Here is a 72,089-nt window from a genome sequence, read left to right on the forward strand (position 1 = left end):
GGAATCCCTCAGTATGAACTCTTCTTGAATGTGGGGGTGGACAAAACAGGAAAAAAAATGGTGCCAAATCAGACACCATCTTGGTATCTTCTAAATAGTTATTAAAAACAATGACAAAGCCAATTGTAACAAACCTTTTACCACATGGATCCTGAGGTATAATTATAACCTAACAAAATTAGGTTATAATTTCTTTAATTAGTTTTAACAAGCAGAGTGAAGACCCATGTGGAAGAAAAAAAGGGAAAAAAAAAAAAAGGGAGCTGATTTACAACGGAAACTGAAGGAGGAGAGCTCATCAAGGTGGTCTGCTGAAAGAACAGAAATGTTCAAGGACCAAAACAGTTGAGGTCTGTGTCTCATGAGTTAGTAGGGGTATTAGTAGGGTAATTCTACAGACTTATGCTTATAGGTTCTATAACTACTGTTAAAACACATACCAACCACACAAACTCTTATGCAGCAGAGGAACAAGTGTGAGCAGGGGAGTCACAGATTTCAACCTACATTAACTAAATCAGAGGGTCTCCCACTAAGACATTGAGTCTCCCACTTAGTCTTCCACTAAGACATCGAGACACTAATATACCAGCTGCACTTGGCCAGTCCTGCAGGAGCTCTCTCATGCCAGCCTGCAGGAAGGGACAAGAGCATGTTTAAAGAAGGAAGAATTTAAACAAATTTAAACATGTTTAAGGAAGGGAGAATATTCAGCACCACGGCAGCCTTTGAGAGGCTCCAACTGCCTCTGCAACCATACCCTTAACAACACTGAGGTATCTTTGTTTTAAGTACTATTCATGGCACATCGACTGCACCAACAGTCTACAAAATCAATCTTGTAACTGCAGTTTTCTTCCAGAACAAAGCTGCACCCAAATTTTCAAGTATTTGTCCCACATATTCACAGGTAAAGAACTTACATAGCAAATAAAGAGTAAAATTTTCTGGCACGTATTTGCAAAAGTGTTTCGGAATGCCAAACTTGACCTGTGTGTGGCCAGACACCGAGATTTTGCTTCAACCCAAGAATTTATTAAGACTTACATGAAAATATTCTGTCTTAACATAATACACATCAGTAGCATTTGAACATATTTACAGATTTATTTGAACTTTTCTTAACTGCAATTCTACAACTGAGCAACATATCCATAAGTGTTTCATAAACTTTCAAACACTTACATATTTATACATATAGTTTTTGCATATATATATATAAAAAAATATTTTTAAGACTCAAGGACTGAGAATAGTCAAAAGGACATTATTGCTACATTTCTGTATTTACAAAAACAATGCGTAAACCCATTCAAAACACCAAGCCATTGCAAAGTAAGTTTCAAACCCCCCCAAATTATAAAAATATAAATTTCAAGAACGAAAAAACCCAAACCTCTTTCAGCTAAGTGTCTGTAAAGTACCGAGACATCTATAACAACTAGTTTGTCTACAGTTGCTCCGAAAGCCAACACATTACAAAAGAGCTTTTATAACTGAAAATGCTCAACAAGAAATATGCGTAAGAGTGCATCCAAACAAATGGCTAACTTTGGAAAGGTGCAACAGCCTAAGTAAGTTCAGTGCAAATGGCTAATTTTTGATTTAACTCTGAAAGACGGATTCCTGCAACAATAAACCAAATGCACAGTCATAGAAGGAGCGCGGTATTCAATGTAACCCAAAATATATTACCAGTGTGTGTATTTACAATTAGCTTGTATTTGGGCAGTTAGTTACACATCTGAAATGCATGTAAACTCAACCAAAATCCTGGTAAAGTAAAAGTTACAGAGTGCTCAAGTGCATTGTAAATAAATAGGTACTCAAGTAGTACTCTGCCTCTGAGAAATGCTTCTCTCAATGCCTTTACTTATTTCTAGGGGTCAGAAACAAAGGAAGAAAAGAACCAGCAGTGTTCCTGGTGGGAAGAAAAGGGGTTAGAAAACACTTATGTAAACCCTGGGCTCAAGAGATGCTGACCCCAAAGCTTCACATCTGTCAAACAAGACTGAAAAGATTCTTTCTTTTATGCCATTTATAAATTTGGCACCTCCCAGTTAGACTCTTCTTCATTATCATCTCTGGATTACCACAGAAACAACTTGGGGTGGGGAAAAATAGCCCTTTCCAGTTAGCAGTATCGAAGACTGCCTGGGGGAAAGATTCACCTGGGTAGGACAAGATAAAGAAAGGGCCCCCAGGAGAGCATTTTTTGCCTCTGCTTGCACTTAGATAAGACGACTTGTTCAACGGCCTCTTCTCCAGACACAGTTCACTGGAAGCAGCCTTCCTCCTCTTTTTTGACCAGTTTGGCAGGGCCCACCTATCTCTGGTGAACACTTTTAGATGTAACTATTAGCAACGCAAACATCAAAGTCTTTGTGCACCCGAGGCAGGGGGGCACAGGAGCAGTTCAGGCTCCATGGTGGAGTGAGACCCAGCAACGGGTAGCTTCATCCTGGCAGGGAACACACTGGTTGGAAGCAGTGCATATATCCATAGAAACCATGCAACTGGTCTGCAAGGGTGACAGCATGGGGGGAAATCAAAATGAAAATCCATGCTCTTCCTCCCTTCTCCTCTGGTTTAAACTCCAGAGCTCTCAGGAGGGTTTCCTGATGTGCAGACTGACTTTGGAAGGGTCTTTTTCCCAGGTACATACAGCACCCTCACTGGCCTCCAACCTATGATACCTGCCTGGGAAAGCTTCTCGGGCTTGGCTGCATGTGGAAGGGGGTTTACAAAACCATTAACTTAATATTTGTTCATTTCTTAAACTCAGAAAAACAAGATTAACAAGAAAATGACTGTATGCATTCCAGGCACAGATCCAGAGAACAATCACTGCAGATTTGGTTTGATCTGCAGTCACCTAATTCCACACCCTGGCTTAGGATTTCTTTTGTTGCTTTTTTTTTCCTTCACATCTGGCTCTCTACTGCAAATACACACAATATAGCAAAATATATACAGCTTCAATTAACACTGCAATGATGCCTGTAACCGTGCTCAGCAGATTAAGTTTATGTGTAACAGTGCATGGTAAAGGACAGTATTACAACAACGTTTCATCTACACAGTGGTAGTAGTGAGTAAATGTAAGAGAAATTATTGAAGTCGTCCCTCTCTCAGCCCCTGCACAATACAAACACCTAAATACATCTGATCTCCTCTTCTTCACATGCCACTCAAACATCTTCGCGTACCAGGAGAGGCTGAGTAGATGAAGCACTGCTGCCCACAGAGTTAATCCTCACTGAGTGATCTGGAGCATTTCCTTGAGTGGAAGGTGGGGTTGAGAAGTTGGCATAAACCTGCAGAAGCCAAAGACTGGTGTCAATACTCGGCAGACTGCTCCCTTCACACGTTCTTGGAGAGCATTCCTTTCTTAGCCTTTTCCCACTGTGTACTACACACTGCTGTGGATGGGTTCCAGCTCAGGAGCTTCTCTGCAAATCAAAACTGTTTCAAAAGGTCTTGGGCTTAACTGCTATTCTAAAGAATCAAGAAGCTCAATCTCAGTTACTAAAAACACTGTAGCTTCCAACTGCATGCCAAACTTCAGCTGAGCTCAAAGAAGAACAGCTCAAGTTATTACTAAGCTCCCCCAGAAATCTCTAATAACCTTCCTTCAGATTCTTGCTTTTGTTTTAGTAATGCCTGCACCTGCCAAAAATACGCTACAGGATGCAATCGAACACCAGCAGCTTTCAGTTTCCTCTCTTCTCAAATTGTCAGGAAGCCATGTACTCTCTGCCCAAACACAGCATCCAGAAGGTAAAAGGAAGTTTTATTTTTAAACCAGGTTTTAAACATACTTTTGTAAACCCTAGTAACACACATAGTTATGGAGAGAGAAAATCCAAGCTTACGCTGTGTCTCCAGCTTTTCTTTGGACTGTTTTGTTCAGCTGTCTGCTCAGAATAAGCTTTCACTAGGGAATGGCTGAAAGAGCAGCAAATACAGTTTGTCACAACCTACCTCCAAGGTTATTTAAATGGTATTGGGGGAAGCAAGAGAGAAGATGCAGAAGAGCACTGAAGACTCCACTGCTTTATCCAATAGCTTTCCCCAAACAAGCTAATTATACTTTATTTCTGAGGTGTTTCCCAGATTAACAGAACTGTTCATAGTTTAGGATAAGATGAACTTATGCAGTATCATTGCATTTGGTAGTATCAAAATTGTTGTGACAGGTCTATTCTGAGTGAGAAACATCAATAATGCAATCAATCTTCTCCAGATAGTAAATTTTGGGTATGGGCTTAGATAGCTACGGTCTAATGGAATAGCTAAGCAGAAGGGAGTAGCCCAAACATCATTCCTACCGTCCAGACTGATTATGTAAAGCTACACAAATAATACTGGAAATGAAGTGCCTGAGCTCTTTGCTTCTCACAGCTCTAACATAACATCTTGCTTGAAAGTGCTTGATCCCTAACTTACCCGGGGGGCATTATCTGAAAGCTGCTGCTCGATCATCTGTACGATCTGTTTAAATGTGGGTCTCTGTAAAGGATCAGCATCCCAGCAACTCTTCATTATGTCATACCTGTAAAGATACCAAAATTAAGTATGCTCATGAAGAAATCCTTAGAGCTCTTATCTCCCCTGCATTATTATTTGAAACAAAAGTGTCCCATCATCTTTAAACGACTTTAAGAACAGGAATGGTGTTGCCAACACCTGTGTTTGTGACAACAGAGAACTCAAGAATAATGGAAGGCTTTGGACACAGTTTTCTTTGACAGCTGGTTAAAATGCCAAACTATTTACAGAACAGTGAATTAGGAATGTCTCATAAAGAAGACCAGCAGCCAGTCCTCTTGCTGTCAGGAAGTACAGCACAAATGCAGATGCTGTACAGTCTGGTGATACATCTCACTGACTTCTTTATCTGAAGTAAAAAGTTTAATTATGTTCTGTGATCTGTCAATAATTTATTGACAGAGAGCAGGCTCCATGACAAAGTGATCAGATGGCGCAAGGCATGAGTGTATTTCATTGCTTGTAACAACACAGGCATGTGTTCTGCTATTTAAAGTACATGAATTATTTAAAACATGAAAAGAAATTAAAGAAATGACAATGAGGCAGTGCAATGAGCTCTAGTGGAAGAAGAGAAGCTTCCCTTCCTTCTCATCTTTACTGATGTTTGGATGATAAGAGGTGCTGATTGCTCACTTACATTTCAGGTGGTGCGCACTCAGGGCTGAACATCCTGTATCCCTCTTTGATCATTTTATAGAATTTGGAGTCCACAGGTATCCCTGGATAGGGGCTGCTTCCTGTTGAGAAAGCAGGTGAGCAACATGATTTCTGCATCTGGAGTAAACCCCAAAATGAAACAGATATGAAGTACAGATCTTGAAAGAGCTTACCTAAAGAAAAGAGCTCCCAAAGCAATATCCCGTAAGACCAGACATCACTCTCAAAAGTGTAGACGCAATTGAAAATACTTTCAGGTGCCATCCACTTCACAGGAAGACGAGCCTTTCCAGGGTAAAGGGAATAAATTAAGACAATGGACATAAGGCATACAGAACTGACAAGTTAAAAATAACTTTTTTCTATTTTTTATGTGCATTAAATACTTTTAAAATCAAGAAGTAGAAGTATCCAGCCAAAAAAGAAACTTTAAGCATTTTAGAGTCTCCAAATGCTGCATTGCTAGTGATCCATCCGTGGGTCTACCAAGCTAATACAGTTCCTTGCACTCTACTTTTCTGGACACTGTTTGATTCCTTCTGTCTAGTTAATCAAGGATACCAGGAAATCAGAGGAAAATAATATAAGTGACCATGGCATAGTTCCTCAAGCAAGCAAACAAGTCTACTTTGGTGGACTGGCTGGCACAGGCACACAGATGAGATTCACATAGTTGAGATGCTTCAAGGCTTTAATCAACAGTCAGTAGATCTGTATCAGCCACTCAGTCGATCATTAGAAAAATTTAAATTCAAATAAAAGTTACATATATATATATATATATATTAGTATACATATTTTGGGAGGAAGTGTTGATCTGCTGGAAGGCAGGAAGGCTCTGGAGAGCTATCTGGACAGGCTGCATTGATGAACCAAGCCAACTGCATGAGGTTCAACAAGGCTAAGCCGTGGATCCTGCACTTTAGTCACACCAACCCCATGCAGTGCCACAGGCTGGGACAGAGTGGCTGGAAAATTGCCCAGCAGAAAAGGACTGGGGGTGCTGGTGACAGCAGCTGAACATGAGCCAGCTGTGCCCAGGTGGCCGAGAAGGCCAATGGCATCCTGGCCTGGATCAGCAACAGTGTGGCCAGCAGGACCAGGGATCATCCCCCTGTGCTCAGCACTGGTGATGCAGCACCTAAAATCCTGTGTCCAGTTTTGGGCCACTCACTACAACAGAGATTCAGGTGCTGGAGTGTTTCCAAAGAAGGGTAATGAAGGCTGTGAAGAGTCTGGAACATAAAGCCCTACAGGGAGCAGCTCAGGGAGCTGGGGTTGTTTATCCTGAAGAAAAGGAGGCTGGGGGGGACCTTAGTGCTCTCCGCAACTACCCGAAAGGAGGCTGTAGCAAGGTGGGGATCAGTCTCTTCTCCCACATAACAAGTGACAAGGCCAGAGAAAATGGCCTTGAGTTGTGCTAGGGGAGGTATGGATCAGATTTTAAAAAAAATTCTTCACTGAAAGGGTTGTCAAGCTTTGAAACAGGCTGCCTGGGGAAGTAGTGGAGTCACCATCCCTAGACATATTTAAAAGACATGTAGATGTGGGGCTTAGACACATGGTTTAGTGGACTTGGTAGTGCTGGGTTAGAGGCTGGAGTCAAAATTATCTTAAAGGTCTTTTACACCCTAAGCAATTCTCTGATTGTGTGATTTTTCATAAGTTTGTGTGGGAATAGACACATCCCTCACGAATGCTAGCTGGAGCAGAAGAAAATACACAGAAAGCCATTATATTTGCTTCCACCATCCTCTCTCCTCCTACTTTGCCCTTTCCTTGTCTGACTGTAGGAGCTGGTCAGGCCTCTGTCTTAAACATTTGTCCTGCTTTGGAAGAAACCCGACCTCTTTCTTTCAGTGGTCAGGGGCTTGAACACATCTCAGATGAAGAAAGTTTGAGAGAGTGGGGGTAGTTCCGTCTGGAGAAGAGAAGGTTCCAGGGAGACCTCATTGCAGCCTTTCAATATATGAAGGGGACTTATAAGAAAGATGGATAAAGACTTTTCACTGGGGCCTGTGATGACTGAACAACCAGCAGTGGTTTTAAACTGGAAGAGCATAGATTTAGATTAGAAATAAGGGGAAAAAAATTATGATGAGGTTGTGAGACACTGGAACAGGTAGCCCAGAGAGATGGTGGATATTTCATCTGGGCAACATTTCCAGCACTGGAGATGTTCGAGGTCAGGTTGGCTAGTGCTCTAGGCAACCTGATCTAGTAAAAGATGTCCCTGCCCACTGCTGGGGGGTTGGACTGGATGATCTTAGAAGGTCCCTTCCAACCCAAACCAGTCTATGATTCTGTGATTCTGTGAATTCAGGAAACTTAAAGGATAACCCAGACAAATAAAACTTAATTGCACACTTCCCTCCTAAGCTGCTGGTCTGAACCTCCTACTCCTGGGAGCCTTTACTGATCAGGCAGCTCCTGACCTGACCCTGAGCGCAGTTTGGTTACACTAAATGCTACCCAATATTTTGTCACAGCAGCCATTCATGAATTGCTTCAGCTCCTATTGCTCCCTAACCTCAACTTCTAGGCAACCAGTGGCTGGTACTGACATTGTTTTGAGGGAAACCAAAACACCTGTGTCCCACAGCCTAAAATAAGGATGCTGTAGGTACCTGAGACATCAAGGCCTGCTGGGTGACAACACAGCAGCAGATATGTAAGACACCTGAGGAGCCATGGATTGACTGAAGTTAACTGAGTGGCAAACCCCTTTACTGAGATGCTCAGATGTGAGATTTCTCTTTTTTTCTCTCTTCTCTTCTCTCTCATCGCAGCTTGCCAAAGCCAAGACAGGTAGGTTTCAGTTCATGTGTTGTCAAGCCCCTAACTAATGACCAGCCCCTGATCATTAAGGTCATGGAGCCCTCAGCTGAACTGGGGATGAGGGCTGCCTTGAAAAACAGTGCAAATGAAAGCATATGTACTCTGAAGGCAGCAGTGGCTGGCTGCACCTGACACAGACTTAAAACACTAAGCCAGGCAGCATAAATCAGTCTGAGATGCAAAATTCCTATACTTCATACCACTTCTGCAGCTTAACCACAGACAAGCTCGATTTTCTTTTGTAGTAGGGCTCTTTTTACCACACTAGCACAGGGACTACAAGTGCTGCCAAGGTAATTGCATCACTTCAAAGTGCCTTTGTACCCCTCCAGAGGTTTAATAGGTACTCCTGAGATTGGTACTCTTCTACATGGGAGGTTTTAAACTTTTCTCATCAAAATATAGCGTCTTGTTCCAACACTGTTACAAGGTTTCATCTATAGCTGCAAGCTAAAGCTGTATTTGTTGCACATACAAGGTTAGGATCTCTAAACGGAATCAGAGAAAACCAAGGTGTTTTTGCCTCCCACTGATGCTCTAATCAGCAAATTCACACTTCAAAACTCAGTTTACATTGTCTGAGTGATCCCTTACAAAAAAGGATGGGCTGCAAACCCTTGATTATTTAGATTTTTTAAAAAATAAACCATTTCAATAACAGACAAATAGTGCAATGCCCAGGGAAAAGGTTTCCAAATAATTGTATTTAGGACTGGGCTACCAGAGTATTTCCATGACAAAGCTTGCAATTACTCACCGAGCTGTAACTTTGAGTACATTCAGATATAGTAAGAAGACTGGACATTATACTGGTGCAGCAAAAATATCTCTTCCACTACAGCATACCTTCAGATACGAGCACATGTTTTCCAGTATAACAAGTAAATACCACAGATTTTGTCAGCACACACATCTATGTCAGCAACTGCTCCTCCTTGCCAACACGGATATATACCAAAACTGGAAAATCTAGATTTCCATCTAACTAAGAAAGACTTTTCTTTGCATGTCAAGACAACAGGAACTCCCCTACCTAAAACAAGTGCATAAAGTATCATATATACTTACATTTCCTTTGACCACATAATTTGAATCATTTCTTATATCTCTTGCCAGGCCAAAGTCACAGATTTTTGTAATTCGACCATGAGTTAGAAGGATGTTTCTTGCAGCCAGATCCCTATGAATGCACTAAATAATAGACAAACAAACAAAACTAGTTGATAATATCCCTAACAGGGTATTGCTTGGTTACATTTTTGCTTAGCTATATAACTTACTGTATTATGCATTTTAAGGCAAGCTGTAAATCACAATCAAGCCATTTACTAATAAGCTTATTAAGATGATTAAACATTCTGGTGTAGTATCTTTATTATCTTTACAATAATTACATCAATCCACATTAGTAAGGCTGTCTATGCATTTATTTTAGAAAAGACCACTTGCAGTCACTGAATTTTGCAGTTTCACATTTTCAGCTAAAATGTAACGTACATTTTTCTGATTTTTTTTATCAAAATCATCACTGGCTTGTTTCCTAACACAGGAAAAACAGAGGGCAAATGTGGTTTGTTTCCAAAATAATCCAATATTCTATTAAATAATTATTGCGGTTGATAGAAAAGTGCTGAAAATCTGAAAATAGGAGAAATTATGGAAACACTTCAAAGAACACAAACACAGAAACTGAATCCCATTACAGAAACACTCCTCTGGAAAAGCTGAATTATTAAGTACCTAAGAGAGCTTAAGCAGACTTAACTATTCTAAAATACTGGAAGTTCTCACATGCCAGTATCCTTCAATAGACAGCCATGCATTCAGTGAGCTAGCCACCTTATATTCCAGTTTTTACTTGAGAAGTGGGCATGTGTTGGAAACTGCAGCTCCAGAAAGAGTGCCCCAGTTTCCCAGCAGTTGTGTTTCTTTGCATAAAACTGTGGAGGCCATGTGTGCTTGTTAGAGAACGGAGGTTATTCTCTAACAAAACTATTTATTTTTTCATCTGGAAAGGAGAGTATTAAGCTTCAGCTTCACTGATGGTATTTAGCACGCAGGCCACAGCTGCCTAAAAAATAACGGAAGATAGTTCAATTTTTCTTTTTTCCTTGAAATACAGAACTTTTGGGATTTCCCACCAAAAAATGACCTAAAATATCTAAAGTTATGAAAATCAAGCTCAGAAAGTAACTGCAGATTGCACAAGTAACTTAATCTCTATCCCTTTATCATGCTTACACGAGGAAGTATTTTTAATGACAACTACTGTTTTGGTGGGCTCTCGTTCACCTCCTTATCCAACACATTGTGCACTTTGCATATGCAAAGCACCTTATCCATCAGCCCACAGTACTCTGCATTAATTAATTTAACTGCTAGAGCTAAAAGAGTGTAAGAACACAACAACTGAAGAGCACCAAGCGCAGTAACACATTAGTGCACTGCAATTTAATTCTGTGATGTAGATGTTAACTCAGCACTACCAAAGCAATACTGCACATTGCTCTCCATCCTCAAGGTGAGTTGATGTTACACTCCTTACTGCCTTGGCTATTCAATGCCATGGTGTCTGTAAAAACAGAAAACTATAAAGAAAACATCACCAGGAATCATATGCAGAGGATCTGGGAGCTATTTCTGAGGAAAACAGAAGAAATAGAGAATATGTGTGCTAAGCACTGGATGTCCTCAACAGTGAAGGATGCAGGAGCATGGTGAATCTGTGTATCATCTGTAATGTGATATGTTTGCATGTCAGGCCTGTTTTGAATGTGCTGATAGATGAAATATAAACTAAAGGGAAGTTTATGGTTTGGTTTGGAAGAAGAAACAGCGGGAGAAAAAAAACATGTGCAAAAGCAAGTTTTAATGTGTACTTTCCTCGGAGCAGAGTTTGAGACACATTTCCCAAAAGTAACACAGGACTCCAGGATTGCCTTCCTTTCCTTAAATTGCCTAAGTTTTGTTTTGCATTTTATTTAAGGTGCACCTGTAGTAGCTACATTAGTTATAATGTTTACATGTTGAATGCCATTTTTGCAATAAAATGTAAGAATAGCCATAGCAAGATACTAATTATGATGTGCTTAAGACTTCTTTATAAATCCTCTTCGTTATGCAATACCTCTCCTATGAAACCCAGAGGAATGCTCAGTGTAGCCAATGATGATTCTCTGTGGGTCCCTCAACTGATTTTATCTTTGCAATAAATTAAAAATCAAGACATCTCCTGTGAATTAAGCCATGCTTACAAAAAAAGCACACAATGTGGTACCTCCTGAGTTTAAGGCAGTATTCTACATGAGAGAAGGAGCAAGGGCAGCATTGCTTAAAACTCATGCAAATAGAGACCTTTGCACTGATTCTACTCGACTGAACAGTGGATATACCATAGCCCTACTTTACACTGCCTTCTGTTTTATGGGATATAAAACACCACTTTTGGCCAATAAGCACAGTACACAACTCCAGCATGAGGTAAAGCTTCAGGTGTGAGAGGGAGCTTATCCGTTTGCAGTGCTTTCTGAAAATATCATAGAAATATTCAGCATTTAAACATAGGGATCATATTAAAACACTAAAAGTGATGCTAACCTAAATAAAAAAAATCTTCTGATTCTGTCCATCTCTGAAAAAACTTACATTTTTGGAGGCAAGGAAACTCATGCCCTTTGCCACCTGGTAAGAAAAGCTTAGCAGATCTTCTACATCTAAAGCAAGGTCATCATCTTCTGGCATAGAAAGGGTAACATCCTGATCAGTGTAGGATCCTACACAATATAAACAACAGCAGCTTTTGAGTTAAGCAAGTGTAATCATGTAGAAACAGAGCTGTTTTGACATTAAACAAAACAGTGATTTGAGTAAGTACCAGTCTAGAATCATGTAAATAGCCCATCACCAAGAAACAAAAAACAATCCTGATACTCCATTTAAGTATAGAAGAAATACAAGACACTGTAATTTACCATGTTGTTCATTTTCCAGCCTTCTCACACCAATTAGTGAGTTTTAAGTGTCCCCATTCATGAAAGACAAATATGATAAAACTGAACAAATCCATGAAGCCCCTCTTCCTGCACTCCCACCAGCAAATAGAATTCCTTGTCACTGAACTTACCAGACTTTACAGGTCGTTTTTTGTCAGCCTTTGGTGGGACTGCGTATGACACTCCTGGTTTCATGTCCATGTACTCATTGGCAGCATCACTGTAGAGGCAGCAGAACAGAAGAAACATAGTTTAGTGAAAAAGGTCTCAAAAGCCATCCAAACAAAAACCCATCATCAGGCCAACCTGCTGAATAATTGCTTTACATATGATCAGTTGATTGGACGTTCAAGAGTGTGCGAAAAAGCTGAGGAAATGTCTGTATAGAAAGAAAAGTTTGTTGGTAGTTAATGATTCACCTCAAAATTTGGAGTTTGGCTCAGGTGAGCAAACAAAACCTTTCACATAAATACTGTTTATACAGACTTAACTCTCAATAAATTAACATCCAGATGTTTCACAGGATCTGCTAGTGCTTCCTTTCTCTGCTTAGGCCACCTTCTACCAGAATATTTCAGCAGCTCAACTGGCATTGAAATGCAGAAGACAAATGGTAAAAAATGTTAAATTCAGAAATTCTCAAGTTCCATAGGGGGTTCATATGTATTTAAAAAAATCAGCCGAGGCTTGGGACAGCCATCTGCTACATTCTTTTAAGTTTAAATTTTCTTATTGCTATATATAATTCAAATGTACAGATTTTCATAATATATGGTTTATAAATGTACAGTTAGGCACCTTTAGAAGTGATGGATGTACTCTGGTATTTTTCACTTCATTGCCATTAGAATTCATATACTTCCTGAGCCTGAAACATCTGCTTAGTTTAAAAACAATAAATGCAGCCACAGAGCTAACATGGAAGGGAGCAATGAGATCACCATTAGCTTTAGTTACCACCAGAAATACATCTGACACAATCAGCAACAGCAAATGCTAACATAAGAATTTGGTAAATACTCTGCTATTAATAACTCAATTTACAACCTGTGCTTAAACAGCGAGATCCCTTCACTGAACAGAGGGCACATCCCCAAATGCAAACCCCAGCCTTCTGTTCATCACCCCAGTGGTACCAAACTCTCTGGGGCATCACCCACCAGCTACCCATTTATTGCCACAGCACAAACAGCTTCCCCAGTACTGTGCCTTGCTGGGATAAAGAACTTTTCCAACTCCTTGGGTCTGCCTGGTTCTTTTGTGACTGCCAACATGAAGTAATGGGCCCAACTGGGGCAATAAAAAGACTAAAATTTAGAATAGGCAGGTATTGTAGCAGCCCCTAGCTTTTTGTAAGTTGTCTCTCTTACTTTTATAACAGAAGGAAATCTGCTTGGAAATGCCCTTGGAAAGAACTCTGGGATGGTATATAAAACACAGCAGTTAAAAATATACAGATGTATTAAGCACAAGAGCAATCTCAGAGTCATGACACAGGTTTGTTTCCCCACTAAAGGTAGTGAGCCTGCCTGTGAAAGACGCTGGTTTGATTTCGAAAGAAGTCATTTCTGAAGGCAGGAACTTGGGAGAACTCAGGGTATTAACACTCTGACACTGGGGAAATTGTCATTCAAACTGCTAAATATGCACCACCGAAGTTTAACAATAACAATAAACACAAATATGTGCAAAGATTGGAGACGAGGAGGTGCATGAAATAGCAGCAGAAAATTTGATACAGAAGGTAAACAGAGAGCACATACAATCTACTCTGTATATAATGACACGGTTAGAATAAACCACCCCCTGAACAGATAGCCGCTTAATTAAATTGTTTTCTCGTGCAGCAAAGAATCTTCAAAGCCTGCTGCAAGAAATGTTTCTCCACACCTCTTATCCCTAATAAACTTTGATATCTCCTCCTTCCCAATCTTCTAAATACACAAGTACATTTCAGCAGGTTATACTTACGCTGCAGGCTCTGACTGATGCAAAAGGTTCTCATAAACAGCTGTATCTGCATGTTCTTCATGTTTTGGACAAATAAATGAATCTCGTTTCCGCCTCAGAAAATTTAAAAGATCGCCATAACAGCAATATTCTGTAATGACCAGAGTGGGACCTGTGGATCAATGTAAGGTTTAGAAAGCTGGTGAGTATTGTTTTTAAAGCAGAAAACCTTACATAAAGAAAGCATTCAGTGAAGTGCACAGGCTGGACTATTAAAAAAATAATCACACTGCCTTGCACTGTCTAGACTTGAAAGTTATAGAAAAGTAACCCAGCATCTTCCCTTTCACAGATGAACAACTATGGTCCAGCTAAAGCTGTGTCCCAATTAATTTTCTGCCCCTCAATAGCATTGCATTGTACAAAAATTAAACAAGTAAGGCTTTTTCTCTTTCTACATGTGATAATGTTTCTGGCCAGACACATCTGTTTGATTTTGCTCACTTCCTGAAGGAAGTTATTTGTTCCAAACATTAAGAGTAATTCAAGCTTCAAACATTAATCCTTTTGATTCACTTCTGTTTACAGTAGAGCTTCACACTCCTTCAATAATGTTTTGGAAATGATGTAGAGTGTTATATTCTGCAGTATAATAGGAAAAATCATTCAAACAGAACAGCCTGCTACGACAGAAAACTACATTGCACAAGGTCTTAGAATATTAAAATGAAATCAGAAAAGGGAATCAAGTCATCTTCAGCATGGATGTTTATAGATCAAATATATGTCTTTTGAGTGAATGACTCCAGCTACGGACCTTGAATATGCAATTACACTGCATGTTATTTCATCTCTAAGTTTTTTCTGTACCATCATTTCCTAACCTCACTAGTTTATTTCCAGTTTTCTGGAGTTAAAAATTATAGCTTTCACAATAGCAAAAGAAGTGTTTGTGGTGTGACTTTCTTACAGACACCACATTTTTTTCCACTGAGAGAGACATGCACTCAGGCCAGTCAGTCCGAACAAAATTGTTTCATCCTATTTTTAAGTCATTAATTGTAAGAAATGTTTTGCCTTTGTCTAAAACAGTGAATTTTTACAAGCTCCTTTTCTCTGAAAACTGCGTAAGAAGCAATACCATCTTTCTTATTAAAATGCATATAAATTAAAAATACGGGTCTCTATCACTCTCTGTTTACACTTCAGGGGGTTTTGTAGCTTTTAATATGTATGAAAACAAACTTTTGAAGTTAATACTAAATGTGAAACATTAGGGTTGTGCAATATTTTTTTTATTTGGAAAATTACTTTTTTCAACTTTCTGCTGCTTAGAATTTGTACCTTCAGTGGTGCCTTAGCAGACACATTTGCAGTTTAAACAGAAGGCTGGAAGACAAGACAGCCTGTTGACTTCACCTTGGATACCAACAAGGAACCAACTGTCATTAATGAGAAACAATGTGGTGGAGGAAAACATTTATACCATGTATTTTGTCGTCTCTCAAGAAGAAAGCACACAATGGTTCACATGAAAAGGAATAAAAGCAACCTTCCTGCTTAGCTGCAGCTACAGTGGTCTTACTACTGTTTTTATGATGAGCCTAAAAGCTAGATCCAGCAAATCACAGATGAAAACCATGATGATGGGCAACCTGTCTAAGCACAAAATGTATTTAAAATTTCTACACTTAGAGCTGCACCTTCAATTCTTCTTCACAAGGTTCATCCTCCTGGCAATAAAAAAGGAACAGAAATAATCAATACTCTGCTGATAACCCCACCTCCAATAGTGCAAGCTCCAAGCAGATTCACAATATTAATGTGGTTTCCAAGGTAACTCAGCACTTTAAGCTCTGACATCAAGGCTTCTCTTTCTGTCAAATGGGCACTTGCTGCAAGGCAAAGCACAGTGTTCAGTATGTAACACACCAACCAGATGGAAGAGAGAAAAAACGTACAGTATACTACAGCAACTTACTTTTCAACATCTTTACTGCTACTGTCATAGCAGCATCAGACTTAAATAAACCATAAGCAGTGGCTTCAACAACTTTTCCAAAAGCTCCAGCGCCAAGCGTCTTACCTAATAAACAAACAAAATACTCTGTAATGACTTTGAGTACTTCCTCCTATAGGGCTCAACATTTTATTTTATGATATCAAGGAAGGTATTCCAGACACACTTGGTTGCTTTTTGTCCCATGGCAAGAATGAGCAATTATCACTATCTGCATTATTGCACATCTTTTTGAAAAAACCCTGCTGTGTTTGACCAAAGTCCCATATGAGACCTGAAGGTTTCCCCTTGCAGATGAAGTTAAATAAATCTAAACTAACCAAAACTCAAACGGTTTCTAGGAAATTCCCATTTGTGATCATAAGGAAGTTGCGTTGGGTCTATGTAAACATAGTTGTTTCCATTTATTTCTTCAACAACTTTCCACTGAACTTCGTACTTGGGTTTCTGGAAAAGAAAGAGAATGGCTGTCTCTACTGAAGTTTCCACAAGTAGGTCATACACTCTTTTAACTTAGGCAAAGGGGCTTCTGATTTTACCTGCAAATATATGTACACCAGGATCATGACTATGATGCACATCAGTCCTGCAGCAACTCCAAAGGCAGTTAGTAAAGGAGTGAAAAGGGTATGGGTACGGATTTGCTCTGGAAAGAAACAGAAAATTCTCCTTAAATATGAGCAAGAAAAACTAAACTACAAAGATGCAGGTGAACACCTTTCCTTGATTCTTCTTTGTGAAATATAGCTTGTGGTTTTAACTTTCCCAGATGTGCTCCAGGTGAATCAGAATGTTTTTCCTGAATGCACTGTGGGAAATGGAGCTGGCAAAGAAACCACCCAGCTCGATGCCTTTGGAGTCTCAGCTTCATTAATTCAGGTTTGGCACTAAGGTTAGTTAATGCAAGGGGTCTGCATGATCTCAATCAAGTTAGGTTAGAGAAATAAGCTTCTATCTGGAGTCCCAATTTCTTCTCTTCCCTTTACCCCCCACCCAAGTATGATCACTACAGCACAGTCTTTACAAGGAGAGGTTGTGCTGAGTAGTGAAGAAATACCATTCCACTACAACCCATCTGCCCCAAATCTGGCATATTTGTTTGCATGTTGTATCTGGGTGTAACAGAAAAAAAAAAGCAGAACATTTGGTTTTGCAAAGAAGAGCACAGCTTTACAAACACATTTCTAATCATCTATGTTCTAGTGGGTTTTTCTCCCCCACAAATCTACAAATACCACTACAAAACTCATAAGCCCTTTTGCAGTATGTTGTTGTTGTTACTTCTTTTATAGCAGCAGGACACTTAGGCTCCAGGCAAGTTGGGGACCACATTTTTCCTGAAACATTGTAAAAACCTAAAATAAAATGCAATCTTTCTTCAAAAAAATAAGTGATGGCCTAAATAGTCAAAACAGACAATGACAGGAAAACAAAAGGGGGAGAGAGAGAGGGAGAATGCTGTAGGCGGTTTTCCCCTATGCTGCACAGACAGAAGAAAACTAGCTACCTACTGCACTGCAGAACAGGTATTGTAAAAAGATGGTACCACAATAGTTACTGAGAAATTAAAGCAATACTCTGACAGGCAGAACATGCAACACAGTATGTTATCATGTGCCCAGCCAAGGTACTGTACACTTTCTTATGGCAAAACCACTTAAAATCCTTTCACAGAAAGAGCTAAACACCAGCCATGTTTTATGGTCTCATTCAGCCCTCAAGTTACCTTTAATAGCAAAGTTGAAGAAAGCAGAGCTCCTCTCCCCATTGCTGGAGGCCTCACAGCATACCGTGCCGGTGCTCCTGAACATGCTGGCATTAATGGTGCTTTCAACCAGGATTCGCTCAAATGATGGCGCTGATGAATTCGTGTAACCAATTTTAACATCCATGGGGGATATTGTTGGTGAATCAAAACATCTGGAGAAGCAATACTGACAGTTACCTGCCACGGATTGCTACCTGAAGCGCCAGATCACCAGAGAACTGAACAACACTGGTCTTCAAAGGGATTCAGCTGAAGATTTTAACCTTGAAATAGCCTACTCACAGTGTCTCATGTCTTGTATGCAGTGGATGAAATGGATATAGACTCCTAGCCTGGCCCACCTGGAGACCATCATGCTTTTGCATTTGTTTTTGGTTAGACACACCTACAGGTCTGTAACCTCCCATTTGTTTTTTATACCCCTCAACACGCATCTCCAACTTCAGTGTCAAGAAGTTGTGGTCTATTACCCACTTCTGAAAACATTCTCCAAGCATCATCTTATCACTGCACAAAAAAAGGTGATGATGTACATAAAACACCATCAAGCTTATATGCAGTCAGAAAATAGCCAGTTCTTTTCTCTCAAGATGTTGCTTCTCCTTCACATGCCCCATATTTACTATGAAAGCCCACATTTAAGATTTTAAAAAACTTATTATTTGAAACCATTACAGAAATAACAATTATTTTAGACATAAAACAAATTACACAGGTGGGAAGGAGACCCATGACTTGCTAGTATGAGATCTATAACCATGTGGCAAGTCAAGCAAAACCTTAAAACTTGCTTCACAAATGCCCATTTCACACTGCAACTCTACAACCTTCTTAAAAACGCCTGTTTTTAAAAACATCCGGCTTTATTCATAACAACTCTGGACTTGTTTACTTGTCACATGTTTCATATGAACAGAAATCTAATTACATTATGTCTGGAAAAATTACTTCATTACACAATAAAACAAATTATAACAGCCATATTCGCAAGTGATTCTGTGATTGCCATTCTGTGAAATTGCATACAGAACATGTGTCATTTGGGGCCAAGCTGATACAAACCGTAGCTAGCTTGCAGCAGGAAGTTTGACTTTTATGCAGCAGAAAGTCTTGGTTATTCTCCTTTCAAGGACAGAATGCAAAGCAGAAAAATGAAATGTATCCCTGTCTTCTCACAAACTACCGCAAATAATGCAGTGCCAAAAATGATGAAAACCACAATGCAACATTTGAATGCAACTATTACCAAGTCATTTCATGTTCTTAATTTTTAATTAGCAACTGGGGGTGTAGCACCTAAAATAACCTTTGGAGACTACTGTTTACATTACTCACCTCTGCTCAGTTCCTGGGCAAAAATACCAGTATATGGTAGGGGCTGGGAATCCAGCTGCTACGCATTGCAGAATACCATTGCTAAGTATGTCCAGAGTGAGAATCTCAGGTTTTGCTGCAGTAAACAAAAGTAATAGTCATCCATTAGGGGAACACAGAATTTGCACTGCCATTTTCTCTTTACCTCATGGAATCACTCAGGTAAGCAAGACTTTCTTATGCTCAAGGATGTCTGGGTCCGAACTGGTGTCCAGCAAAAATCAAACAGCTGTGAAAATGCTAGTTCTTACACTGAATGCTTGGGCTGGATGTCAGAAGAATGCCTTATTTCCCCTGAGTATTTTATTTGATGAAAGATCCTAAACCAACAAAGCTAAGAGCCTAAACAGCCCAAAGAAGTGTATGTTTGGAATAACAGAAAAGTTCCCATTCCTGCACAGCATGACTTCACCCGCCTGTAAAAAGGACTGTTTCTTCACTGTTAAAAGTGTACTAAATCTGTCAAACCACATCCCTTACATCTGCCCTTTGTATTCAATATTACCACCACAGCCAGGAAAGGAACTATAATGCAAGGCAACCAGTGCAGACCTCCCCACAGAGGACATACATCCCGCTAAGATACCGCTACTGAAATGCCCAACTGCCTGATTCTCTGAAACACTGCATGTAGAGGAAGCCAATACTTGGCTGAATGTGTTAGCTTTCCAAATGAGAATTTGTAATTGTTCTGGTAGTTTAGAAAGCAATTCATCCAGCCAATGCCTTCTGCCACATCCTGCACAGAGTTAGTCCTGCAGTTGGTTTAGGAGCCCCCGTTTCAAGTATGGGAGAAAACCACTGCAGTCAGGTGGACTTCAGAGTCATTAGTCCAATGTCATAGGCTTCAGCCAAGAGCACCACCAACACAGCAATGTGTTTTTCCTGGTGAAACTGGAATCAGTGAACCTTATTTCCCTCATCAATCATAGCTTCCTTGCAAAATCACCTAAACAGAAGTTAATGACAAGACTACATTGCAATGATACCGCTCACCTGATAGATAGACACAAGTTAAGAGCCCATTATCAGTTAATACAGCTTTACAGGAAATGTAAGATGAACTTTTAATTCTAGAAAGTAGTGAAGCTGTATAGACTGGAATGGGAAAACACAGATTTATTTCAGATAAAATCCATGTACGAAGACTGCGCAGTGTTAGTTTTTAATGAATGTTCTACTCGCTGATTGAATTAGAGGCAATAAAGCACATGTATATTCTCCATCACATACCACCTCCTCGTGACTCATGTTACAAGAACCGAATGTTCTTTCATTTCTAAATCTGCATGTTGTGTTTTATGCAAAACATCAAGAACTAAACATTGTTGCAAAATGTTGAGACTGATTTTCAGCATTACTCATTTGGTGAGGAACTTTCAGAGAGCACACAGCATCTCACCCAGCCCCAATGCTCACAGCATACATGTAATTCATATTTCTGAAACTCCAATCAAAATGGCTGGATTGTGAAATTGCAATTAGCTAAACTACAACCCATGTGCTATTTGTTTAGGTATACGCTATGTTTTAGGCAACATTACAGCACAATGTAACTCAAGAAATGAGAGAACTGAGAAGTCAAATATAAGAGGCATATGTGCATTAAACCCCGGAAAAAATACTGTGCCAGAGTTGGTCTGCATGTAACAGCTGAAGCTGAGCGAGGGAAACGAAGATGCCCACATTACTCAGGCTCTTTCCTCTGTAAAAACCTGAAGCAATAAAAGCCTGTCTGTGTGGCCAGAGCCCGTGTGGGCTATTCCTGCAACAGTGGGAGGAAATGACAGGCTGTGCAGCCCAGGCAGAGTGCTCCAGCCTTGGTGCCATGGGAAGCTAAGCAGCAGCCTCTGAGAAGTGCTGACCTAGGAGCAGCTCTACCTGTCATGTGCCTAGTGAAACACTTTGATGTGGCAATTAGCGTGATCAGCCTCTCCCCACCAGCACGGAGGGCTCCCAAGCTTCCCTGGCTCAGAGATATTAAGGGACGCATTTCACTTGAGGCAGCAAAGAGCCCCCCACGTCAGTACCCAAGGGGACTAAGTCGGCTGCCACTGCCATCCCCACTGGCTGCTCCTTTGCCAGCTCAGGACACGCAAGCTTCTCAGCACCTGCACCCCTTTCTGGCAGCCAGAGCATCTTCCTCAGCCACCAATGCAGGTGTTCCAGGGAATGCTGGAGCAAGATAGACTGGCTTTTGTAAACAGATGCCAAGCTGTCACCACGCATCTTCTTTTTAAAAGGGATTTTACTGCGCTAGATTTTATGACTTTCACTGCCTAATTACCGCTCCTGCTATCAGACAGACTCTTAATGACTAGACGTTGCCTACTGTTCTGACTTTAACCCCTTAAATATTTAACATTTCATTACATTGCTCAGCATATATGCATACCGCCTTCTGTAATCAGGCATTAAATGTCTTAAACTTCTAATTTCACTAACTTTATTAATTGCTTTTTAGCTTTTATTAATGTTGCTTCTGAATGTATCAAAGACGACTTATAAGAGGTCAGTCCTATTTTAATTCAATATTCTGTATAATGAAATTCTGCATTTAATTGCTTTCTATTGCCAGTTTCCCTTTCTTCATTGTTAATGAAGCAAATGTCTAAAAAGTAACACATAATAGCTATTGTCAGTCTCCCCAGACAAAGAGAGAGTTTTTCCTGCTGGAGCTACATTTTCGGGATTAGAACAAATCTTTTTACAATATCATGGTGACTCCTCATTGTTCACTGCATAGTCCAGTGACAGGAAAACAGCTGAGCCTGGCTTCATGTGATCTGTAATACCATGACCAGTTTTCTCTCTGCAGCAGGAGCCCTAACTGCATAGATAATATTTTGTTGACTATAATTAAGCTGAGATATTATCTTGCACTAAATTCAGTTACTAGTTGGAAGATTCCTCTGCTAATTGCTAGATACACCATACCTTGCCACTCTGGAGATTTCCACAGTTTCTTAATTGTAACTGAGTACAGTATGCTGCTTGTCAAGATGTAATTTTCTTTTTTGCTCCTAATTTTAGAGCTCCTTCCCTCCATACATTTATTATGAATTACTACACTATTTAAAAGCAATTTAGTATTGTTTCAGATTAGCATACACAATTGCTAAATATGTTTAAATCCAAGACAAGCACTTCTGCACTGGGTTTTTCATGTCTTTCAGCAAACGCTTCAGCATTGATTTTTGTTTATGTGAAGACATTCTCCTCATTATGAATCCTGTTTTACCTGTTTGGTTACTTTCTGCTGATTACATGCCCAAGCCAGACATGTGAAGATCACGAGCTATATCTAAGCAATTTATGCAAAATCCCCGACAACAATGTCAGGTGAGGACACACCATTAGACCAGGATCTGACCCACCCACACATGACTCACCTTTGGCAGTTACTCTGCTATGTCAAATAAGATGGTATGTTGTCATGCAGTTTGTGTTTCATAGCTGAATGATAAGCATTTTACAAGCCAGTGAAAACACATTATTTTTGTTAAAAACAACCCGCTAGAAAGACCAATTTATTAATCTCTATTTTTTAAAATGAGAAATTGTTTGCAGCATAGTGAAGATGCCAAAAACCGCCTTTTTTAGTCAAGTGCATCAAATCCAACTGCTTCAGCAATGGGCGCAGTCCACCCAGCGCCACAGTGCATGATAATGTGGGCTCTGTGAGGCTGCTGAAGCGTCCTCACAGCAACCCAAGACTCATCTTGCTTGTAAGTACAAGACCAGTAGCTCAAGCAAGAAGGAAAGAGACTTAAATGCTGCTGGTCATATGGGCAAGCCACTCAGAAGAACAAAAGTGTATACGCTCCCTCTTGCCTTGTCCATTCCGCCTCTCTATTCTCTACCTATTCTGGTTTCCTAACCATGATCTACAGGGATTTTCAGCTTTTATTAAGTAGCACATGCCTCAAAAGCAGCAACGTGGAGATGTGCACTCAGAACTGACACCTGATGAAGCCAAAACTGTGAGACAGTTTTTCAGTTCTTGTGCCTAGACTATGGGCAACCTGCAATTTCTCTCATTCTTTCACAGAAATAAAACTTCTGGCTCCACAATTTGCTCCATTAATCTTTTAAATACTAGAATTATCCCTCACGACTGCAACCCTCGCTCATTCACTGAGACAAAGGACATCTCAGATCACCACTACCCTGATCACTGAAACAGAAAAGGCACAACACAAGTGTCAACATTCATAGAAGAAGGAAGGAATGCCATGTTCTGAAAGGAGCTCAAGTGACATTTCTTCATCCAAACTATGTCATTGCTAATAGAGATGCTACAAATGTTGATCTTCGATGATAAATGAGAAGAATTCAGAAATTAATAGCTAGGACTTGATGCATTTGTGGAAGTCTTGACAGTCCTCTGCATAAAACTATGCCTGAAAAAGAACACACTGCTGCTAAAGCATAGCAGCAACACAAAACTGCATTTGCAGCACGTTCACTTACTTTCAATACAGTTCCTCCTACTGGGCTCAAAGACCCCTCTTGGATTAATTTGCCTTAAGCTTGGCCTTTAGCAGCAGCCAATATTTGTCTGCTGTGAAAAAGAAATGCTCTAAGAGGATGGCTCCGCTAAGGACAGGGTTTTCTGAAGGTTTCATTGAATTAATTTTGAAGTTTAGCTTTTGTCTTGAAGAATGCTATTTGGAACTGATGCCAGTGCTCTTTCTTAACAAGCGTGTCCCAAAGATGACAGCACACCCGTTTGTAAAGCTATGCAGATTTCTCTAAAACAATGGTGATTTATATTATTATACAGAGGTATTTAGATGCCAAAAGGCATCTAAATGTGAATAATTCCCTTGACAAGCTTTCAAACTCTGCATCCAACTCAAACAAATTAAGGACAATTAATAGCTTAACTCGCTTGCCAAAAATGCAAATTATAATCCCTGTGTATCCTGCTCCACCTCAAATTATAAAATGTTTATGATACATACTTTTTTTTGAGATTGTGTTTCCAGGTGCTTCAAGTTTTTCTTCTGTATACACAATCTAGCTGCTCTCTGATAATCTCAGGAATACATTCACTAGAATGTAAGGTCATGCTGGATACTAGGTGGATTTGTGTGAGTACTATGCACTTTTATATCTTGACATTTAGTTTTCCAGCATGTGCTTCACTTCAGGAGCCTCTCATATGCCGAACCACACTGTGACATCTTGTGCATACATTATGTTGTATAAAATACAATAACTGTGATAATGAAATATTTCAGACTGTTCACTTTACTTACTTTTCACATAGACATTAAATGTTACATAGGAGCTGGCATCAGAGTTGGACACGAAAAATGTGTAAATGCCTCCTTCTGTTCCTTTTAATCGTGTAAGGTGAAGTTCACTTGTGTAACTGTTAAGAAAAAATTTTAGCATTACTAAGACACACAACTTGCTCTGAACAGGCAACTGCTGCATAGAAAGTAAGGAGAGAATTTTCTGCCAACATCGTCCATGCAAACACTCCAATCTTACATTATGACTGCCCTTGCACTTCCAACATCCAGAAGTTCAGCCACTCATAAGAGCCTGATGTGTGCCTGGGTGGCAGCTCAGCACCATGCTCAGACCCCCATGCATTCATCACCAGCTGCTCCTGTTCTCACTGCAGAGGGAACCCAGATTCACAACCTAGGTCACACGTGCCAGGTGCTTCACTGGATTTCTGGAAGACGAGGGATCAGGATAGAACGGTGCCCAGCAGAAATAAAAGCATGAGCTTTTATCCAGAGCATTGGGGCATGCTGTGGCAGTGGAGGGAGTTTCTGCATACAAACAACCTGAAATCTCATTTTTGCTCATTGGACAGGAATGTAGGTGAGTTGTGAGTGTACAGCATGCTGGTCCTCAGATGGTGTAGTTAGCTCGACGCTATTCCAAATCTAGGTCGGCAGACTTTGCACCAGTTACTGTGGCAAGCCACACGTACTACAACACCTTTTATAGCTACAATTTTCTCACCATCCCCACTTTCCTCTTTCCAGAGCAGACTCTAGTCTGCTGTTCCAAAGTGAAATCCACTCTTACAGCCATGCATTTTACCTGTTATTGCCCACTGTCTTGAACTTGACGTCATGGTCTGAGGAATTCTGTAACGTTTCGTTCATGTACATCCAGACTTCTTCTTTTGGTTTTGGATATGCCTCATATTCAACTGTTAAGTTTCCATTTTGTCCTGCATTTATATCTATCGTGGTATTCATTGTTGCAAACAAACGGACAAATCCTTTAGCTGATAGTCGTAAGAGGAGAAGAAAAACAATTTCAGGGACATTTAGAAGATTGTGAGTAATCTAACCACACTTAGATGACTTCAAGAGCAGTGATCAAACATCCAACTGTGAAACAGGAAACCTTATCTGTAAAGCAGAACTTGAACCCTCACCTGCCAAAACCAAGGCTACTAGCTGTATATAGCATGAGGCACAGGACTTAAAGCAGCCTTGAGTGCCTTAGCACAAATAATTCCATCTTCTGGTGACAAATACCCTCTATTTGCTTTTGGAAAAATGCAAGCACATGTTTGATTCTACTCAAGTATTTATTATTTTTCCAAAACTTTGAGTTGCTAACTGTATGAAAGAAACATTAAGAAAAAAGCAAGCCAAAATCATTTATGACAGTATACTAGATTATATAAGGTTTGTTTGTCAAGTGTAATTAAGAACAACATTACAAATGAAGCTATTAAAAACTGTAATTAGAGAAAATGTGCTAAGTCCACAGGCCTGGATACCAATCGTCTTAAACTAAGGCATTTCTGTACATCTGCTGCTGGGTCTTAATCTTTTATTTGGCAGATACCATTTATCACTGCGCAGTTCCGTTCCAAAATATCATGTCTAACAACATCCTTGCTATAGTGGTTTTAATTTCATTAATAAACTCATCAGATTGAAGATTCACTTTGAAAAGACAAGTTTTTCAGTCCTATTACAGAAATTCTTGAGGGAATTATCAGTTTGACGGGCAGATTGCAATTACAAGGAAACACATTTACTGAGAGCTTGAATTTAGACCTAAAGTCAATCTCAGATCCCTGCTTCTTCCCACTTTCTAGTAATCAAACTGCTGTGGCCAGCTGGGCACCCAAGCTTGAGAAAACCAGAGCCAGCGGGGCTTGCTGAAAGCATATGGAGCTGCCAGAGCACTTGACAGATGCTTTGAAGAAGAAAGGATGAGGTAAATTCATAGCAGGCAGGTATGCTCTAAGATTGCATCCATCATTAGAAAAGAGAAAAAAGGGTTCAAAGCTGGAAACTGAAGGTTTGCTGTTCCTTTGCAGTGCTTTTTTCAGTTTTCTGTATAAACACAGGATTCCCTATGCAAGCTATATTCAAAATCAGACCAAACAGCCTTCAAATAAAATTTTATTATGATGCTATCGGTCCCCGTAATGCAGTTCTAGTATGTTATACAGTAAGATAAATTAACTGCTAGAAAAATGTAGTTAGGAATTTTACAAAAAATACACATTATTTCTTGTAAAACTTTTGTCTAATGTTAAAGCCACAGTGATTTAGTATCTGATGCAATCCCAGATTTCTCTCTATGTATATTCCATACACCACTTACAAGGACCCTGGGAGCTGGCACAGTTCAGGTAAATAGACAGTTTGACACCAAATGGTGAAAGGTATCCAGAAGTTGGAGCTTATTTTATTTTAAGTCAAATTTCAGAGGGTGGAGAGAGAAAACTATCTCAGAAAGGAAATATTCCACCTTTTCTTTGGCATTTTTTATAAAATACAAACTTTGCATTTTACTAAATAAAAACGTTATTTCTTACTTTTTATAATGCCATGCTTTATTTTAAACCCCAGACTTTCCAAAGTCAATCCTTTTCAAAGCTACATTTGCATATGCAGTAGCACTAAGAATTTCTGTAGTGAAGAACTTCCCTCCTCTTATAATAAAAGCTTTCACATCGATCTCCTTGGGGAAAAGATTTTCTTTCATACTTCACACTGTTTCACTCTTTTACATATGAATGTAGTCTCTCGTGTAAAAACATGAGGAAAACATCCCTGTCATTGTAGCCCCACCCCCTCAACCACCACAGCAAGGTTAAGGGCACTCAAACCTCTGCGTGTTTGCTGAAGATCTGACCCACACAGGTCAAACACTTCTGTTTTCTTTATGTTACCAGGGAAAGCAAAACAAGCAAAGTTGCCGGGGTCTGTGTATGTGCAACAGAAAAACAGATTTGAAAAGGAAAAAAAGCATCCAAGGCTACACTTCCCTCCGTTACGACACCCTTGAATGGTACAGAACTGAAATAGTTGTAGCCAACTACACAGACCAGAATGATCTTATTAACTATACCAACATGTCCTTAATTGTACTCAATTTATCAAATGAGCAGGTTTCAGCAGCTTTAAAATTCAAAAGGCACTGTGTGTCACCCAAATGAATATACAGCAGACTCTAAATGCATCTGTAATTAAACAAGAGGAGGAAGGGAGTTTGCTCACTGTTTAGGGACATGACCCAAAACACGCAGAAGTGATGGATAGTGGGTTTAAAAAGGGGGTGACCTCCGGAACAATTTCATGCTGTCTATGTGCACCAGGATGTTGTTCACAGCATTATTTTAAATGGAGGTACAAATATAGCTTCTACGTAAAAAAACATTGACGCACTGTCAGTGAAATTTCCCATGCTTGCAAGGCAGGTATTAAAGATGCGCTTTGCGTTTGTGCTGCCAAATTACTTAAGTGTAGGGACAGCACCATGTGAAGGTAAATTAGTTGCTTTGTTAAAACCGGTTTAAATTTTAGATTAAACCAGCAAGGATGAGACAAACCAGAGAGACAGAAACACTCTTGGGTGCTTGTTCTAGTATCATTTTCCAATAACAAACGAAGGGTTATAGAAATAAAAGTAGTCATACACACTACAGCACTTCCTGAGCAATCCCATATGGTACCAGTCAGCAATAACCTTTACAGAAAAGCAACTTTACTCACTGAGGTTTGGGGAAAAGGAGAGACAAGGAAGGGAAGACTCCCCAGTGCTCTCACTTTTCATTTCCTGCTCTTAGAAATGTTAAGATTTCCACATGAAGTATTTACCTAGAGCTTTCAAGGTTACTGTGGCATTGGTTTTTCCAAAAGGGTTTTCTGCTTGGCATGTGAATTCTCCAGAATCATTAACTCCCACTGAACGGATGTTCAATGTTAATTTCCTTTCGTATCCAAAATCACGCAAATTTCTGCTTTTGCTTGTAACAATCTGTCGGTAAAAAACAATTAACATCTAAAACACTGTGTATGCATCATCTTTCCTAGATAAATTAAAAATAGAAGTAATTATAACTTTGCTATATTAATATTCATAACTTTAAACCGGAATAATAAGCCAGCACGACAAACCTGTCACTAGAATCTCTCCATGCAAAACAAGTGTGTGATCAGCTGCCTTTGGGAGATAATGTCCTCTCCTAAGTCCTATCCCCTCCCCTTAGTCTTTTTTTTTTTTTTCTCTTCTCCAGAAGCTCCCCTCTGAGGCAAGAATGTGGAGGGGATATGCAGTGGGGGTGCAGTGAGTTTGGGGCTGTGCTCACCTCCCCAGAGAGCCAAATGGAGAAGACCAGCCCAAGCCAAAAAAAAAAATAAGAGCTCTAGCTTCTTCAAATGTTTCCGTTACATGATGACAAGTGTGCTGTACCCAAGGGCAGACCCAGCTCATTCTGGCTACATTTCCAATACTGAGAAGGTGAGAAACCAACCAAAGGTTTTATTTGACAAACAGCCTTCTAACTGTAGGGCTTGATGCAAAATGACCACTGGGTCCTGACTTTCCTAATGCTCAGAAGCTGCAGCTCTTGTATGAAATCACTGCACCTCTGAAGTGTGATTCATACTCAAGGGGTGCCTGAAGTTCAGTGAACTCTCTACTGGTCTCTTGTCTCTACTGCTTGCAGTGCTTCCCAGTAAATAACAAGAGAGAATTTAAGGTCCTGGGGCTTCCTTTTAACTGTGTTGCTCTATGCCCCAAGGCCACAGCACCTCCTGAATGCAGGCATCCTGCAGAGAGCCCTGCTGGCAGCAGACTATACACAGCACCCTTCCTCTGGTACCCACTCTGATTCTTGGACCATAACAATCTAAATTTATAAATCTTAAAGGCAACTGGAAACTTCATTCTCTAAAATATGTCACAATTCTACACATATGCATAGGAAAAGAAAAATGCTTTGAGGAGTTGACTTCAGTCTCTGTGAGGATGTTTGGTATGGCTAGAAAGACTGATTATTTTGAATTATTTTAAATGAAAATTTACACTGATTAATCCAAATGCAGACCTGGACTTGTTATGATTTTTTAATTGAATTATTGCAATTCTTGGACATTCCAAGAGCTTCTAGACAAATTAAAGCTTCTCAATGCGATTTTGATTCATCCTGAGTTATAGTAATCACAAGAGAAGTATATTTAGTATGGATGTGCTTGCTAATAACCAGTCTCCTAATTTTCCAAAGTGGTGATAATTTCAGTCATACATGGAAGTAGCTTTTTTTTTTTCTTTCTTCTATCCAGGACAAAATGTAATTCTGAATCTACTTAAATATGAAATTTATGTGTTCTCTTTCAATACAAAATTTAATTTAGTAGTATTTCAAAGACAGCTGCTCTTACTACTTATTAGAAATAACAGAAAGGTCAAACTTATTGGGAAAAATACTTTGGGACAGAAAAGTCAAACTTATTGGGAAAATACTTTCCTTGTGGCTTTTACTCATTAAATAAAAAATCATAAAGCACAAAAAATTAAGGGAGGGCCCCAGTTTCATCAATCTGTAACACAGTAAAGGGAGTGGGATGAGAGAAAAAATTAAATTCTCAGATGAGGGGCTTGCACAGGACCTAAAGTGGATCTGCATGTCCCATGCCATATTCATGTCACTTAGGCCTTCTCAGTGTTCAGAGCTGTAAGGTGAGATTTCTGGAGCAGCGAGCACTCAGCAAGAAAAGCTTTGCCAGAGCCAGTGAACTAGCCAAGCATGGCATGCCCAGCCCCAAGTAACAGGATTCCTGTTCATTAGGTGCCCGAGGAGATGTGATTTATCCAAGTATCACAGGAGTCTTTTCTCCCATACACATGGGCTGAGAATTATGTATTCTGGTCACTACCATTAGCAGTAAGAGACCAGCCAATCAGCATGGGAACATATACAGTGAGAGTTACTAAAAGGTCTTCACAAGGGCTTTTAATTAATTTAAATTTCAGAGTATACTCAGAAGACCAAGAAGCATTCTCAAAAACAATCCAATGTCTACTGCTCATTTCAAAGACACAGCTGGCAGAACAGTGGCTTACCAGGGAAGGGGATCTCTCTGCCCCTCTTCTGCATAGTTGTGCTGCAGGTAACAAACTCTCCTGGAGCACTGAGCCTCTCAATAATTTAATTTGGTGATGCCAGTCAGTAACCTCATCTATCACTGGCAGACAGAAGCCAGTTCACTGGTTCATTTTTCAGAGCTTTTCCAGTTAGTGAGGCACACCATGTAATTTAAATGAATTAATCATTCCTGCAAATGCTTACTACTATTCCTGTCACACACAACCCCATGCTAATTAGCAGGTATTTTACTGTTAATGATAACAACTAGAATATGTAATTTGCAGTCCATGTGTTGATATTTGCAGCTCCCATTGATTGCAATGTGATGTGTAGGCACTCCATGCTTCCGTATTTAGGAAGCCCCAACAGAGGTCACCTAAACTTCACATTGAAGAGCCTAACTTTAATTTCTTTTTGGGAAGAGAAGTCTATGCAGATGCTTTTCCTCCCAGCCATCATCATGGGCATATGGTGGTTGCTGTCCTCTCACCAGTCTGTGGGATACTGGATCTTTTTAAATGAAACAAATCCTAATCAACACAGCATCAGGTACCCAAGACAAGCATGTGACTGTCTACAGAGACTCTGTATATTGTGCTGAGGGACACACAATACAATCAAAGGAACTTACCCCACTTTTCTGAGAAATCCAACTAGCTTGTACACTGCTATCCACATCCGTGATTATGCATGTAACTTCAAATTCTTCCCCTTCTTTGAGAAGTTCATAGCTTTTTGATAAGGTGATGACAGGAAGAGTTTTGTGAACTGGAAAACAATTTAGAAGTATATTACTTTTCATTACTCTCAGCACTTCCAAGTGAGGATAAAAATCAACAGTCATTAATTAACTTTCCAATAAAATCAAGGTTCTGATATGTATTCAATTTTTTTTTAACATATTACACATTTCTTCCTTTACAACGAGCACAATTTCTGCTTCAATCTTGCTTCAAATTACACTTAAAAGTTAGAGAATACTTGTTAGAGCATAGCAACTTGCATGAAGAAACTTGAACAATGTTGAACTATCACCGAGACACTTCATTTCATGACAGTGATTAAAAAGTAGCACTTTGGAACTGAAAACATCATGAGGATCAGTCACTGAAGATCAGCAGCCCAGCACTAACTGCAAATTTTAAATACGAAACATTATAGCCAACAAAAAGTACTGTCTGACAGGCCCCTTAAAAGCTCCTGATAGACAGCCTAGTAAGGACAGGTACAGCTCAAGGACTTCTGCACATCTGTGCCTAAAAGCACCATCTCTGCTTACTGTGATGGCTCACAGTTTGTCACCCAAGAAGTAGGTGGTGACATGCAGATGTGGGGCAGCTCTACCCTTGCTCTGCTGCAGGGTGTCTTTTGTCAGCAGTCAGATGTATCTGAGGACTGTCTCTCCTGCCTCTGCAAAGCTCTTCAGCTCTTCCTCAGTTCCCTTCATGGTTTGTTTTTCTATTTTCTTCATCCTTTCTTCAAATTTTCCTCTTTTACTATACTCCAGTTAACTTCCCACCTGGGCTTTTACACAGGAAGACTTAAAACTGCAAATGCAGCATATACTAGGTAAGGTCTTCCAGACTCTCTTTCTGCCTCTGACACTTTTGTAGTTGTCTTAGGTAAATAGTACAAAACTTAGGAAAACACCGTGCTTGTCAGCCATTTGTACTTTAACAATAATGTTTTCCTCATGTTGCTGTGAGTAGCTACAGAAGATAACAAAGAAGTATGTTCACTCTCTTCAGATATAAAGGCTCACACAAAAATCCCCCTCAGCATTCAGCGGTACCCAAGAGACAGAAGGAAGCCAGTGCAGAAGGCATTCTCTGTTCTCATCTGCCAGAAACATCCCTGGACACCCAAAAGAAAGCCCTAGGTCCCTAAAGGCCCTCACTGTTTTAAGAAAGGCTGTACATAAACACTCCCTGTGCTATTGTAGCTGGTGTGTGCCTGAATACTCCTGCACAGCTCCCTGTTTCCTGGATGCCTCTTCTGTCTTTCTGCACCAGAAGCTCACACCTGAGGGTCTGAGTGCCACAGTTACCACTACAAAAACATTACCCACCAAAGCATCTCCAACACATTCAAACGTTGAGCCAAGGAGAACGTGGGAGTTTCACCTGCTGAACTCAATAAGGACTGAACACAACAGCACAGTAATTACAATACTGAGAGTGACAATGCTGCTGATGGATTTCAGCAGACGGTTCTACTTATTGCACACTTCCTTCCTAATGGAGAAGGTGGGCAGAGTGCCGAGGTGCCCTCTGACACCTATGGTTGCCCACCATCAGTGGACTGCTGGCAATGGTGCCAGGTCGGCACCCTTCCATCTGAAGTCACCACTGAATCAAGCAAGCACAGACTTTTATCCTGTAAAAAAATGAAAAAGTCCAATACTACAACCTGCACTCTCCTGTGTCAGTGAAACTTCAGTTATGTCAATCAGCTGGTTTCTTTCTTTGGCCACCACTGAAGAAACAGTTGAAAAAAACCCACTTGTTACAGAACAAACAAGACAGACAACAAGAATGGATTTGATTTTTGTTTGTCAAAGGAGAATAACAGAGATGCAAGTACTGATTAAACTTTTGTTCTCTTCTCATTAATTGACATTTACTAGTTACTAAAGTTCATTATGTAAGAATTTCCAAATCATCAGGAAAAACAGACTCCTTAAACTTGCCAAAGCAAACTCCACACTTGAGATGGTCCCCACTGCTCAACCTCTTGCCCCGTGACCAAGGAGAACGGGCAGGTGACACAGCCCCTGCCACGGAGCAAACACCAGCACGTGCCCTCATCACACCACGGGCAGCCCTCCCTCACCAGCACAGGGGATGTGCTGCTGTGGCCTGGCCTCAGCTCCCAAGCCCTGGCACGATGCAGGCAGCAGAGATGAGCACACCAGTCTGCTGGCTCCAGCCATGCTCCACCTCCTTCAGCAGCAGCCTCAGCTGCAGCAACAGGTGGCTTCATTCCAAGTGTCCAGAGCTACACGGGGAACAAACTCATTTCCTTGCCCCAGAGGAAATGCCAAGCCAGCCTGGTTTGCTGAGCTGCTCCCTCCACTGCCCTCCTGGGGATTTATGCAGCCCAATAATGACACACGGGTAAGTGTAGGCTCCACACTGCCCAGATAAAACCAGCCTGTGAAGCCCTCTGCACAGATGTCAGGCTTCTCCTCCTTCCCAAACACACCTAAGCACCCAACTCTAGGGCAAAGGGGTGTCTGAAGGTCAAGTGCAGGGTATCACCAACAGGTTTGCCAAGTGTAGTGCTGTGTGCAGCAGCTCAGCTACAACGCATTCCCCATCATGATCTGTGCACACAGCTGCTGTTGTGACCAACTTCACTCAAAAATATGGAGACAAAGACCTTCTCCTTCCATAAGCTCTGCCTTTCCATCAAATCCCTCTTCTTCAATGCCATCAGTCAGTTCCTTCTATTGTCACCTGATAGCAACAGACACATGAGTCAGAGACCAAAATCATTTTGCCTGCACAAACCTGTCCACACTTTAGGGCGCTGGTTTGCACTCTGAGTTTAACAGCATAACCCACATGTCTTATAATGATGAAAAAAAGCACCTGGAAATCACCAGGAACAGAGAACAAAACTCATTATGGCCATACCTTCACAGCACAGCCACAAAGTAAGTATCATGAGATCAATCTGTGCCCTGACACAACTTGCCCAAAACAAGATTTCCAAGCTCATCACTCTCCTTTGGACATCAGTGAGGCTTCACAGCCCTTCCCTACACCTTGTGGGAGGTGAGGAGTAAAATCAGGCTCTCTACAAGGAGGCAAAAAACCTGTGTTACCTGGCCTCACATTCAGGAAAATCTTCTCTGATACCTTCTCAATTCCATTATGCCTGGCCAAGCACTGGTAGCAGCCCTTGAATGACCTCTGTACATTCTTTATAACGATGCCTTTCTGGGGATTGGGAATGAATGTCATATTTCTGGGGAGACGTTTGCCATCACATTTTTTCAGTGTGAAATTTGTAACATTTGGATCTGTTAGTGGGCACACCAGCAGGACGTCACTGTCTTCTTTTCCATAGATCAGAGAATCAACAAGAAAGAGCACATTTGGATCTGTGAAGGAACACAAAGATCTGTCAGAAAAGCTGGCATGAGAACTTCTGATGACCCTAATCCTATAACTGGGCACTTGTTAAACAAAGTTTTACTTTCTGACAGTAAAACTGAGTATTGCCCAATTCATGTTTACCAAGAAACATTACATTTTGTCCTGAAAGAGCAGCAAAACAGCAGACATGCAATAGCATTCAATACGTGATACAATAAAGAATCCTGTGCACTAAAAATAATCTTACTGCTTTTTTACTTTAAGATGGAGGGGGTTTTTGCCTTGTTTAGCTCCAAAATATCCCCACAACAGTAAACAGATTTTCACAGACCACTAAAAGTAATTTGCTTTTAGCTAGTGGCAGGGCTGTAAGGTTTCATGCCCACGGGAGGATTTAGAAGAAATTTATGAGCAAATGGAAGTTGAAAAGCACCTAAATTATGGTTTTCACTTCTGTAAAATACATAATCTAAATGAACACACATTGCTACCAGAGGAAGCAGCAAATAACTTCTCCCTTTCTCTCCCCTCCCTGAAAGCCGAGATTATTTTTAGCCTCCTTAGAAGAAAAACTGGGCATACAAACACCTTATCTGATTGAAAAAACATCATGCAGTCTTTCACAAGGTAACTTTCCTATAGCATTTCATCTTGGCCAATCACAGCACAGAAATATACAGTACTTTAAACACTTTTACAACTGAAGTTGAAGCCCGTGATAGGTCACGACCTTGAAATGCTAGGAAGCTGGCAAACACAAAAATAAAGGATTGTGTGATGACAAACACTCTGTAAAAGTTTATTTCAGATTCCATCTGCCTTCTCTACAGAGTAGAATGAATTAGAAGAACAAAACAGAGGGAAAAGTTTTTCTTCTTTTTTGCAAACATGCTTACAATTTCAATGATTAGAGATCAAAAAACCATGGCTTAACTAGGAAGGTTAACTGAGAGAATTTGATTAATATGGTGGACAATGTGCATTTGGTTTAAGACAAGAAGTACCAAGATGAAAATGAAGCCTGGGATGTTTACATAAGCATTTCACTAAATCAAAGTTTGCTCATCACAAAACAGTGAAGTTCCGGGCTGGTTTCTAGCTTAGAGTAAAGGTGTAGCTTTAGCTGAATCTGATACTACCACCCAAGAAGCCCCCACAAACTACAAGCTTTGAAGCATTAGTCTAGAATTAGAGGATGAAGACTGCTTAGAAATAAAAGTAAAGCATGTCTGAACAGAACAAAAACATAACATTTTGCACACAGAGATCTTAAAAGAAATGCTATGACTTGCTGTCACCTCTGAGCAGGAAGAGGATGGATTAAAAGAGCACATCTAAATGTCCCTGCTGACAGAAACTTAACTGATTGGTTTCCACTCAGTCCCCTTTCCTACAATATGGACAGAGCCAAGATATCTTCATTATTCAGAAAGTATGGCTCCCAACAGCCAGAAAAAAAAGACTTTTTTTGAAAATACAAGGAACAAAGACCTGTTTCACTAACAGCTTAAACTGCAGGGAGGGCCTTGCCTGGAGCAAGCAGAATTGTTGAGGTGTTCCCCTTGCATCTTCAATTCCCCTATGGAAGGGAATATCATGGTGAGAAGACATGAAAGAACTTCCTATAGGGAATCCAGACACAAACAAGGCTGCCCATGGTCATGTTCTTCCTTTCATGGCTTTCTACCACATGGGTTTCACTTGCCTTCTGGGTATACCACAGGTTTCCAACACAAGACATGCTGGTGCTTATCACTGCTTCAAGCTGAAAAGACCTGAGATCAAGATCAAGAGGTTCTTCTCTCTTATGTAGGAGTCTGAAATAACTTGATATTCATAGGCTTGTTTGGATCAGGAAAAAACTGCTTCAATAGACACAACACAGGTACTTTCTGCCAAAACAGAAAGGTGAAACAGCTACACATCCACAGTCTGTCAACACTGTGTCATTCTTGCTCACAGAAATGGAAAAAAATTGGATTAAGTTGATTCAGAAGAACGTAAGATATCAACATATGCCACCATTTTATTTGTCACAACGCCGATCAAGGTTCTTGGGCCTGCTCTCTCTTCACTCCCAGCTTTACAAGCAGAAAAGTATAATGGCGTGTTTGTGGCAACCCCACAAGCAAAAAATAACCTCTGCTGTGCTGGTATCTCCCTGTCTTGGGGAACAACTTTGCAGTAATTCTCAAAGGACTGGAAGAGTTCAGAGCAGGTTCTTTGAGACAACCTCTGTTGATCAAGGAATGCTGTCTTCAAGAAAGTGGATGCCATGGCACTTTTCTCCATCAACAGGGAAGGAACACCACCAGAGCAATGTGAAGGAGAAGCAAAATAACCGTTTTCCTTGGCAAGTAAAAGGGAATGCCAGGCATGGTAAATGGTGAGCTCGGGGGCAGCTGATATAGACACAGATCAGGAGAGAAGAAATCTGAAGAAAACACTGCACAAAGAAGAGTAATAAAGGATTGAGGAATGTGTCAGAGCAGAAACACATTTTTCCCTGTCTGAGACATTTCTGATCAGTCACAAGGTAGATCAGAAGCTGGAGGTAGAGGAATCATCGCTGTTTGCTGGCTTAGGCCTGGGAGCGTAGTCTCAAAAGATGAAATCCTTTAGGCTAACTGCCTCAGTAAATTAAAAGCCGGGGACCAAACCTTACATAACTCCATGCTGATGGATGGCATAGAATTAAAAAGACATTTCTACATACTTCTTGCTTCTTCACAGTACAACTGACTCACACAACAGACTCAGGTCACTTAGGTAGTGTCTAGAAAGGGAGCTCAGAAAAACTTCACCACAAAATAATCAGGATGTAACGAGGAACTCATCCAGAACTTTGCTCTGTTGACAAAGGCCATTGAAAGCAAAGCGGAGAGTGAGGTTTCTTCCTACTGAACAGGGAAGGAGATTTCTTCTGTCAGACTGTGTTCTCCCTCTGTACTTCAAATTCATTCCCTTCTCCAACATTTATTGTCCTATTATTTTGGGAGTTGGGAGGGATGTAAAAATAATGCCTTCATTGATATTTACCTTTAACAAAAACATAAACAGAGGAGACAATACTCCCTTTGCTTCTGCAGGTGTATCTGCCTGTGTCTTTGACTGTTGCATTTTTGGTGTACCACTCTTTCTCGTTGGAACTCCTTGCTTTTGCCGATGGGTCCGAGTTCTGGAAATTCCAAGTCACGGGTCCTACCTCGTCACAAGTCAGCCTTAATTCCTCCCCTTTATTCACAACTGTCACTGAAGTCATTGAAGACTCTACATGGGACAGTGAACCACCTGGAAAACAAAAGGGACAAAATAGAATGCCTGTCAATACAACACTCTCTTTTTTTCTGCATCAAAATTATTATTTATAGTTGTTTATGTGCAGCCAACATTTTGAGAATTATTTCTTAAAAATAGTAAGCTACAATGGCACTGTGGAATTGTACAGACACCTTTTACCTTGTAAGACATTTGGCACAGAGATAAACTAATCAGCACAGGTAGAAACTGGCCTCTGAAAAACCTTTTGAAACTAAAGTTTCAGATGCACCACTTTCTGTAATGTTTTGGCTTTTGAATGGGAACAGAACCAAGCTATTTAAAAATTAAATTCAAGAACATATGAGTCTGATTCTACATGGCAGCACTTTTAATCATTCTTTGTCATTTACTCAGTATGTTGCCAAGAACTAAAGTTTCCTTGCTCAACAGTTATCTTTTTATAACTGCTCTCTCATGTATTCAGATGCTCCACTCACACTCTTGAATTAGATGTGTCCAGTTTAATGAAGGCATCAGTACATGCTTTCCATACTTGCTTATTTCTTTACCTGAAGTGCCAATTCCACATTTCTTACATAGGAAAAAAATACATGCAATATATTCAAGTTTCCATCCCAATGCTACCAAATTAGTTTCACTGAGGCACCAATCTCCCCAGTCACCAAAGCTGCTGTAATTGACCATTTGGCTCCTTTTTCACTGAACATGCCACAACACAACATTTTAAAAGTTCTCACAAAATAAAGCTCTGTAAAATTAGCAGCTCCAGTTTGTAGTTCCCAACCACTTCCCAAGTGTCTACACAGACAAAGGAGAACATTCAAGCTTCTCTGGCTCTACTGTTAGGGTAAGCCAATCAGGGTTAGCATACCCATGATCTGAAAGTCTTAGTGAGCCTACAAAAATGGACTTCATAGCCAAAAATCCAGAGAAATTGTCACTGTTGTGGACCTACTTGAACATCAGAAGAACATATGCAAATATTGAGGTGATCTTGCAGGAGCAAACCCTTCTCCCTTTCAGAGTAGCTCTTCAGTCCTACGAGTAATTTGTACCTTACAATAATTGTGCTGCTCGCTCATGTCACTCAGTTGTACAAGAGTGTACAACATCCGTGTGTCGTAGCAGAGTCATGCCAATGAAAATACTACTTGTATGCAAAAACACACTCTGCAGCTCCGTTCAGAGGCTGAATTTCCCTACCCACACAGATAACAACAGACGTGCAGGAAAAAGAATCGGATAATTAGTTGGGATGAGGTTATACACTCCAGACTTAATTCACTCATCTCACAGCTTTAGTTGTTCTTAAGGTATATACTGGATTAAGACCAGGTCAGGTAACTGCTCCTCTTCCTGACAAATCCATCACAGAGTAGGAAGCAAAGGATGGTCAGACCACCTGCAGTGGCTAATTACTTTGTTTGTAGTCTGGAAGGAGCCCTCCTTGGAAGTGGAATTTATCAGTGTTAAACTCAACTGGCACTCGTTCTTCCGGTGTCACCAAGTAATTTTCCACATGAGGTCCACTAATCCTGCATATATGCTTCCATGACTGAACGCATAAACAACCATCCAAGAAATAAAAATTGCCAGAAAAAGGCTGAAAAAATTGACTTTTAATTTCAAGTCTGCTTCCTCAAAGCCCAGGTGTGTGTCTGAGCTGTGGTACAGTAGCTCAAACACAGAGAGTGGAAGTCCAAGGTCTCAGAAGCACAAGTCCCAGTCACCAGCAGTGTGGTAGGTAGGAAAGCTGGAGAAATCCATTCCATGCCTGCAGCCAGCAAGGTCTGAGCCTGGGCCCTGCCAGGGAGCTGCATATGTGGCTGGACTGGGATGGCCACCAGCACCCACAGTCCTGGGCAGGTCACACAGCCCTGGGCAGGTCACACAGCCCCTGCCACGGAGCAAACACCAGCACGTGCCCTCATCACACCACGGGCAGCCCTCCCTCACCAGCACAGGGGATGTGCTGCTGTGGCCTGGCCTCAGCTCCCAAGCCCTGGCACGATGCAGGCAGCAGAGATGAGCACACCAGTCTGCTGGCTCCAGCCATGCTCCACCTCCTTCAGCAGCAGCCTCAGCTGCAGCAACAGGTGGCTTCATTCCAAGTGTCCAGAGCTACACGGGGAACAAACTCATTTCCTTGCCCCAGAGGAAATGCCAAGCCAGCCTGGTTTGCTGAACTGCTCCCTCCACTGCCCTCCTGGGGATTTATGCAGCCCAACAATGACACACGGGTAAGTGTAGGCTCCACACTGCCCAGACAAAACCAGCTTGTGAAGCCCTCTGCACAGATGTCAGGCTTCTCCTCCTTCCCAAACACACCTGAGCACCCAACTCTAGGGCAAAAGGGTGTGTGAAGGTCAAGTGCAGGGTATCACCAACAGGTTTGCAGAGGAAAAGGGACCCCTTAGAGGCAGCAGTGTAAAGATTGACATCATAATTGACCAACTACATGAGGATGGGTCTGCCAAACCATACACATCCCTGTGTTGTGTGTAAATGCTGACAGGTTCTGCAGCAACAAACCCTTCCCCTCATGAAGGCCAGCTCAGCAGTCCTACAAATATTCACCATCACGTCCCTCTGATGCACAGCACAGCATTGCACGGCTGGACTGGATGTGTAATAGCCACGCCTGAGCCAGGGGAACATTTCTCAAAAACCAACACCACTTGCATGCAAAAACACACTCTATAGCTCCGTTCAGAGGCTGAATTTCCCTACCCACACAGATAACAACAGACGTGCAGGAAAAACAATCAGATAATTAGTTGGGATGAGGTTATACACTCCAGACTTAATTCACTCATCTCACAGCTTTAGTTGTTCTTAAGGTATATACTGGATTAAGACCAGGTCAGGTAACTGCTCCTCTTCCTTACAAATCCATCACAGAGTAGGAAGCAAAGGATGGTCAGACCACCTGCAGTGTCTAATTACTTTGTTTGTGGTCTGGGTTTAGGAGGAAGCCCTTGCTCTCTCCCCATCTCCCTCAGATGAAGATTTACCAGTGCTAAATCCAATAGACAAGTCCACCAGAGCCTTTTTTTCCAGCAGCACCAGAAATTTTCGATGAGTTCCACTAATCGCCTACATAAACTCACATGACTGAACACATAAAAAAGTATCCCACAAAAAATAATCGCCGGAAAGATTAGAAAAACAGAATTTCGTATTTTTATGGAACATTTAAAACTCTTACCTACTCTTTCACCTAGCCATCATCCTATCCATTCAGTTTAGAAGTTCAAATGCTTGCAACACTTATTATTAGGACTATCTAGCAAAGTTACTGGAAAGTTTTTAAAGGCAGTACACAACACAGCACAGCCTGACCTCTCCAGAGGCACAAGAAATATGTTATGTACCAGAGCTGGAAAAAGAAGAGGAAACAAGTACACTGTGGTGAAGTATCACTCATATTTCAAGATGATTTTGCTATGATTCCTTTTACGCAGTCTATGAATTCTCAGCAAAACAATTTAAAAATTCAATTAATGCCTTGTGCAAAGGATTCCCAGAGTGTAAAGGGTTTTTTTTCTCTTGCCTTCTGAAAATAATGTCTATTCAAGAAAACTCTGACAGTGTAAGGACAACCGGTTGTAAACACAATGACTATTAGATTTGCTTTGTATTATGCAACAAAATATCATCTGTCTTTAAAAAGAGAATTAAAATGGTGTTTAGAATTATGAGAATGACTTTATATCTTCTTTTTGGAGGAATAATTAAGTGACAGAAATCTGAGAGTTTAACCAACAAGTTGTAATCCGGTGTACTAATCCCCACAGCATGTGTCCATCTGCTCTCTCATCATCTTTTCTCAGACTCAAGTCTGAGACTGCTCCATTTGTTTGGCACCCAAGTGATGGGGCTCTTTCCAGGCCCCCTGTTGCTCTTGGGGGACTCCAGTAATATCAAGCATGTAATCATAACCATGACAGTAAGACTAATAATTCAGGAATCAGTTGTGTCGGCAGGATGTATGCCAGAGATAGTAAGGGTGCCAAACCCCATAGGATACAGGGTCCACTGTCTCCTCCCAGGGCTGTGTTCAGCCCAGGCACGACCATGGCTTTAGCAGTGACTAGCAGGACAGTAAACTTTCTGAGCAATGGGATGGAGGAACCCACTGCTATGTCCCCACTGAAGTTTTCCAGGTGTGGGTTTGCATCCTTACTCTGTTATCTGCCCCACACCTGAACATGCCTCCACCCTCTCTCCATCTCTTTATACCTTTGAAAAGGAGATGGACTACTACAATATTCAGCTGAGTGTCCCCATCTCAGTGAAACCCACCTGAGCACAGGAACAACTTAGGACAAGGTGAAGAGAGGGAACTCATCTTCTGCCCACATGGGTCCTGTGGTCTCGAGTGGGGCAGATGATCCCACCACAGCACATCAAACATTCCCCACACACTGCATAGCCAGAGTACCACCCTTGGGTTCTGGATGACCCTCTAGGAGGTGTCTCAAGGGCAGCTAGAGGGTGTAGTTATTATATGCTAAAAAAAATACACAGATAATGGCAAATATTTAATAAGTAACATTAAAAAAATAAAATAAACTGCTAAACTCAAGAGTTGGACAGCCCAGGTTCCATTTTGGATGTACTAAATTTGTGTCCTAGAGCAGAAAAGATTCACTTCCATCACCCTAACTTCTCCATGTAATATAACATATTCGAGTTAACAACTACAATGCTTGGATCTCTTGTGAAAAAGGCTGTGTTACTGAAAAAAAGAATATATGAATATATTACAAGCAGCTCCCTAAGCCCTAGAAATGAAGGGAGAGGGAGGAAAAAGGGGGAGTAGAGCAGTTGTGAATTCTGCATGCAGAAGGAACATCTGGAAAACCAGGCTGGAGGAATTAGATAATCAAACAGCCCTAGATAATACTGATAGGAAATGCAGGTCAAATTGCAGGGATATGATTAAGGACAGCAGAATGTTCCTGTAACAATTAAGGGATGTGCAAACAACAAAAGCTCTGGCTAAGGAGTGAACCATCCTGGGGAAAAAATACAGTATGTGCTGGAGCTTTTCAGCCTCAGCACAACACTGCTGTAGCATGGAAAAGCACATCAGGTGCAAGTCCACATCACACTCACAGGCAACTGGAAACCATCTCCAGCTGCTGAGCAAACAAAGGATGTGGGACTGCCATGGAATAAGATGAAGAGTCAAACACTCTGGACTTTATTCCCAGCTCTGCCACAGATTTCCTGCACAACCTTAGGCCAACAGGTTAGTCTCTCTGTGGCCACTTCCTCTTTCAATCCTTATCTAAACATTAAAAGGAACAAGAAGTTTGTGGCAGCTCTATAGCACAACAGATTGCTTCCAAAGAAAAATAAAACGAAAAACCGTGTGCTTTATCCCACGCCCTTAAACTTTAAAGTTGTCTCAAACATCTCCCAGGACAGAGGCACAGTGGATCTTCACAGTGCATTCACAACCTGCTCACATCCAGTTACAGCTGCTCTGCCAAGCTCCCGGGATTGACAGTGCCCTGCCAACACGTTCACTGCTGCTCAGCAAGGGTGTATCCCTCACCCTGCCTCCCCAAATCCTGGGACACACCGAGAGGGCATGGCAGGCTCTTCTGAGCTTCTGCCTTTTCCCCTTGCAGTTGTCCATAACCTTCATAGTCATCATCATCATGTAAGCTGTACAAACACTGCACAAGGAAAACAATGACCTGACCATGACCTGATCCTGACCATGATTTCTAAAGCAGTTAACGTTTTTCTATCATAAATGCACAGAGGAGCTAAACTTCAAGGGACAAAATGTCCACAACTTCTGTGTAAGATTGTAGGGATTGGATACAATTGGAGAGACTGCTTTCTTTCCAGTGCCTATGCGTTCGGGGCAGCAGCTCCATTTCAAGGGCTATCACACAGACCCCAGTCACCGTGGTTTCTCATCTACAACAACATAAGAGAGCAGAAACAAGAGATATGCTTTCTCAGTTAAAGCAGTGGCACTATTGTAGATGCAATGGTCCAGGGATATCAGCAAGACATGGCTTGCAGGGAAGTAATATCCTCTTTCAGCATACCCAGCACTGCTGAAAAAAATGAACATGGTTTCAGACACACAAGTCCCCTGCAGGTCTGAGAGAAGAGCAGAAAGCAAAAACATCTCTTTTACACAAGTGCAGAGGTCCTAGCCAGAAGCCTGCTTAATTTTCTCTAGAGTATTTACACACAGGTTTAATTGAAGAATATCACCTTTCCAGCTCTGTCTCTTATTGTTAAAGTCACCATGACACTTGACATATGCTATGATGGACATGAATGTAAAATCCTTTCAATTACATTTTCTTTGTCCTGCCCTTTCATGCCCCAAGGAAAAAAAAATGAAGTGTCAAACTTGCATGTTTATTGCACTGAAACAACTTGAATTTAATCTGATGTACAAAATCTCCCAGATTTTTCAAAGGAGAGATGCTATCATATGCTTACTTGTTTTGTTCTGCTTCACTAAACAGACACTCTCCCTTATGCTAGATGAGAAGTTTAGCAATGGCAAATGTCAGTTTTAAATTATTTGATCTGAAAGCTGCATCAGATCCCGTTTCAGCCAGGCTATGGGGGAGAAGGTGGCTAGCAGTACAGCCTCTTACTTTGTAGAAGAAACCATCCACACCAACAGTCACATTGCCTTCTTCAAAGACACAGACCAAAAAATACCCAAGACATGACTGTCCCTGCAAGTGCCATGGACTGTCAGATTATCTGAATGACACAAATCCTTGCTGACTGTCTCCTCTGCCCCAACTTCTTTTCAGAGACTGAAAAATTATCTGTCACTGGACACATATTGACATCTAGGCTGATTATGCTTCCCTGCAGAACTAAGCGGTTTGTTTCTAACCCATCTCACAGGGTCGGTGCTATCTGCTGACCAACAGACTCTTCAATGCTTTGTTTTCCATGCAGAAATGCAGACCTCATGAGCTTGTGCTCACTCTGAAGTTCTGGATTCTCAGAAGCTATACATTAGTAAGCAGAAAACCAGTGGAGAGTATTAATGAGGGCTTTGACTTTTACCCAGCTGCATGAGGGCAACCCCTGTCTTCCCATCCAGCCCTGCTTGCCCCCTCACCCCGAAAGGGAAGGGGGCAGAGGAAGGGCACTGTGGAGAGCAGGAGGCGGGAGCTCACCAGCGCAGCACTCAAAGGCGCAGCCAAGCCGACTCCATCTGCAAACAGCATCAAGGAGAAATGGAGATCTTCCACACAAAGAGCAAGTGTGGAACCAGGCAGCTGATTCTCACCCATGGCAAACCCAAGAGAGGAAGTGGCAGGACGTTAGAACAAAGGTTGTCTTTATCATCTGTGGAGGCATGAGCGTGGGGAACCACAGACGCCGATGCCCCCCTTTGCAGTGATGCCCCATGGCAAACTTTCAGCTCCACAGTCTGGGCCTGTCTCACAACTCACCTCATGCCCTGGCAGGGCACTTCACAGAACAAGCAGGGGGCACTTGGTGCTTACCACCTGCAGAGAAAATAGCTCAGGAGACTGAGGGGACACCCAGCTACACCTGGAGAGTGGTTATGCACCCCTACAAAACACGATGCCGTGAATCTGTAAGAGTCAGTATCAGAGACAGGTGGCCAGAAGACAAATCCAGCCAGCTCTCTAGCCCCTGTATATCCCACTTTCCAAGAGAGACATTCACAGGATCTCCACACAGGATAAGTGTGAGCACCTGGTGCAATCCCTGGCTTGTGGGTGGAAGCCAGCAGATCCTGCTGCAGGGAGTCTTGTCACACCAATTAGTGATGTAGCTAACAGCACTTTGCTTCAGTACTTCAGAAGCAGGCTTAGCAGAGCAGATTCCCCACATGACCTCCAAAACCATGTGAGAGCTGCCCTTTGCATGCAAGTGCAACACCACCTCAAGTCCAGGGGGTGGAAGAAGCAACTGCACTTTCCAGAGACAGAGACGAACTTTCCTCTTTCCCACTGGCTTTATTTCCCTAGCTGGGGTGAGGAAACTCCAGCCATGCAAACAGGCTATTGTTCCTGCCTGCTGAGCAGCTTGCCCTTTCTGACAGGCATTCCTCACTCTGCAAATAGAGGCATTTGTCAAAGGCAGACATAGCTGAATATAATTCTAGTTTAGCATATACATATATACATACTGAATAGCATATACATACACATACTGAATGGCTACAGCAGGATCAAACTCTATGTTTCTTTCCAAGGCTGAGAATGGTACCTCCCTGAATCCTCTTTTTTGGTGAAGTCATGGCTTTGGGGCTTTTTCTGTTGTTTTGGGGTTTGTTTTTAGGGGGACTACCAGGTGCATTACAGTAGTCCAGTCATTTATCTTGAAGCACTGTGTGTGATAACCTATGCTAGGTGATTAATCCATTTCATTACATTGACACACTATGGTCTCTTACACCTAAACTTCCCGCCATGGAAGGAATCTACAGGCAATGTGTTAATAAATACTTGAATAAAACCAAACCAAATGCATGACCGACCTGCCAGTCACTTCTTTTTAACTAGAATGGTCTGTACTTACAACAACTACCCAATAATTCTTATTCAAACAGAAATACAGAGGACAGCTAAATATGTATGCATGTACACACACAAGTAGATTTGCAAAAAAAGAGCAACTGTATGCCACAACACTTGTCAATACTGAGATTTATACATTTAGAGTGATCCTTACTCTCACTGAATTATTGCCTTCTTCCCTCTAATTTCCAAAATTACTTATTAACCAGCTGTTCCCACAGTTAGTTTTGTCAGCTGTTAGACACATAAATAAACAAATTATAAAGTAAGTGTGGAGAATGATTAGAAGGAATGAAAAAAGCACACTAATGCATAGTGTATTCATATTCAGCTGTCACGCGCCCCATCTATTCCCTTAATGGCTCTTTCTTCTCACTTCTCTTAGCTGACATTTACATTAAAAGGTGCAGTCTCTTTCAACTTCCATTTTGAACGAATGCTCCTTGTAATGAGCAATGTAGGCTTGAAAGCATGTTTTCTGAAATGCAGTGAAAAGGTAGTTTTAATGAAGAGAAATGAGAAAACTGGAGAACAGTGAATCGTTTTGCAATCTGAATTAATGCCTATTTGGAAAAGGCTCAACTGAGGAAGGAGATGTAAGACTTTTGGCAATGGGAATTCTAATTATTTCAAGTCTTGGCAGTAATTTTATCAAATAGTAGCAATTTCATTAAAAGGTTCACTGGTAATCATCTACATAAGGCCTCCAGAGGGGAAAATATACCAATAATTGCATAATTACGTTATCACTGCTTGTATGATGGACCACATTAGATACCACAAAGAGGAACACTGCTTTTTACTTTCTCTAGATATTTAGTTTAGTACACTTTCCTAGAAGATTACAGCAATAAACAAGACTTTCGGATTAACATGTTCACCAAATTTTGCAGAAATGACACAGCTATCTTTTATGTCTGTAATACTTTGTGTTCTCTTTTCCTTCACTGAAAGAGCTGACAAATTAATGAGAAAAATTCTGCATTTAGTAATAAGATAGAGTATTTATTTTGTTCCCAAAACACAAGTCATTGCATCATGTCATGCAGGATGTGCTCATGGCGCAGGATCCATTTAAGAAGTAGGTTTTAGAATATTTCCGTATTTGTCCATATAAATTAAGGGTACCTATTCAGAGATTTTTGATAAGCCTGCAGTAAGTTAGATTTTCCTTATCTAAATTACACACACACTTTTCTATTAAAATGTTGGTATAAAATTATTGTAAAAGCATTGTTTTACGGGTAAAGCAGGTTTTTAGTGAGGTACCCTGTATATTACAGAAGTATATTTGTATAGGCCTTCTGAAACTATGACTAGGACACTTTCTGGAGGAGTCATTGGCACATTTTTCAGAATATCCTCAGGTGAAAAATTTCACCTCAGACAATCACACTAACACCCAGCAACATCTGGCACTGATGTTGTCTTAGACAGATGTGCTTTGAACACAGAGACTTGGATATATTTCTGACAATTCTGTTTCATTTCCTCAGTCTTCTGGCAATGAGATAAGTAATTCGGCTGTTGAACTTCATCTCCAATATCAGCAGAAGTCTGACTTGTAGTTTTTGTTTTTAATTTGTCCTTTATTTTCTAGTTTATTTATAAGCCTTATTGCAAGTTGCCTGTACATTGCATACACATAGGTAGCTGCTTACTGGAAAGCAGTCCTCCTTCCTGTTCCAGGAGAGATACACAGTGAACTTCCCAGTGCGTAAACTGGGAATCCCATTTCAGCATCTCTTCTGAATAGCTCTAGCTGATAGGAGACCAGAAACTTACTGGGCTTACCAGGGCTTACTTCTGCTCCTTCCATTTGACCTCTTTTATTGTACTGCATACCTCAAATCCTAGGTATGACAATATTAATACTACTGCGAAGTCAGCAATTTCATGTATAATACCTGGAAGTCAGACGTGCTATGGAATAGGAAACTTTAACAGCTTGTGTTAAAATGAACACTACTGGGAGGAAGCTTTTATTTTGTGGAAGATAATAAAATTTCTTTTCAAAGTTAAAAAGTTAAGCTCATCCAGGCATAGAAAGCCCTTCCATGACATAAAAAATAGCAAACAAGAAAGCATCAAAAGTGAAGAGGAGAATAGGCCAGCCACTGAGCAGCAGAAAATGAATGCCTCACATTTGGGTCCTAGCACAGAATTTTTTACAAGGCATTTTGGATAAAAATGCCCTATTACACTGCATATGTAATTTAATAATATATGAAAAGTAAAAATACAGCATTTTTATAATGCATATTTTCCTTTTAAAACATACAAATACTTCGTGATTTTGAAAATACAACAACATAAATTTAAACTTACAGCTCCTCTAATCATAAGAAAGAAATAAAAGCAAAAACTTATTCAAACTATGCATTTGCTGTCAACATTTTAAAGATAATCTAACTACTGGATTCACGGAAGTCAGTCCCTGAGCACCTCTAGGCAGGTTGTGCTGCGGCAATAAACCAGCCTTTGGCATCTGGAGTTTTCCAGCAGGTGCAAAGAAAACATTTTCTTTATTTCAGTTCATTCAGTACAACTCAATTAAGCAACTAGTCTGTTCAAAGAGGAGCTACTGATCTGGAGTTGAAAAAAAAAAAAAAGAATGTTTCTTTCCATTGCTATTCTAAGAATAAAGAGAGAATAAGATGAACTAATTCTAAATTTTTGTAGCATAGTGATTAGAAACCACCAGTTTTGACTACAGATAGGCCTTTCAGGCATTAATTCTTTATTTCAAAGCATTTCTCAATGAGTTTTTTCTTCTGAATTGGCTGGCTTCTATGTGGTGCTATTTTTTATCTAACGGAAGAACATTTCAGAGTTCTTGTTTCCTTCATTTTAATCGATGCAAACCATCAGTAAAAATCAATTATCTAATACAAGAAATGTCAACATTTCCTATTTTCATACTAAAACATACACATGAAGAATCAGGATCAGTGTATATATAACAAGCTACATAATTGCTTAAATACAGGCATAGTGATTAATCAAAGTAAGTATAACATTAACTGCAAAGGCTATATTTAATTAAAACTCTATCTCAATGGTAATAAAGGAGGTTAAACCTTTCTTTGCAAAATGATTAAGTACAAATGCAAAACAGTTAAAATGAGGCTTACTGTTGGCTGATTTAAATCATGATTAAAATCAGATTTACAATGCTTTGAATCAAATTGAAGCACATAGTACAGGGGGAGGTAACTATTTTATTGAACCTGGGAGCAATGCATTTCTCATCTGCAGTCAGATGTCAATTATACACATCATATCTGGTGGAAATGCAAGCAAGTCAGAGAGGGCTGAGAAGAGCAAGAGGAGAAGGAGTTGCAAAAGATATTCCGAAAGAAAATGTTGGAAAAGGTTTATTAAAGAAAAGAGAAGCCAAAGGTTTTATATTCTCAATGTGTAAAATATTTTTATAAAAAGGATGGTGATCAGCAGTTCATTATATCCAAAAGACCAGGACAATAAAAGGATGGAATTAAGCAACCACCAAGGGAGATCAGGTATCAGAAGAAGCTTTTGACCTTTAACAACTATTTACTAGAAAAAACAGGTGGTAGACTCTGCAGCACAAATCTGCCTTAGAGCAGGTTAGAACAAAAGTCTGTGTGGGGAGATCTGCTCCATCTGACTACAAGGAAGAGCTGGGGACAGACCAGATCTCTGCTGGTCTCCTGCAGCCTTACTCATGGAGTTCTATGGGAGCTTCCTGAGACTTGCTGTGTCTCTTAGAAACCCAGCTGAAGGAGGGAGATGAATGCCTGAGAAAATCAGATTTCATTCAGCAAAGAATGAAGTTTCCAGTCCTGAGGGCTGCAGACAAAACCTTCAACATGTGACATCAGTGCAGCCATTAACTCCTGCACAAAAAACAGATTAAGGAAGAGGGCCAAGTGCAAGTTTTAAATCTCATGACACCCATCAGCAGGAATCTAGTTAGTTCTGAATGGCCTAGGTATGCGAACACCCAAAACATTTCTATTACACAGCTCACTGGGATTTTTCCACCCCTTCAAAGCAGGCAGGCTCTGAACGACAGGTTATAAACAACTAGCTTGATTTCTTTTTCCTATGGGGCTTTTGCACAATGCCTTTCTCTAAAACAAATCCACTCCATGTCACAGAATCACAGAATGATTTGGTTTGGAAGGGACCTTAAAGATCATCTAGTTCCAACCCCTGAACACGGATAGGGACATTTTCCACTTGACCAAGTTTCGCAGGGCCCCATCTTTCTTGGCCTTGAACATTTCCAGGGACGGGGCATCCACAACTTCTCTGGGCAACCTGGTCCCATGTCTCACCACCCTCAGAGTAAAGCATTTCTTCCTAACATCTGACCTAAATCTCCCCCCTTTCAGTTTAAAGGCCATTGTCCCTTGTCCTATCACCACATGCTCTTGTAAAAAAAATTCTCTCTCCAGCTTTCTTGTAGGCCCCCATTTGGTAGTGGAAGCCTTCTCTTCTCCAGGCTGAGCAACCCCAGCGCTCTCACCCTGTCTTAGCAGGAGATGTGCTCCAGCCCTCTGATCCACCATGATCACACAGCATGGTCACACAGCAAGAGCAGAGGAGCACTGCTTGGCTTAACACAGCCACTGATAGGAAAAGATAGGAGATGCACGACTAACCTACATCTCCTATCTTTGCAACACTTCCAAAGAACCTGTAAGAGATGCATCTCTCTCATTTTCACATTTGCCAGCCAAACTTTTAATCTCTTCTTAACTTAAATCAGCCCATGCATCCTCCTTATCACTTAGACTTACAACTGTCAGTGCCTAGCTGACCAGAGAATTCTTCTCCATATCACATATTTAATGATTGTTTTACATGATTACAGATTCAACTGTCAAGATGACATTTAAAATTACAGACATTTAATGCAGTCAGCCCCCCCTGCTGACAAAAAACCCTGTCGCTCGTAATGTTACTCAGTGATGCTTCACTTTAGTTCAATTTCCAGGAATGATCCCTATGGAGCAGCCCAAAAGCTGCGTAGCACGGTAGTGACACTAGAAACTTTCCTGTTATTTACGTGCCTGTTTGTTGTTAAAGTCAAGAGCCTTACGTGCTGGGAAAAAAAAATCTTTTGCAACATGAAAAATATCATTAAAAATCCATTAAATCTGAAAACCAGTGTTTTCAGAATAAATCAATATAATTCCCAAGAGTAAATCCACTGAGAGAATAACATTTACTGTGCTTTCTAATTGGTATCCCCTAGAAAAGAGTAGTCACATTCTCCCCTCAAACACAGATGTTTACACTCTCCTTACGCTTTTATCACTAACGGCAGCAATCTTGGCCAGTGGACAAACAATACACTTCAGTTGTCATTACGTTTGGCAATCAGCCAAGGAGACTGCACACACGTAAAATTACATTCATTTATGACTGTTTGCAGGATTCATTGTCAAACAGGGTCCTGCTGAAAAAACACATCTAATTTCCGAAAGTCACTGAAAAGCCAAGCACAATACTATAAAATAAAATAATATAGAAGAATATTAGTAATTTTAAAATTCCTTTTATGTCAGGGTAATTTCTATGTGCATTCTATTCAGATTTTTTTTAATAAATGACCAAAAGATGCAACACACTTTTATTAGATGCCTTAACATCAACTCTTCTCTCCCACCTAAGGTTACAATGAACACCTTATCTTCTGTTACAGCTGAAGAGTCTCAACCAGGGAAGCTGAGTTTCTAAGGGACAGAAACATCCACAAGCTGTTTCTTGTGCACAGGAACAGTCAGAAAGACATTCAGAAAATTTTAAAAAGTAGAGTTTTATAAAGTGACAGGGTACTTACACTAAATGCAATGCATTAGGATATCAGACCTCATTTCCTCTAGCCATTCTCTGAACAGCTGAAAGAGACTTAAGGAAATGAGTCAAAATCCTGGAAGATGTTTGTACTAGATGAAAAAGAAAACAACATCTGTAAAATTATGTGTCACAGACCAAGACAATGTGTAACACTTGATCTCTGCAATGGCATTCATCTTCATGGACAGAGAAAAAAAGCTGAAAAGTGGCTTAACCTTGAGCAATTACTGCCTCTCTTCTACAAGACTGATATGAGATTATATCAGTCACTGTGTATTGTAGATAAACATACATGTTGTTGAAACTTTGATGCTGTGTGGTTCTTGTTTTATCCAGAACTTGTTGTTCCTTACCTTCAGATTCCATCAGACTATTTACTGTTCAGGCTAGAAAGCAGTTTTCCTTCAAACTACAAATGCCTAGTATTTGGTATTTAGTTTGACAGCTCCAGATACGCCTTAAAAATCTTTCTAATAGCTTGCAGTAACAACAAATTACAGTTCAGACAGAAATCCAAAGACTATAGAGATACCATTAGTCTCTCAGAACAGACCAGAGAGCAAAAAGGAAAAGCTTCACTAGGAGAATCTCCTACTGATTGGAATATGACTCAGATCTCCCAAGACCTGTCCTAGCTCATGTTTAAATGTGCTAAAGACATATCCCTTCCAATTCCACCTGTGTCCTGGTGCAGCATATCCCTTCCCTTCTGGAGGTGATTCAGGATGCTTTGCTTATTCAGGCACCTGCAAAGAAGCATTACTGTTTGGACAATCAGGAAGAGACTTCTGGGAGAGCTGAAGTGAGATGGAAAACCCACAGAGAGCCAATACAACGCAACAGTACTACAGCTGCAGTCATCTGTTGACAAGAGGCTCTCTCTGGCAAAATAAGCACATGGAAATGCCTTCAGTCTCTATGAATGGTATTTAAACAGGATGCAAATGGCAGTCTCACTTCTTGCCAAATTTGTCACATTCTTTATCATAAAGCCTGAACAAAAATCACTTACGCACTTCCTGGGAGAGGGTTCCCAGTGGTAATGTAAGGAAAAAGAGTTGAATATTGAGCAATCTTTGACATTTCCATTCTGCTCCTGGCAGTGGCCTCAGGCCACATTTCTGTTCAGGAGACTCTACACTGCCACGGGGGAAGGTGGAAAAGGAGGAGAGAGCAGAGGTGGAAAGGGGAGTAGGGAGAGCAGGATACTCAGATGGCTTGAGGGGGGTCAAGGCAGTGACTGAATCAGAAGCAATCAGAATCTGAAGTAATCAGAATCCTCATCAAATTCAATCTTCCTCCTTTAAGCTTCCTCCCTCATGGCTGACAGGTAGCAGGGAGGATCATGAAAACAGACATTCTTCCCTCTGGGCACAAGGAGAGTCTCCCATTACTCTGGAGCTGATCGGGGTAAAAAAAAAAAAAAAAAAAAAAAAAAAGGTTGCATTGATGGATACTGAAAAGAACCATGTCCAGTCTTCCATGACCACAGGATGGACATGCAAGAGACTCTAGCAGAGTACTGGATGGTGGGGGACAAAGCAAGCCTTGAGGGAGGACAGGAGAAGCAGAGAGAAAAGTGGGGTCCAGAATATTGCATCAAAATGAGGACTAGGCAAGCCCAAATGGAAGGAACTGTGGAAGCATGTTAGGATGCAAGAAAAACAAAAAAGTAGGGAGGGACTATGGCCAGAAGAGATGAATGGTTTACCCTCTGAGAAGCTACATTAAGCTGTTTTCTACATCCTCCTTCCCGGTTTGCAACCAAAGGAAGGAGCTTTTGACCAACAGCCAAAGAAAGATACTTATTATAAATCTGTATACTGATAAACAGGATAGGTCTCAATAGGGACTGTGGGAGATCATCCCAGCCAAGTGCCTGCACTGAGGTAAAACCAAAAGCTGCACAGTGTCACACTAGCTCTGGAGCAATCCAGAACAGCAGATCAGCTCTGTCCTGCCTGTCACTTCTGATGTTCCTATGCTGCTGCTAGGACACAAACCATCACTCTGATACCTCCTCCAGCACCACAAAACTAGCCCAGAATACTCCTACAGCTGCGTGACACACAGATGATGCACACACATACCCAAAACAGCTGCCTTTCACAGCAACAAGTTATTTCTGCTTACAACATGGTGTGTTTTTCTTCAGACAAGTGTTTGTCTGATGTGTCCCTGAGGTGAAGTCTCCCACAAGTAAGTGTATAAATCCAGAAGAAGAAAAAGGACCATGAGAAAGGTTCCCTCCTTGCCACTCGAGTACTCTGGAAACTGCACTTCTGTCTTCTAGGAGATGCTGCCAGTGTGACCTGTTTCCTATGCTTTCCTTACGGACAGTCTAACTGTGTGATGAAGGATAACCTTAAAGTGCAGGCAAGAAATACATGAAATAAAGAAAGTTGGCAGGTAGTCATCATTTCAACATTTTTAAAATTTCTTTCTAGGAATAACTCATTGGTAGGAAACCTTCCGAACCCTGTGGCCACAGCATACACGCACCTGTATGTGGGTACTTCTAAATAGCCAAATTGCCAGATACCACACCTATTCAGATTAGCAATAGACAAAAGGCAGCAAACACAAAAAGTTACGTAAACAAAACTAATAACACATCTTAAAGTGCTTTAGAATGAAGAAGCGTAAATCGTCACTACTGTTAGCTTCTGGTGTTTTAGTTGTATTTGCTCACACGGGCAGAGGCTGGCGGAGCCCTCCCCGTCTGCTCCACACAGAGTGCTCTGCAAGGCTCCTCTCTGGTGGTGGCAGCAGACGTTAAACACCTATCGCTGTGCATCGCTTCCCTGGATCCTCAGCTCGCTCTCTGATAAACAACAAAATTACCTTTCACGGTATCTCCTTTCAGACTTCGGTGCCCAGGGCCAAATTCCTCCCCGGGTCTAGCAGCGACCGCCTTCCAGCACCTTCCCCTGGACGCCGCCAAACCCCTCCTAAGCCTACAAACCGTGCAAGGAGATGCACGGCAGCTCCGAAAGCCATGTGCGAAGTTGCCCGGCGCTGCAGCCAGATGCAGTATTTAAAACCATTAGACCTGTGCTCCAGGGCTGGGAGGTCAGGCAGGTAAACCCTCTTATTAGAAAGCAGTGGAAGGGAATCTACGGCACACCGAAGTTTTAGCACCGGCTGACCTGCCGGAGGCCTGAAAAGCACCCGTCGCCCTCCTGACAGCGAAGGACCGTCAGTGGCGGAGCAGCCCGGCCCTGATGCCCTGTCCCGCGGCTAGCGCTGCCCCGGGGCACCGGCCCGCCGGCGGGCACAGAGGGCACCGAGCCCAGCTGGCCCCGGGGCGGCTGCACCCCGCTGCACAGCGCTGGACACCTGACGGCGGCGGCTCGTTCCTGCCCATTGTTCAACGAGCACTTAACCGCAGGGACATTTTGTACCGATCACCGCAGAGTTTATTGTCAAAACAGCCCGGCCGGGGAGATGGAGGGGGTGGAGGGGTTCCTTGCCGGCCCCTCTCCCAGCCCCGGATAGCCGCGCACGGCAAACAAAGGACTTTATTTCCCCGGCGGGGTGTCCCGCAAGGGCAGCGCGGGGCGATGCCGGGCACACCGCGGGCTGCCGCCCGACCCCCGGCGCGGCGCTGCCCCGTGGCAGGGGCCGTCAGCGCCGAAGTTTTCCCCGCCGCCGCCCCTGCAGACCCGGCCCCGCGGGGCTCCGCGCCCGCCCGCGCCCGCGGCTCCCACCTGCGGGAAAGAGGCTCAGCAGCAGCAGCAGCGGCGCGGAGAGCGCCAGCTCCCGGGCGAGGATCGCGCCCTCCATCCCGGCGCGGCTGCCGCTCGCAGCGCCCGGCGCGGAGATGCCCGAGCCCCGCGGGAGGGAGCGGAGCGGAGTAGAGCCGGCCCCGCCCCGCGCCCGCGCCGCGCCCCCGCCCCGCCGCCGCGGGGATGGGCGCAGGTGAGCAGCTCCTCCGCCCCTCGCTCCGGGCTGCCTCGCTTGGGCTCACCGTAAAGACCCCCAACAAAATTATTTCAGAAAGCAGGACGTAGCCCGGTGGCCGAATGCGCGCGCGGTGCTGTCGTGGGGGAGAGCTCGCCCTTTTCACGGGCAGCGTTCTGCCGTGCCGAGCACCCGAGGGGTCGGGGCCGTGGGGCTACCAAAGCCCAAGTGGGACGTGGTCTGGAGAAAGGTGGGGGGAGCGGCCGGGCTGGGCAGGGGAGCTGGAAACGAAGAGAGGATCCCTTAAAGGGCAGGTACAAAGCCATTTGCCTAGCTTTGAAATCCTCACTGATGGCTCCTGGCGGTGTCATAGCAGATTCTTGGGGGTACTAAAGGTGTCACCTCCCCCCTAGCTCGCACCGCTGAGATCGACTGAGCCCGCTGTGGGCCACCACCTATTAAGAGCCAGAGCACCTGGAGTGAGACTTAAAAGTATATGCTCTGACACAAAGCGAAGACTTGAAAGAAGTGGCTGGTTTGGTATGGAAAAGAGAAAACTGACAGGGAGCTTAAACATGGAAAGGGTCCTTAAGAAAAGGATTTTTTAAGCGATTGTTTTTCATGTCCCTCAAGGGCAAGATAAAAAGTAATCCATTTAGTTCTCAGGGAAAAAATAGAAATCACTTAAATGTAAAGAAGACACATGCAAAGAGCAAGGAGTATTTAGACTACAAATGCATTGCAGAGAAGGGGTTGTGGAATCCCACAGAGGGGAATTTTCAAGCACCGATGTGATGACTGATGAGGATCTGGGAGCACTGGCTTCTGTAGCTGCAGAACTGGAGTGGAACTGCTCTTCAGGCAGAAATAACGCGAACTACATAAATGTGTGTCTTTAACACTGCCTTGACAGTCAGTGTCACAGACTGCTGGGGTGAAAGAAAGGTATACAGGTGACCCTGGCAAAGGGGTCATGCATGCATTCACCAGTCATGCTCTGCCCGAGGTATCCACAGGCAGTGCCTGAACAGGCAGGTGGGTGAAGGACACACAGACTGTCAGAAAACCCATGACAACACTTTTGAATGTACAGAAAGATGTAGAGGGCATATGGCAAAACTTTCACCCATGGAAAAGCATAAATGTAGACTTCTTGAAATGTGTCAGTACAGATCAGAAAAATTATTGAAGGTAAAGTATTCATTTTTTTTTTCTTCATCTTTCTTTCTTTTTCACTCCTGTCAGATTTTTTCCCAAGGTTAATAGCAATGTCCCACATGGTCCAGCATGAGATGAAAGTCTTGTCTTATATGTTTAAAATGGCTCTCTCCATTTCTTTACTCTCTTTCATCTCTGACAGCCAGTCTCTTTTGATGGGTGAATCCTTCCTCTGCTGCAAAATGGAATACTTTTTTGTTAGCACACCAACAATTTCAAAATCAAATGATGCTTTAAAATCGTATTTCTTACTAGGTGCTAGCCTCATCAAATAAATCCTAGGGAGGAAAAAAAAAACCTGAAATGCTTAATTTTTTAGTGTCCCCCTCGATTTTCCAGATGTCTCTGGATTTTGTTTCTGTAGAAAAAAAGTGAGCTGGAATTTTTTTGCATAAATACTTGGAGCATTTACAGTTCAATTTCTTAAAGATGCAAAGGCAGTGCACAGTATGCTATAAGAGGTTTTCACTAAAGTATTATCAAGGAACATGTGATGTTATTGTAGCAGGTTTCTCCCTGTTCTCCTTGATTATTGCTCTTTCAGTTAGTGGCCTGCCTTTAGGTCCTGCACATCCCTGATCACATGAAGCCAAACTCCTCGTGGCTGTGCATCATATGCCTCATTTTCACAAGCATTAGCTCAATGTTAGAGCTCAAAATCAAAGTGGCAAGTATTCTCCACGTGCTTTGACTAACTATAAATAGCAACAGTAAGTGGGAAACAAAGGTGAATTGCTTTTAACCTTGCCCCTTCATTTATTTTTAATAATTATAATGATAAACGCAGTTGCCCTTTCCAATGTATTACACTGAATTCTATAAGTTCTCTAGTTCTTTTCTGTTTGCATTATAGAAACAAAAGAAAGTTTCTTAAGCAGTGGAGGTTTCTCTTAGGTCTTTTTCCTACCTTTGTCCAAAATATGTGAGCATAAACCAGAAAGGTTCTTCTTTGGCTTTGCAGCCAGCCTCACGTGTCCCTCTCTTCAGTTGTCACTGTGGTACTGTGGCAGTATGTTAGGACAGGTAATGCCATCTCTCCTCATCGTCTGCTGGAGACAACTTGCAGTAGGTTGACATTTGGGGGAGTGTGGAATGAAAAGAGAGACAAGAGAGATCTACAGACTTTGGACACAGTACAGATTTGGAGATAAGAATTATAAGCTTGGAGAAATATGTGAAATTATATTTGAAAAGTTCACTTCAGCTTGACATCATGAAAGTGATTTAACACTTGTGGATGAGCTGCTTTGAAAAGTCAATTCAAAAGATTGCTTTTACACATCCATGAGACTGCTTGCTGAAGTAAACATTGAATAGGTCAATAATATTGGTAAGATTAAGCTAATGTTGTCGAAAAACTGGTGCTCTAATGAAGGACTTTTCATTTCTGTATGTGAATGGAAATGCATTTGGAAATTAGCTAGTTTGATGGTTTCAAACAATTTATTTGTCAGAGCTATGGAAACATTTTTTACAGCATAAATAATCTTAGAACCTATTTTATCTATGACAAAATGTATCTACTGAGAAGAGAGGAAAATACGCTTCTGATACAGCCAATCAATGCCAGCTAGGCTAGAATCCCTCGTGATAACAACTTTTTCTATAAGGTTGTACTTTCCTTCTTCTAAATTGCAGATTGACAGACTTTAGGCTGGAGCATGACTCCTTCATATAAACTGGCAGCCCCAGCAAGCCAGACAGCTCCAGAGTTAACTCCTCTGTGATTCCTGAAGGCTTTGAGAAATTATGAGAGTTTGAAACACATATTGATTTACCAATGTTGCTGTAAAAGCTATCTGATCATTGGCATAAAAGTTTGTTAAGCTTTTTAAAAGTGAAAAGTGGTTAAACTTCTGCCTTGTGCATTCATCTAAAACAGCAATTTTGAGGAGTGGCTGTTAGGAATGTCATATGACCACTGTGCAAAAATATATATACTCAGCACTCTGCTGTGTCTTGATCCTAATCGACAAAACCACAGCTGTGAATTGTCTCAGCCTCTTCTTTTATTAATTAAAAAAAAGAAAGTATGAAATCTGCTGGTCTAAACTGTTGGCACAGCAAGGTATAATCCAACTGGACCTCTTTTCTAGAAACCATGAGATTTTGGGACATCCCATTGCATTTTTTTATTAATCTCTAGTCTTCTGCTTTTCACACTGACATGTTAGGATGGGTAAGTGGAGAAAAGTGGTAGCATTTGATAGGCATATGTCTTAAGACTTCATCTGTAGATGGCAGGATTATAATGTCTTCCATGCAGTTTAATTGAAGAAACTTCTGCTATTTTTAGGAAGGATGACACTAAAATAAATCCAGATAAAGTGGACACATTTATCTCATTCCCCCTGGAATACGAATCTTCATACTGAATCCATTCAGTCTTACTAGAATGGGAGGTGTGTCTTATTCCCTTTTAATCCAATTGTGTGGAATACTCACTGAATCCCGTTGTGCCTGTGATCTTAAATCAGCATTGCCATCCTAGTTAATTAAAGATTTTTCCAGCATCGAATGTCAAGAGCCTAGATATAGTCATCATTGAAGCTTGAAATATATACTGGTTTTGAAGACAACTTGTATTATCACATGCCTACTATTGTAAAAACTGTTTTATCAGTCTAAGCTTAAGTGCAAAATAAAGGCTCTAATCTTCTTGATAGCATTTTTTTTGTTAATTTATAGCCTGCAATCTTACTAAGAAAAGAGATTTGTCTTTATGAACTGCCAAGTATAGTTCTTGCCTTTATTGCTTGCAGCTTTATTTGCAAAGGCCACTGCTGAGAATTGACTCCATGCAGCAGCCTAGGTCTTTTCAAGTGTTGTTTTGTCTTATTTGATTTTGTTGCTGGGTTGTTGTTGGGTTTTTTTTATGAGTTGAACGTAGAAAAATAATTGTGGACAAACAGCTGATGTGGCTTCCTCAAACTCATTCTCCTTTCCCAGTTTGCTGCTCTACCCACTCTTCCTTGGCCTTCACAAACACAGGAGCTTTGGGCTGCAGACCCAGAGAGCCTTGTCCTTGCCCACTCTTCCTGCTCCCAGCAGGATATTCATGCCTCAGTTGCTGAAAGCATATCCAGCCTCTGAATCTCGTGACAAGAACTAACTTTACTTTGCAGTTGATAAAGAGTCCTTCTGTGTTTTCTTACAGTGCTTTGCCATATCTGAAAACTACATAAATGGCTAGAGAGGGGGTTGTCAGGAATTTTTCTCTGAGATTATTAAAGCCACATGAGATCCAGTTGACTCTTTTGACATGTTTGCTAAAAATTGCACTATTTTGTGTATAAATTTGGGGATCAAATATGAAAAAAACCTAAACTAAAAGCAAAGGACCTGCCTTCACTGAGATAATGTATGTCAAAAGCGTGATGTGGAGAAGAGGGTGTTTCTCTTGCCTGTGTTCCCTAGTAGATGAACTAAAAAGCTTGGATTTTTATCATATCTTGTTTGTCACCATGCCTCTCAAAGTACCTTTCTTTACCTATTTTAATTTAGCATTCTTTAGGTGTGTCATAAATTGCTTGGCTCCTTTTTAGCTTTGCAAGGTGCCTTCAAAGCTGTTTGGGTACCATTTTGTTTATAGCTTCGTGTAGTTTAAAGAAATCTGTTGGTTCCCCCTTTTTGACCTTTAAAATTTGTTACTAACTCAGGCTGTACTTTATGGGCAAGCAGCCTGTTTTGACTCCTCCTGCTAGTGCTGCTCTCACATGTCTGTTGTGGAGCCTTCAGCCTTTGTCAGAAGAGAATCATATGAGCCTCCTGCTCTCTCCTGGTCCCATCTGCAGTGCCCTCTCTGCTTGTCTTCTTGTACAAAGCAAGGTGGATTTGTCACAACCCTGCCACCTTATCTGGAACAAGGATATCAGTGTTTGGCCTTAAAAACAGCTGTTACTTATTTCAGAGAAGACAGTTATTGAAATAGTAAAGACTGCACATGTGTCAGAGACTGAAAATAGTTCATACCTCAAACATTGATATAAAGTTTTGATCAAAGAAGCCTCCCTGAGGATACCTGGCTGGGACTTTGGACTGAGAGCCAAACTGCTGAGATTAGATAAAGGGAAAAGCCTATTGTTCAATCATCTCAGGCTGAGGGAAAGGAATGCATCCACAGAGGCTGAAGCCACCAGCTGTGCTGAGAATCATCCCTAGCTGAGTATTGGGGTGGGGGCAGAGCACAGCTCACAGAAGCCAGGTTTACACAGTTTTACCCCCCAGCTGAGGAGGGGAGGAGGATGGCATAACCTCTGGCCAGAGGCAATAAACACTCATCCTCTGTTACACAAACTGGCCCAGCTGTGGAACCCCCAACCCCACGAGCCACATCCACAGGACTTTCACGTGAGAGGCAGCTGAGGGGGAGTCACAATCCATCACAGACCCCCAAAGTGCTCCCCAGAGGCCTTGCACCACAGAAGTGCACCTGATGCAAGCAGAGTCTGCTGCTATAGGCTGCCCCCTCCCCTGGGGGGACATGCCTGGACATTGCCACTGGCCTGGGTGTATATTAACCCATGGCATTCTGTGCTTTTGGGGGGACCTCCACCACCGAGACCAGGTGAAGAGGACATCAGGACACCAGTGGGACCCATGGAGTGGTGATACTTCATTGTGTCTGTCCCTCTCTGTCCCCCCCCCCCCCTTTCTCCCTACTCCCCCTTTTCTCCCTTTTCTTTTCTCTCTCTTATTTACTATCAAGTAAAACTCATACTATTGAATTGCATATGGTCTTGTTTGCACCTTAATTTGGGCAGAGGTATTTCCAAAGAACCTTAATAACTGGATCATAACAACATGTGACCCATTTACTATTTTTCATAAAAAGACCCAGCAGCCTGGTCTTCCTAGCTGCTTTTCCACAAAGCTTGTCTCAGTTTTTCCTCATTTGTGTTCAATTCCCAGGATGACCATGGGCAGCTGAATTAATTAGGGAGCAAGATACCTATCAGTTAGCATCTCCACCTTTGAGTGGGTAGCTCCCATCGTTGGGAAAGCCAGCCTTGCAGTTTGCTACAGATAGATGAAGTATCCACAAAGCTACCATTGACTGTCACTTCTGCCCCTGCAACCTTTTTGAGTAGCCCCTATTAAATTAAAATGCTGTAGATGTTGTTGCCTCTCTCTCTGGAGTAGGTGACCCTTACCAAGGCAGTGCTGCAGTGTCTGAGGGGACCACACAGCAGGTATGTATGTATTTAGGCTTTCATTACTATCTGGCTTCACAGTTCTTGGTAACTGAAAGTCTCTAAGAGATTATTTTCCTATCAGTCTCATTCCATTTTCCTACAGCTATCTTGTACTGCCAGAGGCTTTGAGGTATTTTTATTTTTTTCAGTTCTGTGTGTTTGTGAATGCAGTATATATTATAATCCCCAAGCACACAGGGTTGGTAGACATATACACTGTTGGAAGTGTTAAGGGTTGTCAAAGATGCCTCCTATTTAAGAAGGTCGTGCCAATCACGTTTATCATCCAGTCCTCTGTTTTTTCACCTGTAGAAGGTTTTTCAGTCTTTTTGATACGAGTTTTCGAGATGGTATGGTGCAATGAGATGGAAATTTCAGTGTGTAGCCTGTTACGTAGCATAAGTGAGCTTTTGCCGACGCCTTCCTCTGCAATGAATGCTCACTGCCCAGCACCTGGAAAGGCCTGCACCAAAGGATTGCACCTTGATAAATTTGCATTTTGATGACTTAGTTCATCTGGGTAACCAGAAAGAAAAAGTCAGTTAGTGAAGATGCTCAGGAGTAAAAATGCTATTTGTCCCTGTGAGACAGGTATTCTAAAGCTTGCTCAGACTAATGAAATCATCTAGATTTAGAAGGCTTGTGAATTTGGATATTCTGTTAAATAGGATAGCTACTCATCTTTTTTTTCCTCCTCCTCTTCTGAATTTAAGCGTATTTACTAGGGTCATATCAATACAGTATGCTCAAATGCAGACAAATGAGTTTCAGGATATGTTTTCAGTGATCCTTTTCACATGTGATCTCAGTTCTTTTAGGGAGTTGATATTAAAATAATGATTACTTAGGTGTGCACTTTATCTAGGTATTTTCCCTACAAATCTGTCTGATTTGCAATATAACCAATTGCATTAACAGTAGAAGAAATTCTGAAGACCATATCTGGTTTTGTCCTGGTATGTTAAGTTGGTTTCCTCTTGCATGTTGTTTCTGCTTCTGAATTCATGAGCACTGCTGGAAAACCCCTGATCCCAGCTGTAGATGCCATGCCAGGCTACAGCTTGTGTACAGATTCCCACGCTCACCTGTTAGGAGGTGACCTCCAGCATCTGTACCAAGTTGCATTTTCAGAGCTCACCAGCTTCTCATACCTGCAGTGGAAAAGCCCTGATTTTGCTTTTGGCTGTTATAAATCTTACAGACATTTATATCTGAAAGTCAGGGTCCTTAATTAGCTGCCTATAGAGCCATCCCCTGCTGAAAGGCAGCTGCCTTTGAGGAGGGAGCTGTTGTCACCTGGCAGCACACAACACTGATTTAGGACCTGAAAGTGCCCAACTAAAATGGAGAGTTTTGATTCTTTGGGGTTCAGATGGAAATTACAGAGCATCCCTCTGCCATCTGCTCCTTGTTGGAAATAATGCAAATGTAAATGTCAGCTTTGCATCCTGTGAGCCCATTACCCCTCTAGGCATACAGCCTTTCTTGCTGAGGGGAGGTGCATCCTCTGGGACTGGGTTTTCACAGCTGATAGCATGGTTTCTGTGTCTGCTTCTATCCTGAACTACTCCTGTATCATTCAGGCCTGTGTTTGTTACATGGGTTTGTGAGACGTGGGCTGTGAAATAGGCTTAGGAAGTTCCTGACCTTTTTTGCCCTATTTCTGTCCCCTTCTGAGGCATTTTAACTTGCTAGCTCTTTGTTTTGCTGTCACAGACATTTTGAGGAACCACAGAAGAGGCTACTTTTTGCCGTAATCTAGGTTGTGATCTGGTTTACTGTGCAACTTTGTGAACAGGTCGACTGCCAAACTGAGGGAGGAAAAGCAATGAGAATGAGCAGTGAGAAGGAACTTACACTGGCTTGCTGCTAAAGCCAGCATCTCACACAGGCATACACTTCTTTTCTACAGGATCCAAAATACCAAAGTAAATGCCATGATGTCTCTATCTGAAGCCAGGTGTGAAAGTACTTACAGGTGATTTCCTCACTGTAAGTGGACACCTAAATTGCCAGGGTGGTTGAAACAAGGGAAGGCAGCAGTCAGCTCCTCCTAGGAGTGGTTCTCTTGGAGCTGTTTTCCTTGCCTCAGGTCAGCTGGCTGATGATTTTGTGCCCAGTCCAGGTGGCTGCTGCCCTTATTTGTCCTTATATTAAATGTTATACAAGATGCCAGTTATAGGTACAATCTGTGAAATGCATGATCTCGGGTGTGTTACCAGCTCTCTCTGTACAGCCTGCATATGGCCCATTGTTAACACAGATGTCAGCCCAGGAACAGCTTGCTTATCTTGCTACACCTCAGAGAGCAGGCAGCAATTGCCTCCCAGATTTTGCTCAAGTTCCTGTGTCAGAAGTGGATCATTTGGTTTGGGGCTTTGGAGATGAAATTAGTATAGCAATTAGGATGTGGCTGTGGCAAATGTCCACTCAATAGTCTATGACAACATGCACTGGATTTATGGCAGTGTCAAGAAATCAAAATAACACGGTAGGGTAGCTCCTTTCAAAGGCAAATTTAAGTGGTGCTGTTAGCTGAAACTGAGTCAGAGTCTCAACCTGGGGTTAAGTCTTGGGGCATTTTTATCTGTAGAACTTTTATGCCACATTAATAATCCTCACTGCACAGCCACTGTTCAGCTGATAAACAGAAACACACAAAATGTAAATAATACTTAGAAGTTTTCTTTCATCTTGTTTCACAGATGATTTCTCAGTTTCTCTAACATAATCACATGATCAAGGAAGTGTCATTTTGACCCTTAAAATCCTGGAAGAACATGAACATTTCCAATCACTTCAGAAATCCTGCAAACAAACACTGGGTGTATCCAGAATTAGCAAGACATCACAATCCTTGGGTTAGTTTGGCTGATACTACCCGTCACTGATAAAAGAGAAAACTGCAGCCTGTGTTCAAAGCAGTAACAGGGTCCTGGATCAGCAAATCAACTGTCCATTCATTTTGTATTCATGTCATAGTGCTGTGTGGGCAGCTACAGTGGATAAAATGTTATTGATTGAAAGCTCATTGAGTTTTGCTTCTCTTAGTCACTTAATGAAGACAGGACCTCTATTGAAATGAGCCAGCTGAGACTAAGATTCACCCGGGTCTAAGCTAGACAACTAGTTGCCTTCTATATCTATGGCAGAAATGCAGGCACCTCTGGAGTGACAGTCACCCAACCTGTTGCAGATGGGATAAACTGTTCTCTGGAGATGTCTTTCTCCTCAGAGAGAATGCAGACAACTGGTTTAGACAGATACCTCACTTTTAGGTAGCTGAAATTATGTGAAAGTTGCATATGCTGTTTAGTCTCAAAGGTTAACAGGCATTTCCTTTAAATGTCTAAAAAACAATAAGATGGACAAATACAATCAATGAGTTTCCTCTGTAAATAAATCCAAAGCAAAACTAAGCAAATATTTGGACATGGAGACTCAGTCACATGTACAGATCTGTCCAGATCTTTATCACTACCAGCTACGTTTCATATCCCTTTGCTGTTTTCAGTTGTGGCTGGCACAGTCTTAAACAGGTCTGCAAGTCTCCTTGCTCAGTGGGAAAAAAAGGAACCTACAACTGCCATATGGCAGTGGGATTTTGGACCCTACTTCACTGCCCCACTGGAGAAATTTGGTGAAGTTTCTGTATGCCACAGTGTGTCCAGCTATAAACTGTACTGGCCTTCTTTGTGTTCTGTGGCTAGTGAGGGCAACATAGCGCTAGGTATTAGCATCCCAGAACAGTTTCTGAGCATCTCCAGTGTGTGCTACGTTTCCAGCAGCATACTCATGGCATTTCCAGAGGGCCTCCTCAGCTGGGTGATACTTACTCCTCTCTGAAGCTCTGCTTTCTTTGCATCAAAACCAACATAGCACAAAGACTGTGGTTGCAGATGCCCTCTCACTCAGTTTCTCACTGAAACATCCCACTGTACTTCCCAAAGTACCTTGCCTGAGCAGTTGTCCTGCCCTTAACAGTGATGTGGATTGAAGAGCATGTCCTGATGGAGGCAGCAAGCCTAGCAACTGTATTTGTAGGTAAATTCCTCCAGTGATGCACACTGCCACACTTAATTCTCTAGGAGTGCTAGTAACCCAGTGAGACAGGGTGTAGCTGGGTGTCAGTAAGCTGCTGCCTTGTCTGTGACTTGGCTGTCTTCCCCTCCATTGCTAAGCAGAGCTCTGTGGGCCTCATTGTGGGTCTAGGTAGGGGATTAGCTGAGCTGAAGTGTTACTGTAATACAAAAAGGGAGGTAGAGAACATGGTTGATTAAATTTATACCACTGGCAATGAGGGACAGTGTGGATGCAGCCCCAGCAGTTGTTTTCTAGGTCTTTGTTGTCTCCTAGTGCTGGCAACCTCTGGTTACTGCCTCTGTTTTCAGTTCCTTTAGCTAGACTGTGGTTTCACATAGATTTAATTTCCATCTACAGAATGTTTGAGATAAATTGCATCTCCTTTTTCACAGTTAAACTAAAGGAATTACAGGAAATGCACTTCTCAGTTGATCTGCACTGCATCTATTGCTGGCAGTTGTGGAGCATCATCAAGCAGTATGAACTTTGGGGCAAGAGAAGGTGAGAGGGTGGAAATGGCTCCCCAGGCAGTCAGAGATAGCATGGGATTACCTTTCCTGCAGCTGCAGCAAGGGTCTGAACTCAGGAAGCTCTGCACTATTATATGTTTCAAAGAGGGATTTCCTCCTGGCGCTAGCTCTTGAGTGCACTCCAGCTTCTACCCAAAGCTCTCTCACCTGTGTCAGCTCACGGGCAGGCTGGGAGCACAGGTTTAGGGCTACTGTGCCTTGTCTACGTAATCCCCTTTGCAAGGGGTACAGCCAGAAATCTGCTACCCCCACTTTGTGATGTAAATGTTACATCAGTGATGTCACTACATTAAATAGCATTGGCAGAAGTATATCCGTGTTGAAAGGACCATGGAAACAAATTATTTGTGCACAAATTGCTGGTAGACCTGAGTACATTCTCAGTATAGTGTTCCTGTAAATGCTCAACTTACACATTACATTTCCCACAAACAACTTTAATTCATATTCATTCATAGCCTTCTTGCACGATTTGATTGACTGCAGCTGGATAAAAAGAAAAATGTTTGCTAACTCCTTTTTAGACAAGTATGCAACAGTATCTCAGTTTTAACAGCAAGCATATCTTTAGAGGGCATCTTTTTGTTAAGTAAATTATAGATTTCACCCAATCTATAAAAGAGCACTTTCAGTGTTCTTCTGATTCTCCTTTACTTTTATGATAATCTGAACATTTATAAGACCAGACATCGTTTAGATGTTCAAAATAGAATAGTATTTTTGGACCGTGACATCAGTTTTTATGCCATTTCACTCTATTTTAAGCTACAATTAAAAGTTCTTTTTAAAACAAACTGTATCTAATTTCTGTGCGAAATCAAACCAGGCAACAAGGAATGTTTTTACTTTTAACTAGAATGTCATTAGAGTCAAGACATGCAAATACAACGTGGAATTGTAAGACGTCTCTGCCAAAAAAAAAAAAAAAGTCAACTGCAAAGTCTTTGTCTACACTGGAGGAGGGCTTTTATTTCTAAAGAAATCCTGGCAAACCCTCATGAAGAATCACTGCTTGCACCAAAATATAGTGATTTCCCACTAGAGCTTGTTCCAGTTTTCTGAACAGAAGCAGCAATACCAAAAACAATTTTGCCATCCCAGCAGCATTTGCAAGCACGGCTGTGTTTCTGAGAGCTGTGTGTTATCGACTCCTCCTTGACATCATTATTTCAGAAAAAATTTTGGGCCCAGCTAATGCTGTGATTAGGAGCATAAACCAAGAGAACTAGCACAGCAGTGACATTCAGTTTTACACATGGAAATAGTATGCAGAAAATATGCAAGAAATATTTTTTTCCATATGGAATATTAAGTTTGTAAATAGACCAGTGCTCCTGCTACATGCTGGGCCTAAATTCCATTGCAGTATGCCTTTAAAGAGACACATATTGCATATATGTATATATACATTTGTCATTTCTTCAAAGGTATCTTTGTTCTCTGAGAATAAAGCCCATGGAAAAATACGAAGTTTTAGAAAGCAACTTGTTTTTTGAATTTTCTAGACACAGTGTATGACCAGTGTATCTTGCTGCAACCAGCCCTGCAATTTTTACACCCCACTAGAAAGGTTAAACTGCATTTAACTAAAATCCTCAAGAAATTGTGCAGATTTCTTAGACACTGATGGCTCGAGACAGAGTTTCAGCCCATGTAGATGTATTGTCTTTAGAACGATGCTTGGTTCTCAGCCTCTAAAAAGAATAAGTGTAAAATTCGTCTCACAGATGGTAATAAAGAACTGGAGTACTACCTGTGACCCAGGGGAAGGCTGTAGTATCTGGAACTTTGATGTCAGTGTTGATTAAAGACTGGCTTTGAGCTAAATGAGAGGCACACAAGTGTGCTTGGTTAGCTGTAGAAAGCGTCAAATGTTCAAAGGCTAAAATTACAGTCTTAGATCTCTACCTTTAATACTATCCATGACTCATGGGGAGACTCACAAGGTCATTCAGCTCTTGCATTGCACCGAGTCTCCACAACTCCTGCTACAGGAAGATGTCTTTTCCCACATCTGTCTTGGAGAGCCATGTTCCATAGTGGGGCATGACATGAGCTCAGACTTTCATGTCACTGATGGTTAGGACCTATCAATTCCTCTCCTCTACCTACTGCCTCATATTATTGTGATTTTTTTTGTTTCCAGCCTATCTTTTCTCATTCCTAGCCTCCCATCCACCTCTCCAGCCCCTTCTCCTGTCACACTGCCTCACTAACAATAATGACTTTTGAAAGCTAAAAGTGGTGAGGACTTTTCCCAGGTTATTTCAGCTCTTGGTAATTAGGAACATCTCTGCAGGTGTTCAGGATGGGAGACTGCACTGAGCTGAATGTGAGATACTGCTCCCCATCCTGACTGTGAACATCCAAGTAGGAGAAAGTAAATCCCACTATTTCTAATATGCCTAGGAAATCTGCATCTTTGCTAACCCTAGGAAATCTCTCTCAGACACGCATGAATTGCCTTCTTTGTTTGACCTGTTTCCTATCTATTAAGCAGACTTACTGGGACTTCTCCCAGTTTCCTTTTGGTCTCTTTCATCTTTTCTTTTCTTTTTTTTTTCCTTTGGCTTCTATACCCCATTATAAATAAAAATTTCCTAATTATTTCTGATCTAACCCTTTAAAAGTTTCACATGATGATGACACAGTAAGGAAATGAAAGAAGAAAGATATATTTGTGAATTGATCTGGTCACCCTCAGGCTTTGAAGTGGGAAAAATTTAGGTCTAGGCAATCCATTTCTGATCTAAATGTTTCAGTCATATATCTGGAGCCCCCATTAGTGAAGGGGCAATCTGTCATAGGCTCTCCCTATATGAGATGCTTTGTGCCCTTGTTCTGTGAAGAAAGAAATAGTTGTCAACACAGGAGGTGACTATTAAATTGGGAAACTGAAAACATCACTAATAATGGTCATTAAAGGGAAGAGAATTACTTTTTTTTTTTCTTTAACCTAGAAGAGAAACAGAGATATTTGGTTTTATTGATATCTGCAAGATAAAAAGAAACAAAAACCCAGCAATTATGTCTCCAGATAAGCATATTTTCTTGCAACATGAAATGTGTAATTCCATGGAAGCAAATACACAGATATAAGCTAAAAATGCTTGAGGGCATCTTTAACTTATCAGCATAGGAAAAAGGGAGAGTAAATATAAATGTCACAGAAGCTATAACCAAACTTAAGAGAGCATGCATTATGTTTAAATCTTATTAATAATGTGCTGAAGATTAAGTTGCACACTAATAACACACATTTTAAGGTGGTAACACAGAAATTGGATGAAAAGAACCAAAACCAATTTAGTAACATAATATAAATTACAATCATACTAATACAGACCTGTATCTGGTGCCATTTCTGCTCACATATTTAGGAGGCTCTTAATTTAAAAAAATGTGACATTAGTCCCACTTTTTTTAATTGCAAGCAAAACCCAAGGCCGCAGTTTTGTGTGAGAAGGGTTTAACCTCTGTAAAATCCCACTGGGCACATTAGACAGGCAAAGATTACTAAAACTGATGTCAGATTATAGAAATCACTATTCTAACAGCTGCTATTCTTGCTTATGCACTACAGCAGCTTTTTTTTTTTCATTGTTACTATCATATGACAGAGTTAAAAGGGAGTTTCCCCATGGGAATCCTTCTGCAACCCCACATATTAGCATAAACAGCTGAGTTTCTGCCAGGTTTGGTGACCCTGCAAAGAGCTGCTGCAAGCTCACTCAAGCTTGGAAAGCAGAGCTGTCCTGTAAATGAGTTGCTGATCATTTGTCTTGGCTTTCAATACCCCTGGTGAAAGGTTGGAATAAAGGAAGATAATAATTGCTTCTCTTTCTCCAGATGTGATAGGGGAGCCAGTGGGCAAGAGCATCGCTTGTATCTCAGTTGCTGAAATTGATGTAAATTTTACCGTGTCTTTTAATGAGACAGACCAGTGGCTGCTGCCAGGGATAGAGATACATACATGGGAAGGTGGCAATTCTTTGTACATGTGAACAAAGTAGGGTCTTCCCTCATTTTTCTAATAACTCCTGCACCAAAAAAGACCATTTTTTGAAAGACTTTTCATAACTCCTAGGTAGAAAAAAGTGAGGAGAGACTCTTTCCAAAAGCCCTTAGTGGAGTTTCAGCTCTAGTAGATACATGTGATGCTATTAAAGGCTGACCTCTGGCAGCAAGGCAGCAAGCTCCAAGTCCAGCATAACACAGGACCTGAGAAGAGCTTGGTTAGCTTCCAAATTCCTACATTTTCCTGCCAATTAAGATGCCATACATCTGGGGCAGCTTGATTCTGCAGCATCTAATTCCTCCAGAAATTTTTCTAAAGAAACTTGAAGTTACCTTTCTTCTCCACTTGTCTGGAAAGGCACTGAACTTCTGATTCAAACATGTCCAGGAGCATAATATGCTGGGGAAGATCCCACTGACATTCACACCTTCTGCAGGCACTATCTGTTGTATTTGGATTCAGATATGTTGTAATTTAATTTTCCCTCTGCATATGTGATGTGCCTCCAGCAAACCTAGTTTTGTAGGAAAACTTTAGTATGGTTTTGCAGAATATTTTTTGCAGGCGTCTCTAAAATATTAAGCGTTTCAATCAAAGAGAAGGGATTACAAAGGAAAAGGTGGGAGAAAAGTGAAATTGCCAAAAAGTTCAAAATATTTCTGGCAATTACTAGCAGTTTTCAATGTACCTAAGTGCTGCAGTATGAACTCTGTCTTCAAGCCATTCTTGAATCTTCACAATACAGATTTTCAGATATATTTGTTTATGACTGAGGCTTACTGCATAATGCAAATAATGTGGCAATACAGCAGGCGTGAAGCA

At 41.4% G+C, this 72,089-nt stretch overlaps 1 protein-coding gene across 1 annotated transcript; it reads right to left on the minus strand.

The window, feature by feature from the left end:
* Positions 1–1,082: 1,082 nt before the first annotated feature.
* KIT (KIT proto-oncogene, receptor tyrosine kinase) lies at positions 1,083–56,175 on the minus strand. Its single transcript, XM_085058947.1, has 21 exons — positions 56,031–56,175; positions 37,670–37,921; positions 34,357–34,635; positions 31,159–31,295; positions 28,255–28,414; positions 25,223–25,412; positions 24,418–24,533; positions 19,115–19,229; positions 17,738–17,931; positions 16,551–16,657; positions 16,332–16,458; positions 15,973–16,077; positions 15,776–15,886; positions 14,013–14,163; positions 12,173–12,261; positions 11,695–11,822; positions 9,118–9,240; positions 5,385–5,496; positions 5,192–5,291; positions 4,450–4,555; positions 1,083–3,317 (listed from the first exon to the last, which is right to left on the minus strand). Exons 1-21 carry the CDS (start codon positions 56,104–56,106, stop codon positions 3,192–3,194), a joined length of 2,904 nt encoding a protein of 967 aa, XP_084915073.1. The 5' UTR covers positions 56,107–56,175; the 3' UTR covers positions 1,083–3,191.
* Between the last annotated feature and the right edge of the window lie 15,914 nt (positions 56,176–72,089).

Source organism: Lichenostomus cassidix, chromosome 4, assembly GCF_008360975.1.
Source record: "Lichenostomus cassidix isolate B80296 chromosome 4, HeHo_3.0, whole genome shotgun sequence".
NCBI classification, from domain to species: Eukaryota; Metazoa; Chordata; class Aves; order Passeriformes; family Meliphagidae; genus Lichenostomus; species Lichenostomus cassidix.

Coding starts and splice junctions, on each gene's coding strand:
- KIT (XM_085058947.1), bottom strand. CDS start 56,106: ATGGAGGGCGCGATCCTCGCCCGGGAGCTGGCGCTCTCCGCGCCGCTG. Junction 34,636..37,669: donor TGTTTATGTTTTTGTTAAAG/GTAAATATCAAT, acceptor GTTCCTTCACAG/ATCCAAATGTGCTCTTTCTT. Junction 14,164..15,775: donor TGGAGCTTGCACTATTGGAG/GTGGGGTTATCA, acceptor ATTGATCCACAG/GTCCCACTCTGGTCATTACA.